Source organism: Zea mays, chromosome 10, assembly GCF_902167145.1.
Source record: "Zea mays cultivar B73 chromosome 10, Zm-B73-REFERENCE-NAM-5.0, whole genome shotgun sequence".
NCBI classification, from domain to species: Eukaryota; Viridiplantae; Streptophyta; class Magnoliopsida; order Poales; family Poaceae; genus Zea; species Zea mays.
Genome location: NC_050105.1, coordinates 136670864 through 136742952, shown reverse-complemented (window position 1 = coordinate 136742952; position 72089 = coordinate 136670864). Strand labels below are relative to the sequence as shown.

The 72089-nt window shown below is 47.2% G+C and overlaps 2 protein-coding genes across 2 annotated transcripts; both read left to right on the top strand.

Annotated features, from left to right (window-relative positions):
• Positions 1-44775: 44775 nt before the first annotated feature.
• LOC103641907 (GATA transcription factor 26) lies at positions 44776-49436 on the top strand. Its single transcript, XM_008665218.4, has 8 exons — positions 44776-45278; positions 46041-46388; positions 47205-47631; positions 47782-47854; positions 48003-48106; positions 48193-48373; positions 48509-48620; positions 48771-49436. The coding sequence occupies exons 1-8, from the start codon at positions 45239-45241 to the stop codon at positions 49115-49117; spliced, it is 1632 nt and encodes a 543-aa protein (XP_008663440.1). The 5' UTR covers positions 44776-45238; the 3' UTR covers positions 49118-49436.
• A 9780-nt stretch (positions 49437-59216) lies between these two features.
• LOC103642855 (uncharacterized) lies at positions 59217-61471 on the top strand. Its single transcript, XM_008666030.2, has 4 exons — positions 59217-59562; positions 59645-59717; positions 59791-60331; positions 61364-61471. Exons 1-4 carry the CDS (start codon positions 59242-59244, stop codon positions 61386-61388), a joined length of 960 nt encoding a protein of 319 aa, XP_008664252.2. The 5' UTR covers positions 59217-59241; the 3' UTR covers positions 61389-61471.
• Positions 61472-72089: the final 10618 nt, after the last annotated feature.

Below are 72089 nucleotides of genomic sequence, written 5' to 3'. Positions count from 1 at the left end.
GCACTTGGGCGAACCGTGCGAGGACGTGAAGGACGCCGGCGACTGCACGGCACTGCTCGACGCGTTCGTCTACATCGAGACGTCTTCCGCTGCTCTGCGCGTCTAGTGGTAATTCCATGACCTATAACCGCAGTAGTTCTTGGTATTATGGGGATGAAAATTTTTGTTTTGCGCTAGCGTAGCCTCCCCGTAATCCTACAGTGGTATCAGAGCCAGGTTCTGCGTAAGTTTTAGGTCTGGATCTAGGTTCATGTGATGGATCTACTTGATGCACGGTTTGATTAGATCAATTGGTAATAAAGGGTTGAAGTAGATTACATCGGATATGACTGGAGAGATCAGTTCGTCCTTCTCTGTTGTATGCGCGACTTGCCCCTACCGGCTGGAATCACCATCGGGGCTAACTGCGTACACAACCAGCAGATTGACGCAACAGATCGACGTCATGAGTGTAATCTTCTTCGGGTCGAAAGTCTCGGATTTGGGTTGATTTAATCAACCGCATGAGATTTCCAGTGGAATTTCCATACATACGACCGTCGTGGCTATCTGCTGTAGTGGCGAACGTATAGAAACGTGTTTGTCTAACCTGTTTTTGCAGGACATGTGATCGGTATGGCTATTATGTGTATGTGATGCATGTTAACAAATTATTCATGACCTGCGTGTCGTGACCAGGGCAATACGGCTGGAGCCACATGTATTGTCCAAATTTAATGTAATGACCTGCGTGTCAACATGTGATGATCCAAAGCGTATATGTAATTTGTTTACCAGCATACGTTAGATAGGTCTTGAAGGACTCATCACCTGGAGGATGGCATATCTATATCATGGAGATGGAGATCATCGTGATGGACAGATTATTGGAGATGGGGATCACCATGTGACAGCAAGCCATACCGAATCACAACTGTTGTGTGAATGCCATTCTTATTGTTCTACTTGTTTATATTGCATATATGTCTTTGCGTGCGATGTTATAAGTAGGACGATCCCTCATAAATGTTTAAGCTTTAATGCCTCTCCAAACCTTGCACTATCATAAGTCTTGTACAATTGGTGGTGGGTCTATGAAATTAGGGTGCCACCAGTTTTCCTTGACTAGATAGGTTTGTATCGGATACGAACTGCAGAAAGGGTTGGTTAACTTAAACAAAGTCAGCTTAATGGTTAAGGACTTTGAGGCATAAGGTTGGGAGCCGAGACATAGAGATGTCACCCAACAACAGGAGTTATATATATGATATGATTAGCAAGGAGTTGCTTACCGATCTACCTTGTCTTCTAGCGGTGATGCTAAAGCTCACTAGTAGACTTGTTAGTTGTGGGTTCTGAATCACTAAGTATCAATCGAGGGATATTGATTTTAGTGGGAGTAGACTATTAAATGTTTAATATGATTTACTCTGTCATGGATATTTTTGTCTTAGTATTTTGCATTATTTTGTTGTAGATAAATGGCACCTAGCACACCAACATTTACTTTGCGATCAATTCTTGAAAAGGATAAGTTAAATGGAACAAACTATACGGATTGGATCCGTAACCTGAGAATTGTTCTCAGGGCTGAAAAAAAGGAAGACGTTCTAGACACCCCACTGCCAGAGGATCCTGGTGAAAATGCAACTGCTGCAGCTAAAACCGCTTACAAGAAAGCAATGGATACTAATCTTGAAGTGAGTTGCCTAATGCTTGCTTGCATGGAGCCTGAGCTGCAGATGCAGTTTGAGACAAACCATGAGGTGCACGATATGATCGTGGCGCTCAAGGATATGTTCCAGACTCAGACTAGGACAGAAAGGTTCAATGTGTCCAAAGCCTTTCTGGAATGCAAGCTAGCAGAAGGTGCAGCAGTTGGACCACATGTAATCAAAATGGTTGGTTACAGTCAGAGGTTGGAGAAGCTAGGCTTCCCAATAAGCCAAGAGTTGGCCACTGACTTCATTTTAGCATCTCTTCCGCCCAGCTATGGAAACTTCATCACGAACTACCATATGCATGGGGCGGAGAGGGGCCTCAATGAACTATGTGGCATGCTGAAAACAGCAGAGGGGGACATAAAGAAAAGCGCTGGCAGCAGCGGCCATGTGATGGCGGTCCAAAACAAACCCAACTTTAAGAAGAAGGGTAAATCTCAAAAGAAGAAGAGCAAGGCAAAGGATACAGTATCCAAGCCAAATCAAAAGCCCAAGGCTGGACCAGCTGCAGATGCAGAGTGCTTTTATTGCAAAGAACTTGGTCACTGGAAAAGGAATTGCAAGCAGTACTTGACCTCTATTAAGGATCGCGGCGGTAAGGGTACAGCCGCAACAGGTACACTTGCTATTCACATTACAGAAATTTTTCTTGCTGATTCTTATATTAATTCTTGGGTATTTGATACCGGATCGGTTGCCCATATTTGCAATTCGATGCAGGGAATGATAAGAACTAGAAGCGTGAAAAGAGGAGAAGTTGATTTCCGGGTAGGCAATAATGCAAGAGTTGCTGCGTTGACTGTCGGGACGATGCAACTCCACCTCCCATCAGGATTTATTTTGGAGTTAAATAATTGTTATCTAGTTCCTAGTATGAGTCGAAACATTATGTCTCCTTCATGTTTGATGAAGGATGGTTATTCATTTGCGAGTGAAAACAATGGTTGTGTGATCTCTAAGAATGGCATGTTTGTGGCTTTTGCATCCATTATGAATGGGTTATTCATTTTAAATCTTGATGATGCACCTATCTGTAATATTAGTGCTAAAAGGCCTCAGCCTAATGATTTAAGTCCTACCTACATGTGGCACTGTCGTTTGGGTCATATAAGTGAGAATCGCATGAAGAAGCTTCATTCTGATGGGCTTTTAACTTCGTTTGATTTTGAATCATACGAGACATGTGAAGCTTGCTTACTTGGTAAGATGACCAAGGCGCCCTTCACGGGTTTACCGGAGAGGACGTTAGATTTATTGGAACTCATACATACTGATGTGTGCGGACCAATGAGTACGACAGCTAGGGGAGGATTCCAATACTTCATAACCTTCACTGATGATTTTAGTAGATATGGGTATGTCTACTTAATGAAACACAAGTCTGAATCCTTAGAAAAGTTCAAAGAGTTTCAGAATGAAGTAGAAAATCAGCGTGGCAAGAAAATTAAAGCACTGCGATCAGATCGTGGTGGTGAATATTTGAGTCATGAGTTTAGCAATCATCTAAAGAGTTGTGGAATTGTTCCACAGCTTACGCCGCCTGGAACGCCTCAGAGGAATGTCGTGTCTGAGCGACGTAATCGGACTTTATTGGATATGGTTCGATCAATGATGAGCCAGTCGGACCTACCTTTGTCGTTTTGGGGATACGCTCTAGAAACAGCAGCTTTCACACTAAATAGGGTACCGTCTAAGTCCGTAGTTAAGACACCATATGAGATGTGGACTGGGAAGACTCCCAGCTTGTCTTTTCTGAAGATTTGGGGTTGTGAGGTTTACGTCAAGCGACTACAGTCGGATAAACTCACTCCAAAATCGGACAAGTGCATGTTCGTGGGATATCCAAAGGAAACTTTGGGATATTACTTTTACCACCGGTCAGAGGGCAAAGTGTTTGTCGCCCGGAACGGTGTGTTCTTAGAGAAAGAGTTTCTCAAAAGAGAGAAAAGTAAACAAAAGGTGTATCTTGAAGAAGTTCAGGATGAGCCAGTGGGACAAGATTCAACAAGCGATGCTAATGTAGCAGAACAAGTTGAGACGTCTATGGCAAGAGAATCACCACCACAACCACGAAGGTCAGCAAGGCTTCGCGAGGCACGAGGAGAAGTGCTATTGTTGGGCAATGGGGAAGTGTTGTTGTTAGACAACGACGAACCTGCAACATATTCAGAAGCGATGATGGACCCAGATTCCGAGAAATGGCATGTCGCCATGAGATCCGAGATAGATTCCATGGGAGAAACTCAAGTTTGGAACTTGGTTGACCCGCCTGATGGTGTTAGACCTATAGAATGCAAATGGATCTATAAGAAGAAGAAAGACATGGATGGAAATGTTCACATCTATAAGGCTCGACTTGTTGCAAAGGGTTTTCGACAAGTTCAAGGAGTTGACTATGACGAGACATTCTCGCCAGTAGCGATGCTTAAATCTATTCGGATCATTCTAGCTATTGCCGCATATTTCGATTATGAGATTTGGCAGATGGATGTCAAAACAGCTTTCCTTAATGGAAACCTAGATGAGGACGTGTATATGATACAGCCCGAGGGTTTTGTCGATCCGATCAATGCTGGAAAGATATGCAAACTTCAGAAATCCATTTATGGGTTGAAGCAAGCATCTCGGAGTTGGAACATTCGTTTTGATGAAGTGATCAAAGGGCTTGGTTTTCATCAGAATGAAGAAGAAGCTTGTGTTTACAAGAAGGAAGTGGGAGCGCTGTTGTATTTCTGATCTTGTATGTGGATGACATATTATTGATTGGGAATGACATTCCTATGCTGGAGTCCGTCAAGGCTTCACTGAAAAAGAGTTTTTCTATGAAGGACTTAGGGGAAGCAGCATATATTTTGGGCATAAGGATCTATAGAGATAGGTCGAAGAGGCTTATAGGATTAAGTCAAGATACGTACATTGACAAGGTTTTGAAACGGTTCAACATGGAACAGTCCAAGAAAGGGTTCATACCTATGTCACATGGTAAACACCTTAGCCAGATGCAATGTCCTGCAACGGCTAATGAGCGGGAGCGCATGAGTAAGGTACCATACGCCTCAGCAATTGGTTCAATCATGTATGCCATGATAAGTACACGCCCAGATGTTTCATACGCTATAAGTGCTACGAGTAGATACCAGGCTGATCCAGGTGAGGATCACTGGACAGCGGTAAAAGGCATTCTTAAGTACTTAAGAAGGACTAAAGATATGTTCCTGGTATATGGGGGTAAGGAGGAGCTCGTTGTAACTGGTTACACCGATGCTAGCTTCCAAACTGACCCAGACGAGTTAAAATCGCAATCAGGTTTTGTGTTCACAATAAATGGTGGTGCTGTTAGTTGGAAGAGTTCCAAACAGGAGACTGTGACTGATTCTACAACAGAAGCCGAGTACATTGTAGCTTCTGAATCTGCGAAGGAAGGTGTTTGGATAAGGAAGTTCCTCATCGAGCTTGGTGTGTTTCCTAATGCATCTAGCCCATTGAACCTCTACTGTGACAACAATGGGGCTATTGCGCAAGCTAAGGAGCCAAGGAACCACCAGAAAAACAAACACGTACTGCGGAAGTTTCACCTCATACGGGAATTCATTAGGCGGGGTGAGATAAAGATATGCAAAATACATACGGATTTGAATGTTGCTGATCCTTTGACAAAACCTCTTCCACAACCTAAGCATGAGGCACACGTGAGATCTATGGGTATTAGATATCTTCTAGATTAACTCTAGTGCAAGTGGGAGACTGCTAGAAATATGCCCTAGAGATAATCATAGAGATGAGCATATTTCTTTGTATCCATGATATATATATTGCTTAATTGAATATCCATGGAAGGCACCTTGTATTGATTAGCAATTATGTGAATTGTTTGTGAGATTCTTTACTTATATGGTTATTCTAAATGATGTCCCTAGTCAGAGTCGATGACTAGCACATGTATTAGTTGATGACTACATTTCACAAGTCATGAACATGGAGATGTTAAACTAATAATGTGGGCGCATGTATGACATGAGGCTGGACCGACCCAACGTGAGATATTGTAATATAGTTCTCTTCTTGCAACATGAATAATGTATCCTTAGACCTGAGATTGTCGCATGTTCTCAAGATGTGAATTGACTTACTTAGGGACTATCAAACGCTATCCCGTAACTGGGTAGTTATAAAGGTAGTTTTGGGTTTGTCAGGAAGCATGCTATGAGGCATGGTCAGTCAAGATGGAATTTGTCCCTCTCTTTGTGAGAGAGATATCTCTGGGCCCCTCGAGTGATTGGATCAAGAAATGCATGGCCGTGCTAGGGTTAAGAGTTAACCATTGAAAGGATTCCAATTCACAGTATCGAGAAAGAGAGGTCAGCTTAGAGCCAGACCAAATATCGTGAGACAAAGGGAACAACATGTACGTAATGTCGCAATGGTTCGTCTGATATGATCTTTACGTACACATAGGAGTTGACATGTCTTGCTAGAGGCCGCTGTCAATTATTGGGCCAAGTAAGAGTACTCGGCCTATGTCTATTTGTACGTGAACCTATAGGGTCACACACTTAAGGGGAAGGAAGCCTAATTCGGATTAGATCCGAAATTAGACTGGGCTTTAGGGTTAATGATGGGCCTCGGCGTCAGAAGCCCACCATAACGCCTATATAATGAGGGGCGGGGGCGCGGTTAAGGATAACCTAATTCGCCACCAGCGAACTAACAGCCGCCGCCCACCTCTCGCCCTCGCCAAGCCGCCGTCGCGAACCTAGCAGTTCGGTACGCGGCGCTTCCTCCCTGTACGTGTGGATACCTCGGAGGTGCTACATCTGGAGCACTTGGGCGAACCGTGCGAGGACGTGAAGGACGCCGGCGACTGCACGGCACTGCTCGACGCGTTCGTCTACATCGAGACGTCTTCCGCTGCTCTGCGCGTCTAGTGGTAATTCCATGACCTATAACCGCAGTAGTTCTTGGTATTATGGGGATGAAAATTTTTGTTTTGCGCTAGCGTAGCCTCCCCGTAATCCTACACCCGGGCCTTCTCCGCGTCCTTCTTTTTCTTCTTCTCCTCCGTGGCAACCCGCCGCGCTACTCGGTCCACCGCGTCCTCCGGGACCCGTGGCCGGGAAGGCTTGTGCCACCCAACCTCCTAGAGACGGATGGAAATCCCGACTGTAAGGACCAAGGGTAACCCGACGCAAGGAGAAGGAAGGAGCGGACACTCACCAGGGTCACGCACCCTTGGTCGGGGCGCATCAAAGGCTGAGAGAAGGCATTGGCGTCCGGTTTCCCCAACGCGATGGCCACCCGCCCGTGGAGAACGTCGATGGGAAGAGGATCCGAGGACATCCGCGAGCCCTCCAAGTCAGCCTCCGGCGTCATCTCCCAGAGCGGCAACCGCCGCTCCGCCAAGGGAAGCACCCTACGGCGGTGAATGGCGGCTATCATTCCCGCGGCGGTGAGTCCTCCTTTCCGCAATGCCTCCAGGGCCTTGAGAAGGGGCTCGAGGTTCTTCTGTCTGTCGTGCGGGGTCCCGTAGCGCCAAGCATCGGCGGCGGCGGTGACCACTCGCTGGGAAAACGGCGGGAGCATCTCGCCGTCATTCCGGAGGTAGAACCACCGGCGCTGCCACCCTTTATTCGAGGACGCAAGGATGGCGAGAATGTACAGCGACGCCCGCGACTGCCTCGGCTGGAGGATGCAACCGCCGGCCTGCACTGCCGCGTGGACCCTTCTCTCCCCCGTCGGCGAAGCAAAAAGCTCCGCGGAAAAGAGATGAGTCCACAAGTCCCAGTGGGGGCGATCCCCAAGTATCCTTCGCACACCGCTACGAAGATGGCGGCTTGCGAGATGGAGTTGGGGCTGAGGTTGTGCAACTCCACCTCATAGTTGTGCAGGATCGCCCGCATGAAGCGGCTTGCCGGCACACCGAACCCCCGCTCGTGGAAGGAGACGAAGCTCACGACGTACCCCGGCGGCAGGGACGGAGTGGCTCCGCTCGCGGGAGGAATCCACTCCGGCTGCCTCTCATCAGAGAGAGGGCGAAGTAAACCCTCGACAACAAGATCCTCCAGGTCATCCGTCGTAACTGTGGAGAAAGGCCATGGATCGCGCGGCAAGATGATGGTCACCCGGTCGGCCATCACCGAGCAAAAGGGGTGGCGGCGAAAAGGACTGGGTAAGCGGTTTCCTTTTCTCTAGCTAAACCTCTCAGGTTGCGAAAACCTAAGGGGGAGGCGAGAAGCGGAGCAAAGAACCGTCGCCAGACCCTCCTCCGAGTATATAAAGACCAAGGCGAGACCCGTTCAACGTTTCGCCCGGACCCACCGCGGGATTCAAAAACCCAAAGTGAAACGGCCGTTCCTCGAACGGCTCGCTCACGCGTAACGGCCGCCCCGCGAACCGCACGCCCCGTCGCATTAACTCCGCGGCGGGAAAGGCGGCGCCTCTGGCATGGGAAGCGAGCGACGCTTCGCCTTCGCCATAATGACCGCGTCAAAAAAAAGGTACGCCACGTCATTCGATTTCGTATCCTTTTCCTTTTTCCTCTTTCTCTCTCTTACAACAGGGACCGGGAAAGGGGGATACCCCGAAAAGGATCCTTCTCCGTGAAGGAAACAGGCTCCGAGCCTCCCTACTGATCAGGGGTTCGAAGGCTGGCCCCTCGGAGGGTTTCGACAGCCGCCTCAGAGCGCGTGGGCTCCACACCCACTACTAGTCAGAGTTCGAAGGCCGGCCCCTCGGAAGGGTTCAACGGCTGCCTCAGGCCACTCGGGCTCTGCGCCCACTACTGATCAGGGGTTCGTAGGTTGGCCCTCGAAGGGTTCACAGCCGCCTCAGACACAGAGCGAGGGATGACCATGGGTACGTTCGATACATAACCAAGGCTCGGGCTACGCTCTCAAGGTACCCTAGGACATTTCCGAGACCAGCGGGAACGATCTTGTAACGGAATCCCATCAGAGGGAGGCATCGAGCCCTCGGACCCCGTCGACAGGGGACCGGGTCCGGCAGATCACCCGCAGGTACTTTTGGGCGCGCCTCTGGGCCTCTAGCCGACCCCTAGCAAATGGGGCACGGGCGTCCACTCGGATTACCCGCCAGCAGCTCACCGGAGACACCATGTTCGGCGCCCTCCGAGGGCAACATGGCGCTTTCCCCCCTCCTCCTTGCGGAAAGGCGACGCAGGGGCGTATGTAAAAAAGTCTTGTCTGTCCCTGACCGTCCTCTCGCCCTGTGCAGAGGCTCAGGGGCTGCTCTCGCAAACTCGGCTCCAGCCAAACCGTTGACAGCGTCAACATACCAGCCCGAGAACTTGGAACCCGACCGTGCACCCGGGCTACGGCTAGCTCGCATGAGGGAACGACCAGACCAGCCGAAGCATTGCGCGAGGCATTAAGACCTCGGAGGAGTCAAACCACTCCTCCGAGGCCTCGAGGGCTACACCCGGCGGGTGCGCTCGCGCGCACCCACCGGAACAAAACGCAACCGAGAAAGGCTGGTCCCCTTGCAAAAAAGTGCGACAAAAGCCTCCAAGCGAGTGTTAACACTCCCTTCGAGGCTCGGGGGCTACTGTCGGGGACCATAATTAGGGGTACCCTCAAGACTCCTAATTCTCAGTTGGTAACCCCCATCAGCACAAAGCTACAAAGGCCTGATGGGTGCGACTAAGTCAGGGACCGGTCCACTCGACGGACTCGATCACGCCTCGCTCGAGCCCAGCCTCGGGCAAGGGCAGCCGACCCCGGAGGATCTCCGTCTCGCCCGAGGCCCCCCTCCAGCGACGAACATACTTCCGGCTCGCCTAAGGCCCAGTCTTCGCCAAGAAGCAACCCTGGCCGAATCGCCACGCCAACCGACCAAATCACAGAGGCATTTAATGCAAAGGTGGCCTGACACCTTTATCCTGACGCGCGTCCTCCAGTCGACAGAGCCGAAGTGACCACAGTCACTTCGCCGCTCCACTGACCGGCCTGACAGAAGAACAGCGCCGCCTGCACCGCTTCGACTGCTGTGCCGCTCGACAGAGTGAGGCTGACAGGCAGTCAGGCCTGGCCTCAGGCACCATAGGAAACTCCGCTTCGCCCGACCCAGGGCTCGGACTCGGGCTCGGCCCCGGAAGACGACGAACTCCGCTCCGCCCGACCCAGGGCTCGGACTCGGGCTCAGCCCCGGAAGACGGCGAACTCCGCTCCGCCTGACCCAGGGCTCGGACTCGGGCTCAGTCCCGGAAGACGGCGAACTCCGCTCCGCCCGACCCAGGGCTCGGACTCGGGCTCAGCCCCGGAAGACGACGAACTCCGCTTCGCCCGACCCCAGGGCTCGGACTCAGCCCTGGCCTCAGCCGACGGTCTCCGCCTCGCCCGGCCCAGGGGCTCGGACTCGACCTCGGCCTCGGAAGACAGACTCGACCTCGACCTCGGAGGAGCCTCCACATCGCCCAACCTAGGGCACGGACCGACCACGTCAACAGGGGGCGCCATCATTACCCTACCCCAAGCTAACTCAGGCTACGGGAAATAAGACCGGTGTCCCATCTGGCTCGCTCCGCCAGACAAGCAATGATGGCGCCCCGCACGCTCTATGACGACGGCGGCTCTCAGCCCCCTTACAGAAGCAAGAGGACGTCAGCAAGGACTCGACAGCTCCGACAGCTATCCTTCCGCCAAGCTTCAGCGCTCCTCCGACGGCCACGACACCACACGAACCGGGTGCCAAAACCTCTCCGGCTGCCACAATGGCATGTACTTAGGGCGCTAGCTCTCCTCCGCTAGACACGTTAGCACTCTGCTACACCCCCCAATGTACACCTGGATCCTCTCCTTACGCCTATAAAAGGAAGGACCAGGGCCCTCTTACAGAAGGTTGGCCGCGCGGGGAAGAGGACGGGACAGGCGCTCGCGTGAGGCCGCTCGCTCCCTCTCCCGCGTGGACGCTTGTAACCCCCTACTGCAAGCGCACCCGACCTATGCGCGGGACAAAACACGAAGGCCGCGGGATTTCCACCTCCCTCTCTCGCTCTGGCTGCCCTTTCTTCCCCCCTTCGCGCTCCGTCTCGCGCCGACCCATCTGGGCTGGGGCACGCGGCGACATTTCACTCATCGGCCCAGGGACCCCCCGGTCTCGAAACGCCGACACCTCTTCCTCCATCAAGTCCCAATGGAAGGGTGACAAGAAGAAGAAGATGAAGAAGGTGGTCTACTACGAGACCGACTCTTCGTCACCCTCCACCTCCGGCTCGGAATCGACATCCATCACTTCTAAGCGCCATGAGCGCAAGAAGTATAGTAAGATGCCCCTTCGCTATCCTCGTATTTCAAAGCGTACTCCATTACTTTCCGTCCCATTAGGCAAACCACCTATGCTTGAAGGTGAGGATTATTCTATGTGGAATGATAAAATGAGGCATCACCTAACCTCACTCCACAAAAGCATATGGGATATTGTTGAGTATGGAGCGCAGGTACCAAAGAAGGGAGACAAGGATTACGACTCGGAGGAGGTCGAACAAATCCAACACTTCAACTCCCAAGCCACTACTATACTCCTCGCCTCTCTAAGTCGAGAGGAGTATAATAAGGTGCAAGGGTTGAAGAGCGCAAAGGAAATTTGGGACGTACTCAAGACCGTGCACGAAGGAGACGAGGTGACCAAGATCACCAAGCGAGAGACAATCGAGGGGGATCTCGGTCGCTTCATGCTTCACCAAGAGGAAGAGCCACAAGCGATGTACAACCGGCTCAAGACCTTGCTGAACCTAGTGCGCAACCTTGGGAGCACCAAATGGGATGACCATGAAATAGGCAAGGTTATTCTTAGATCACTCGTTTTCCTTAACCCTACGCAAGTTCAATTAATTCGTGGTGATTCTAGATACACACTAATGTCTCCCGAGGAAGTAATAGGAAAATTTGTGAGCTTTGAGTTGATGATCAAAGGCTCCAAGAAAATCATCGAGCAAGGCGCCTCCTCCACACCCGATGTGCAACCCGTGGCATTAAAGGCAACGGAGGAGAAGAAAGAAAACTCTACACCAAGTAGAGTCCCCATCGACGCCTCCAAGCTCGACAATGAGGAGATGGCGCTCATCATCAAGAGCTTCCGCCAAATCCTCAAGCAAAAGAGGGGGAAGGACTACAAGCCCCGCTCCAAGAAAGTTTGCTACAAGTGTGGTAAGCCCGGTCATTTTACTGCAAAATGTCCATTATCAAGTGATAGTGACAGGGGCGACAACAAGAAGGGAAAGAGAAAAGAAAAGAAGAGGTACTACAAGAAGAAGGGCGGCGATGCCCATGTTTGCCGGGAGTGGGACTCCGACGAGAGCTCCACCAACTCCTCCTCCGACGAGGACGCCGCAAACATCGCCATCACCAAGGGCCTTCTCTTCCCCAACGTCGGCCACAAGTGCCTCATGGCAAAGGACAGCAAGAAGAAGAAGGTAAAATCTAGATCCTCCACCAAGTATGCAACATCTAGTGATGAGGCTAATTCTAGTGATGATGAGGATGATTTATTAACACTTTTTGCCAACCTAAACATGCAACAAAAGGAGAAATTAAATGAATTAATTAGTGCTATTTATGATAAGGATGAACTCTTAGATAGTCAAGAGGACTTCCTAATCAAAGAAAACAAAAAGCATGTTAAGGTTAAAAATGCTTATGCTCTAGAGGTAGAAAAATGTGAAAGATTAACTAGTGAGCTAAGCACTTGCCATAATATTATTTCCAACCTTAGAAATGAGAATGCTAAATTAATTGCTAAGGTTGAGAATTTAAATGCTTGTGATGATTCTCTTGTTAGTCTTAGAAATGATAATGCTAGTTTAATTACAAAGATTGACAAGTTAATGCATCTCTCTCTAGCCTTAAAATTGAGAATGAAAAATTGATTGCTAAGGCTAAAGATTTAAATGTTTGCAATATCTCCATTTCCAATCTTAGAGATGAAAATGCCATATTACATGCTAAGATTGTTGAATTAAATTCTTGAAAACCCTCTACATCTACCGTTGAGCATGTAACCATTTGCACTAGATGTAGAGACATTAATGTTGATGCTATTCATGATCACCTAGCTTTAATTAAGAAACAAAATGATCACATAGCTCAACTTAGTGCTAAGATTGATGAGCATGACTTAAAAAATGAAAAATTTAAATTTGCTAGAAGCATGCTCTATAATGGGAGACGCTCTGGCATTAATGATGGCATTGGCTTCCAACAGGGAGGCAATGTCAAACTCAATAAAAGATTATCCAACTTTGTTAAGGGAAAGGCTCCCATGCCTCAGGATAACGAGGGTTACATTTTGTACCCTGCTGGTTATCCCGAGCACAAAATTAGGAGAATTCATTCTAGGAAGTCTCGCTCTAGCCCTAATCATGCTTTTATGTATAAGAGTGAGGCATCTAGTTCTAGGCAATCAACCCATGCTAAATTGTCGAAGAAGAAAACTCCTATTGCATCAAATAAACCTAACATTTCATTTAAGACTTTTGATGCATCTTATGTTTTAACTAACAAATCTGGCAAAGTAATTGCCAAATATGTTGGGGGCAAACACAAGGGGTCAAAGACCTGGGTTTGGGTACCCAAAGTTCTTGTATCTAATGTCAAAAGACCCAAAACTGTTTGGGTACCTAAAATCAAGAACTAAATTTGTTTTGTAGGTTTATGCATCCGGGGGCTCAAGTTGGATCATCGATAGCGGGTGCACAAACCACATGACAGAGGAGAAGAAGATGTTCTCTTCCTATGAGAAAAACCAAGATCCCGAAAGAGCGATCACATTCGGGGATGGAAATCAAGGTTTGGTCAAAGGATTGGGTAAATTTGCTATATCACCGGACCATTCTATTTCCAATGTTTTTCTTGTAGATTCATTAGATTACAATTTGCTTTCCGTTTCTCAATTATGTAAAATGGGCTACAACTGTCTTTTTACAGATTTAGGTGTTACTGTCTTTAGAAGAAGTGATGATTCAGTAGCGTTTAAGGGAGTGTTAGAGGGTCAGCTATACTTGGTAGATTTTGATAGAGCTGAACTCGACACTTGCTTAATTGCTAAGACTAACATGGATTGGCTCTGGCATCGTTGACTAGCCCATGTTGGGATGAAGAATCTTCATAATCTTCTAAAGGGAGAGCATATTTTGGGACTGAAAGTCGCCTAGAGGGGGGTGAATAGGGCGAATCTGAAATTCACAAACTTAAGCACAACTACAAGCGGGTTAGCGTTAGAAATACAAACGAGTCCGAGAGAGAGAGCGCAAAACAAATCGTGAGCAAATAAAGAGCGAGACACAATGATTTGTTTTACCGAGGTTCGGTTCTTGCAAACCTACTCCCTGTTGAGGTGGTCACGAAGACCGGGTCTCTTTCAACCCTTTCCCTCTATCAAACGGCCACTTAGACCGAGTGAGCTTCTCTTCTCAATCAAACGAAACACAAAGTCCCCGCAAGGACCACCACACAATTGGTGTCTCTTGCCTCGGTTACAATTGAGTTTGTCACAAGAAGAATGAGAAAGAAAAGAAGAAATCCAAGCGCAAGAGCTCAAATGAACACAACAAATCTCTCTCTCTCTAATCACTAAAGCTTTGTGTGGAGTTGGGAGAGGATTTGATCTCTTTGATGTGTCTTGTATTGAATGCTATAGCTCTTGTAAGGTGTAGAAGTGTAGAAACTTGGATGCCATTGAATGTGGGGTGGTTGGGGTATTTATAGCCCCAACCACCAAAAATGGCTGTTGGAAGTGTGCTGTCGCATGGTGCACCGGACAGTCCGGTGCGCCACCGGACACTGTCCGGTGCGCCAGCCACGTTAGCAGACCGTTGGGGTTTGACCGTTGGAGCTCTGACTTGTGGGGCCTTTGGGCTGTCCGGTGGTGCACCAGACAGGTCCTGTAGACTGTCCGGTGCGCCTCCCGCGCGTGCTCTGACCTCTGCGCGCACTGTAGCACATTGAATGCGGTTGCAGTCGACCGTTGCGCGCGAAGTATTCGTTGCTCCGCTGGCACACCGGATAGTCCGGTGTGCACCGGACACTGTCCAGTGACTCACCGGACAGTCCGGTGAATTATAGCGGAGCGCCCTCTGAATTTCCCGAAGGTGAAGAGTTCAGCCTCGAGTGCTCTGGTGCACCGGACAGTCCGGTGCGCCAGACCAGGGTGCCTTTTGGGATGTCTTTTGCTCTCTTTGTTTGAACCCTTTCTTGGTCTTTTTATTGGCTTATTGTGAACCTTTGGCACCTGTAAAACTTATTAGACTAGAGCAAACTAGTTAGTCCAATTATTTGTGTTGGGCAATTCAACCACCAAAATCAATTAGGAAAAAGGTGTAAGCCTAATTCCCTTTCAATCTCCCCCTTTTTGGTGATTGATGCCAACACAAACCAAAGCAAATATAGAAGTGCATAATTGAACTAGTTTGCATAATTGTAAGTGCAAAGGTTACTTAGAATTGAGCCAATATAAATTCTCATAAGATATGCATGGATTGTTTCTTTATTTTTAACATTTTGGAGCACGCTTGCACCACATGTTTTGTTTTTGCAAATTCTTTTGTAAATTCTTTTCAAAGTCCTTTTGCAAATAGTCAAAGGTAAATGAATAAGATTTGGAGAAGCATTTTCAAGATTTGAATTTTTCTCCCCCTGTTTCAAATGCTTTTCCTTTGACTTAAACAAAACTTCCCCTCAATAAATTCCTCCTCTTAGTATTCAAGAGGGTTTTAAGATACCAATGTTTGAAGGTGCTATTTTCTCCCCCTTTTTAAACATAATAAGATATCAATTTGAAAAACTATTTTTAAAATAAGGTGGTGGTGCAGTCCTTTTGCTTTGGGCTAATACTTTCTCCCCCTTTGGCATGAATCGCCAAAAACGGATACTTTGAGTGAAATATAAGCCCTTGTTACTACTTTCTCCCCTTTGGCAAATAAAATATGAGTGAAGATTATACCAAAGACGGAGAGGTGCTCGGAGCAACGGCGAAGGATGAGTTATGAAGTGGAGTGGAAGCCTTTGTCTTCGCCGAAGACTCCAATTCCCTTTCAATACACCTATGACTTGGTTTGAAATTCACTTGAGAACATATTAGTCATAGCATATAAAAGAGACATAATCAAAGGTATACTTATGAGCTATGTGTGCAAGACATCAAAAGAAATTCCTAGAATCAAGAATATTTAGCCCATGCCTAAGATTGTTAAAAGTTTGTTCATCTAGTGGCTTGGTAAAGATATCGGCTAATTGTTCCTTAGTGTTAATATATGCAATCTCGATATCTCCCTTTTGTTGGTGATCCCTTAAGAAATGATACCAAATGGCTATGTGTTTAGTGCGGCTATGCTCAACGGGATTATCTGCCATGCGGATTGCACTCTCATTATCACATAGAAGAGGAACTTTGGTTAATTTGTAACCGTAGTCCCTAAGGGTTTGCCTCATCCAAAGCAATTGCGCGCAACAATGACCTGCGGCAATATACTCGGCTTCGGCGGTAGAAAGAGCTACGGATTTTTGCTTCTTTGAAGCCCAAGACACCAGGGACCTTCCCAAGAACTGGCAAGTCCCCGATGTGCTCTTTCTATTAATCTTACACCCTGCCCAATCGGCATCCGAATAACCAATTAAATCAAATGTGGATCCCCGAGGGTACCAAAGCCCAAACTTAGGAGTATGAACCAAATATCTCAAGATTCGTTTTACGGCCGTAAGGTGAGCTTCCTTAGGGTCGGCTTGGAATCTTGCACACATGCATACGGAAAGCATTATATCCGGTCGAGATGCACATAAATAGAGTAAAGAACCTATCATCGACCAGTATACCTTTTGATCTACTGATTTACCTCCCGTGTCGAGGTCGAGATGCCCATTTGTTCCCATGGGTGTCTTGATGGGCTTGGCATCCTTCATCCCAAACTTGTTTAGAATGTCTTGAATATACTTTGTTTGGCTAATGAAGGTGCCCTCTTGGAGTTGCTTCACTTGAAATCCCAAGAAGTACTTCAACTCCCCCATCATCGACATCTCGAATTTCTGTGTCATGATCCTACTAAATTCCTCACATGTAGATTCGTTAGTAGACCCAAATATAATATCATCAACATAAATTTGGCATACAAACAAATCATTGTCAAGAGTTTTAGTAAATAAAGTAGGATCGACTTTTCCGACTTTGAAGCCATTAGTGATAAGGAAATCTCTTAGGCATTCATACTATGCTCTTGGGGCTTGCTTGAGCCCATAAAGCGCCTTAGAGAGTTTATAAACATGGTTAGGGTACTCACTATCTTCAAAGCCGGGAGGTTGCTCAACATAGACCTCTTCCTTGATTGGCCCGTTGAGGAAGGAACTTTTCACGTCCATTTGGTAAAGCTTAAAGCCATGGTAAGTAGCATAGGCAAGTAAAATGCGAATTGACTCAAGCCTAGCTACGGGTGCATAGGTTTCACCGAAATCCAAACCTTCGACTTGTGAATACCCCTTGGCCACAAGTCGGGCTTTGTTCCTTGTCACCACACCATGCTCGTCTTGCTTGTTGCGGAAGACCCACTTGGTTCCTACAACATTTTGATTAGGACGTGGAACTAATTGTCATACCTCATTCCTAGTGAAATTGTTGAGCTCCTCTTGCATCGCTACCACCCAATCCGAATCTTGTAGTGCTTTCTCTACCCTATGTGGCTCAATAGAGGAAACAAAAGAGTAATGCTCACAAAAATGTGCAACACGAGATCTAGTGGTTACCCCCTTATGAATGTCGCCGAGGATGGTGTCGACGGGGTGATCTCGTTGGATTGCTTGGTGGACTCTTGGGTGTGGCGGTCTTGGAACTTGTTCATCTTCCTCATCTTGATCATGGGCATCTCCCCCTTGATCATTGCTCTCCTCTTGAGGTGGCTCAACTCCTTGATCTTCTCCTTCATTATTTTGAGCCTCATCCTCATCTTGAGTTGGTGGAGATGCTTGCATTGAGGAAGATGGTTGATCTTGTGCATGTGGTGGCTCTTCGGATTCCTTAGGACACACATCCCCAATGGACATGTTCCTTAGTGCGATGCACGGAGCCTCTTCATCACCTATCTCATCAAGATCAACTTGCTCTACTTGAGAGCCGTTAGTCTCATCAAACACAACGTCACAAAAAACTTCAACTAGTCCTGAGGACTTGTTAAAGACTCTATATGCCCTTGTGTTTGAATCATATCCTAGTAAAAAGCCTTCTTCAGTCTTAGGAGCAAATTTTGATTTTCTACCTCTTTTAACAAGAATAAAGCATTTGCTACCAAAGACTCTAAAATATGAAATATTGGGCTTTTTACCGGTTAGGAGTTCGTATGAAGTCTTCTTGAGGATTCGGTGTAGATACAACCGGTTGATGGCATAGCAGGCGGTGTTGACCGCCTCCGCCCAAAATCGATCCGAAGTCTTGTACTCATCAAGCATGGTTCTTGCCATGTCCAATAGAGTTCGATTATTCCTCTCCACTACACCATTTTGTTGTGGCGTGTAGGGAGAAGAAAACTCATGCTTGATGCCCTCCTCCTCAAGAAAGCCTTTGATTTGTGAGTTCTTGAACTCCGTCCCATTATCGCTTCTAATTTTCTTGATCCTCAAGCTGAACTCATTTTGAGCCCGTCTCAAGAATCCCTTTAAGGTTTCTTGGGTATGAGATTTTTCCTGCAAAAAGAACATCCAAGTGAAGCGAGAATAGTCATCCACAATAACTAGACAGTACTTACTCCCGCCGATGCTTATGTAAGCTATCGGGCCGAATAGGTCCATGTGTAGGAGCTCGAGTGGCCTGTCAGTCGTCATGATGTTCTTGTGTGGATGATGAACACCAACTTGCTTCCCTGCCTGGCATGCGCTACAAATCCTGTCTTTCTCAAAATGAACATTTGTTAGTCCCAAAATGTGTTCTCCCTTTAGAAGCTTGTGAAGATTCTTCATTCCAACATGTGCTAGTCGGCGATGCCAGAGCCAGCCCATGTTAGTCTTAGCAATTAAGCAAGTGTCGAGTTCAGCTCTATCAAAATCTACCAAGTATAGCTGACCCTCTAACACTCCCTTAAATGCTACTAAATCATCACTTCTTCTAAAGACAGTAACACCTATATCCGTAAAAAGACAGTTGTAGCCCATTTTGCATAATTGCAAAACTGAAAGCAAGTTGTAATCTAAAGAGTCTACAAGAAAAACATTTGAAATGGAATGGTCAAGAGATATAACAATTTTACCCAATCCTTTGACCAAACCTTGGTTTCCATCCCCGAATGTGATCGCTCTTTGGGGATCTTGGTTTTTCTCGTAGGAGGAGAACATCTTCTTCTCCCCTGTCATATGGTTTGTGCACCCGCTATCGATGATCCAACTTGAGCCCTCGGATGCATAAACCTACAAAACAAGTTTAGTTCTTGATTTTAGGTACCCAAATGGTTTTGGGTCCTTTGACATTAGATACAAGAACTTTGGGTACCCAAACACAAGTCTTTGATCCCTTGTGTTTGCCCCCAACATACTTGGCAACTACCTTGCCGGATTTGTTAGTTAAGACATAAGATGCATCAAAGGTTCTAAATGAAATGTTAGAATCATTTGATGCCTTAGGAGTTTTCTTCTTAGGCAATTTTGCATGTGTTGATTGCCTAGAACTAGATGTCTCACCCTTATATATAAAAGCATGATTAGGGCCAGAGTGAGACTTCCTAAATGAATTCTCCTAATTTTGCTCTCGGGATAACCGGCAGGGTACAAAATGTAACCCTCGTTATCCTGAGGCATGGGAGCCTTGCCCTTAACAAAGTTAGACAATCTTTTAGGAGGGGCATTAAGTTTGACATTGTCTCCCTTTTGGAAGCCAATGCCATCCTTGATGCCAGGGCGTCTCCCACTATAGAGCATGCTTCTAGCAAATTTAAATTTTTCATTTTCTAAGTCATGCTCACTAATCTTAGCATTAAGTTGAGCTATGTGATCATTTTGTTTCTTAATTAAAGCTAGGTGATCATGAATAGCATCAACATTAATGTCTCTACATCTAGTGCAAATGTAAACATGCTCAACGGTAGATGTAGAGGGTTTGCAAGATTTTAGTTCAACAATCCTAGCATGTAAAATGTCATTTTCACTTCTAAGATTGGAAATTGTAACATTGCAAACATCTAAGTCTTTAGCCTTAGCAATTAATTTTTCATTATCATTTCTAAGGCTAGCAAGAGAAACATTCAATTCTTCAATCTTAGCAAGTAATTCGACATTATTATTTCTAAGATTGGGAATTGAAGCATCACAAACATTTGAATCAACCTTAGCAATCAAACTAGCATTCTCATTTCTAAGGTTGCTTAGCTCACTAGATAATTTTTCACACTTTTCTACTTCTAGAGCATAAGCATTCTTAACCTTAACATGCTTCTTATTTTCCTTAATTAGGAAGTCCTCTTGAGAGTCCAAGAGATCATCCTTCTCATGAATAGCATTAATTAATTCATTCAATTTTTCTTTTTGTTGCATGTTAAGGTTGGCAAAAGGGATGCACAAATTATCCTCCTCATCACTAACATTATCCTCATCACTAGAGGTTTCATATTTAGTGGAGGATTTTGATTTTACCTTCTTCCTTTTGCCGTCTTTTGCCATGAGGCACTTGTGGCCGATGTTGGGGAAGAGGAGGCCCTTGGTGACGGCGATGTTGGTGGCGTCCTCGTCGGAGGAGGAGTCGGAGGAGCTTTCCTCGGAGTCCCACTCGCGGCATACATGGGCATCGCTGCCCCTCTTCTTGTGGTACCTCTTCTTTTCTCTCCTCTTGCCCTTCTTGTCGTCGCCCCTGTCACTAGATAACGGACATTTAGCAATGAAATGACCGGGCTTACCACATTTATAGCACACCTTCTTGGAATGGGGCTTGTAATCTTTCCCCTTCCTTTGTTTGAGGATTTGGCGAAAGCTCTTGATGATGAGCGCCATTTCCTCATTGTCGAGTTTAGAGGCGTCGATGGGTTGTCTACTTGATGTAGACTCCTCCTTCTTCTCCTCAGTCGCCTTGAATGCGACCGGTTGTGCTTCGGACGTGGAGGGGCCATCTAGCTCGATAATTTTCTTTAAGCCTTTTATCATCAACTCAAAGCTCACAAAATTACCTATTACTTCCTCGGGAGACATTAGTGTATATCTAGGATTACCTCGAATTAATTGAACTTGCATAGGATTAAGAAAAACGAGGGATCTTCGAATAACCTTGACCATTTCATGGTCATCCCATTTGGTGCTCTCGAGGTTGCGCACTTGGTTCACCAAGGTCTTCAAGCGGTTGTACATGGCTTGAGGGTCCTCGCCTTGGTTGAGTCGGAACCGACCGAGCTCCCCCTCGATCGTCTCCCGCTTGGTGATTTTGGTCACCTCATCTCCTTCGTGCGCGGTCTTGAGTACGTCCCAGATTTCCTTGGCGCTCTTTAATCCTTGCACCTTGTTATACTCCTCTCGACTTAGAGAGGCGAGGAGTATAGTGGTGGCTTGGGAGTTAAAGTGCCGGATTTGGGCGACCTCATCCGAATCATAATCTTCATCCCCCGGTGAAGGTACCTGTACTCCAATCTCAACAACATCCCAGATGCTAGTGTGGAGTGAGGTTAGATGATGCCTCATTTTATCACTCCACATATTATAATCTTCACCATCAAACATAGGTGGTTTGCCTAATGGGACGGAAAGTAATGGAGTACGTTTGGAAATGCGAGGGTAGCGTAGGGGAATCTTACTAAACTTCTTGCGCTCATGGCGCTTAGAAGTTACGGACGGCGTGTCGGAGCCGGAGGTGGATGGCGATGAAGAGTCGGTCTCGTAGTAGACCACCTTCCTCATCTTCTTCTTCTTGTCACCGCTCTGACCCGACTTGTTGTGTGAAGGGGATCCCTTCACCTTGTTGGCGGACTCCCCGGATGGAGCCTTCCCATGGCTTGTAGCGGGTTTCTCGCCGGTCATCATCTCCTTTTTGGCGTGATCTCCCGACATCACTTCGAGCGGTTAAGCTCTAATGAAGCACCGGGTTTTGATACCAATTGAAAGTCGCCTAGAGGGGGGGTGAATAGGGCGAATCTGAAATTTACAAACTTAAGCACAACTACAATCCGGGTTAGCGTTAGAAATATAAACGAGTCCGAGAGAGAGGGCGCAAAACAAATCGTGAGCAAATAAAGAGCGAGACACGATGATTTTTTTACCGAGGTTCGGTTCTTGCAAACCTACTCCCTGTTGAGGTGGTCACGAAGACCGGGTCTCTTTCAACCCTTTTCCCTCTCTCAAACGGTCATTTAGACCGAGTGAGCTTCTCTTCTCAATCAAACGGGACACAAAGTCCGCACAAGGACCACCACACAATTGGTGTCTCTTGCCTCGGTTACAATTGAGTTTGTCACAAGAAGAATGAGAAAGAAAAGAAGCAATCCAAGCACAAGAGCTCAAATGAACACAACAAATCTCTCTCTCTAATCACTAAAGCTTTGTGTGGAGTTGGGAGAGGATTTGATCTCTTTGATGTGTCTTGTATTGAATGTTATAGCTCTTGTAAGGTGTAGAAGTGTAGAAACTTGGATGCCATTGAATGTGGGGTGGTTGGGATATTTATAGCCCCAACCACCAAAAATGGCTGTTGGAAGTGTGCTGTCGCATGGCGTACCGGACAGTCCGGTGCGCCACCGGACACTGTTCGGTGCACCAGCCACGTTAGCAGACCGTTGGGGTTTGACCGTTGGAGCTTTGACTTGTGGGGCCTCTGGGCTGTCCGGTGGTGCACCGGACAGGTCTTGTAGACTGTCCGGTGCGCCTCCCGCGCGTGCTCTGACCTCTGCGCGCACTGTAGCGCATTGAATGCGGTTGCAGTCGACCGTTGCGCGCGAAGTAGCTGTTGCTCCGCTGGCACACCGGACAATCCGGTGTGCACCGGACACTGTCCGGTGAATTATAGCGGAGCGCCCTCTGAATTTCCCGAAGGTGAAGAGTTCAGCCTCGAGTGCTCTGGTGCACCGGACACTGTCCGGTGGCACACCGGACAGTCCGATGCGCCAGACCAGGGTGTCTTTTGCTCTCTTTGTTTGAACCCTTTCTTGGTCTTTTTATTGGCTTATTGTGAACCTTTAGCACCTGTAAAACTTATTAGACTAGAGCAAACTAGTTAGTCCAATTATTTGTGTTGGGCAATTCAACCACCAAAATCAATTAGGAAAAAGGTGTAAGCCTAATTCCCTTTCAGGGACTAACCAATGTTCATTTTGAGAAAGACAGGGTCTGTAGCGCATGTCAAGCAGGGAAGCAAGTTGGTGTTCATCATCCACACAAGAACATCATGACTAACGACAGGCCGCTTGAACTACTCCACATGGACCTATTCGGTCCGATTGCTTACATAAGCATCGGCGAGAGTAAGTATTGTCTCGTAATTGTGGATGATTATTCTCGCTTCACTTGGGTGTTCTTTTTGCAGGAAAAATCTCTAACCCAAGAGACTTTAAAGGGATTCTTGAGACGGGCTCAAAATGAGTTCGGCTTGAGGATCAAGAAAATAAGAAGCGACAACGAGACGGAGTTCAAGAACTCTCAAATCGAAGGCTTCCTTGAGGAGGAGGGCATCAAGCATGAGTTCTCTTCTCCCTACACACCACAACAAAATGGTGTAGTGGAGAGGAAGAATAGAACTCTATTGGATATGGCGAGGACCATGCTTGATGAATACAAGACTTCGGATCGGTTTTGGGCCGAGGCAATCAACATCGCTTGCTACACCATCAACCGGTTATATCTACACCGAATCCTCAAGAAGACATCTTACGAACTCCTCACCGATAAAAAGCCCAATGTTTCATATTTTAGAGTCTTTGGTAGCAAATACTTTATTCTTGTTAAAAGAGGTAGAAAATCTAAATTTGCTCCTAAGGCTGTAGAAGGCTTTTTACTTGGTTATGATTCAAACACAAGGGCATATAGAGTCTTTAACAAGTCCACTGGACTAGTTGAAGTTTCTTGTGACATTATGTTTGATGAGACTAACGGCTCTCAAGTAGAGCAAGTTGATCTTGATGAGCTAGATGATGAAGAGGCTCCATGCGTCGCACTAAGGAACATGTCCATTGGAGATGTGTGTCCTAAGGAATCCGAAGAGCCTCCACAAGCACAAGATCAACCATCTTCCTCCATGCAAGCATCCCCACCAACTCAAGATGAGGATGAGGCTCAAAATGATGAAGGAGAAGATCAAGAAGATGAGCCACCTCAAGAGGAGGGCAATGATCAAGGGGGAGATGCCCCTGATCAAGATAAGGAAGATGAACAAGATCCAAGACCGCCACACCCAAGGGTCCATCAAGCAATCCAACGAGATCACCCCGTGAACTCATAAGGGGGTAACTACTCGATCTCGTGTTGCTCATTTTTGTGAACATTACTCCTTTGTATCTTCTATTGAGCCAAATAGGGTAGAAGATGCATTAAGGGATTCAGATTGGGTGGTGGCGATGCAAGAGGAGCTCAACAACTTCACAAGGAATGAGGTATGGCATTTAGTTCCACGTCCTAACCAAAATGTTATAGGAACCAAGTGGGTCTTCCGCAATAAGCAAGATGAGCATGATGTGGTGACAAGGAACAAAGCTCGACTTATGGCCAAGGGATACTCCCAAGTCGAAGGTTTGGATTTCGGTGAAACCTATGCACCCGTAGCTAGGCTTGAGTCAATTCGTATATTACTTGCCTATGCTACTTACCATGGCTTTACGCTTTACCAAATGGACGTGAAAAGTGCCTTCCTCAATGGACCAATCAAGGAAGAGGTCTATGTTGAGCAACCTCCCGGCTTTGAAGATAGTGAGTACCCTAACCATGTCTATAAACTCTCTAAGGCGCTTTATGGGCTCAAGCAAGCCCCAAGAGCATGGCATGAATGCCTAAGAGATTTTATTATCGCTAATGGCTTCAAAGTCAGAAAAGCCGATCCTACTCTCTTTACTAAAACACATGCAAATGATTTGTTTGTATGCCAAATCTATGTTGATGATATCATATTTGGGTCTACTAACGAATCTACATGTGAAGAGTTTAGTAGGATCATGACACAAAAATTCGAGATGTCTATGATGGGGGAGTTAAAGTATTTTCTAGGATTTCAAGTCAAGCAACTCCAAGAAGGCACCTTCATTAGCCAAACAAAGTACATTCAAGACATACTCACAAAGTTTGGGATGAAGGATGCCAAGCCCATCAAGACACCCATGGGAACTAATGGGCATCTCGACCTCGACACGGGAGGTAAATCCGTAGATCAAAAGGTATACCGGTCGATGATAGGTTCTTTGCTCTATTTATGTGCTTCACGACCGGATATTATGCTTTCCGTATGCATGTGTTCAAGATTCCAAGCCGATCCTAAGGAAGTTCACCTTAGGGCCATGAAACGAATCTTGAGATATTTAGTTTATACTCCTAAGTTTGGCCTTTGGTACCCCAGGGGATCCACGTTTGATTTAAATGGTTATTCCAATGCTGATTGGGCAGGGTGTAAGATTAATAGAAAGAGCACATCAGGGACTTGCCAGTTCTTGGGAAGATCTCTGGTGTCTTGGGCTTCAAAGAAGCAAAATTCTGTCGCTCTTTCTACCGCTAAAGCCGAGTATATTGTCGTAGGTCATTGTTGCGCGCAATTGCTTTGGATGAGGCAAACCCTTAGGGACTATGGTTACAAATTAACCAAAGTTCCTCTTCTATGTGATAATGAGAGTGCAATCCGCATGGCGGATAATCCCGTTGAGCATAGCCGCACTAAACACATAGCCATTCGGTATCACTTTTTAAGGGATCACCAACAAAAGGGGGATATCGTGATTGCATATGTTAACACCAAAGAACAACTAGCCGATATCTTTACCAAGCCATTAGATGAGCAAACATTTATCAAACTTAGGCATGAGCTAAATATTCTTGATTCTAGGAATTTTGATTGATACCTTGCACATATAGCTCACTTATATACCTTTATCACATCTCCTTCATGTGTTATGACTAATATGGTTTTCAAGTGTATTTCATGCTAAGTCATAGATTGAAAGGGAATTGGAGTCTTCGGCGAAGACAAGGCTTCCACTCCACTCCATCGAATTATTCATCCTTCGCCGTTGCTCCGCACCTCTCTCCAATTTGGTATAATCTTCACTCATATATTATTTACCATAGGGGGATAAAGTAGTTAGAAGGGCTCTAATGACTCCGTTTTTGGCGATTCATGCCAAAGGGGGAGAGAGTATTAGCCCAAAGCAAAAGGACCGACAGCACCACCACCAATTTCAAAAATTTTAAGTCTTTCAATTTGTTTTTTAATTTGTTTTTTAAAGTAGTATTTTCAAATTGGTATCTTGTTATTGATATAATTTCAAATTGGAATACCCTCTTCAAAATTAATATCTAAAACCCTCTTGAACACTAAGAGGAGGATTTCGTTAAGGGGGAGTTTTGTTTAGTCAAAGGAAAATCATTTGAAATAGGTGGAGAAAATTTCAAAATCTTATATCTTTGACTATTTGCAAAAGACTTTGAAAAAGAATTTCCAAAAGAGTTTGCAAAAACAAAACATGTGGTGCAAGCGTGGTCCAAAATTTTAAATTAGAAGAAAGCCATCCATGCATATCTAGTAGAAATGATTATTGGTTTCATTCCAAGCAACTTTTGCACTTATATTATGCAAACTAGTTCAATTCTGCACTTTCATATTTGCTTTGGTTTGTGTTGGCATTGTCGGGGACCATAATTAGGGGTACCCTCAAGACTCCTAATTCTCAGCTGGTAACCCCCATCAGCATAAAGCTGCAAAGGCCTGATGGGTGTGATTAGTCAGGGATCAGTTCATTCGAGCGACTCGATCACGCCTCGCCCGAGCCTAGCCTCGGACAAGGGCAGCCGACCCCGGAGGATTTCTGTCTCGCCCGAGGCCCCCCTCCAACGGCGGACACATCTCCGGCTCGCCCGAGGCCCTGCCTTCGCTAAGAAGCAACCCTGACTAAATCGTCGCACCGACCGACCGAATCGCAGGAGCATTTAACGCAAAGGTGGCCTGACACCCTTATCCTGACGCGCGCCCCCCGGCAGAGCCGAAGTGACCGCTGTCACTTCACCGCTCCACTGACCGGCCTGACAGAAGGACAGCGCCGCCTGCGCCACTCCGACTGCAGCGCCGCTTGACAGAGTGAGACTAACAGGTAGTCAGGCCCTGCCAAAGGCACCATAGTAAGCTCCGCCCGACCCAGGGCTCGGACTCGGGCTAAGTCCCGGAAGACGGCGAACTCCGCTCCGCCCGACCCAGGGCTCGGACTCGGGCTAAGTCCCGGAAGACGGCGAACTCCGCTCCGCCCGACCCAGGGCTCGGACTCGGGCTAAGTCCCGGAAGACGGCGAACTCCGCTCCACCCGACCCAGGGCTCGGACTCGGGCTAAGACCCAGAAGACGGCGAACTCCGCTCCGCCCGACCCAGGGCTCGGACTCGGGCTAAGACCCGGAAGACGGCGAACTCCACTCCGCCCGACCCAGGGCTCGGACTCGAGCTCAGCCCCAGAAGACGACGAACTTCGCTCCACCCGACCCTAGGGCTCGGACTCCGCCCTGGCCTCTGCCGACGACCTCCGCCTCGCCCGACCCAGGGGCTCGGACTCGGCCTCGGCCATGGAAGACAGACTCGACCTCGGCTTTGGAGGAGCCTCCACATCGCCCAACCTAGGGCACATGCTCGCCACGTCAACAGGAGGCGGCATCATCACCCTGCCCCGAGCCGACTCGGGCCGCAGGTAACAAGACCGGTGTCCCATCTGGCTAGCTCCGCCAGATAGGCAATGATGGCGTCCCGCATGCTCTGTGACGACGGCGGCTCTCCGCCCCCCTTACGAAAGCAGGAGGACGTCCGCAAGGACTCAACCGCTCCGACAGCTATCCCTCCGCCAGGCTCCGTCGCTCCTCCGACAGCCACGACACCACACCAGCTGGGTGCCAAAATCTCTTCGGCTGCCACATCGGCATGTACTTAGGGCGCTAGCTCACCCTCGCTAGACACGTAGCACTCTGCTACACCCCCATTGTACACATGGATCCTCTCCTTGCGCCTATAAAAGGAAGGACCAGGGCCCTCTTAGAGAAGGTTGGCCGCGCGGGGACGAGGGCGGGACAGGCGCTCTCTTGGGGCCGCTCGCTTCCCTCTCCCGTGTGGATGCTTGTAACCCCCTACTGCAAGCGCACCCGACCTGGGCGCGGGACGAACACGAAGGCCGCGGGATTCCCACCTCTCTCACGCCGGACCCCGGCCGCCTCGCTCCTTTCCCCCTTCGCGCTCGCCCACGCGCTTGACCCATCTAAGCTGGGGCACGCGGCACTCACTCGTCGGCCTGAGGGACCCCCCGGTCTCGAAACGCCGACAGTTGGCGCGCCAGGTAGGGGACTGCTGCGTGTTGACGAACAGCTTCCCGTCAAGCTCCAGATGGGCAGTCTCCAGCAACCTCTCCGACCCGGGACGGTGCTCCGTTTCGGGAGTCTCGAGTTCATGTCCTTCGATGGCAGCTACGACATGATACTCCTTCCACCGCCGCGCGACAACGACAATGGCGGCCGACAGCCCGCCCGCCGGCGGCGGAGTCGACGACGTCTTCCCCGCGTGGTGGAAGAACAACATTCGAGCTCGCCCCGTCCTCTCCCCCGCCAACGGAGGAGGAGGCGGGGCGACCAAGGCCAAGCGGGAGGCCGCGCCTTGCCGGCTGTCGAGCGAGTCAACGTCCCCAGCGCCCCAACGGCGGGCGCGTCGGGCGTCGACCTCGCGTTTGAGACGAAGGCGAACGCCGTCTCCCCGCGACATGCCAATCCCGAGCAAGCGGACGACGCTAGCGCGCTCGCGGAGAGCTTGCAGGACGTCGCCCTCGTACCTGAGGCGACGGTGCAGTCAGTCCTCGACGTGACTTCATCGCCGCTCGACGACCAAAAGGTACCAACCGATTCCCATCCTATGCCATTTGGACTTAGCCTCAACCCGCCTAGCGACCTCGCTTTGGCGGACGCTCTCGTAGGGGCGAGTTCAAACCCTCTGGGGTTTCGCATGCGGTCGCCTAGGGACCGGCTGACGGACGTCTCGACCTACGGGCCCTCTGGGTCCGAGGAAGATGACGACCCCAACATCTGTTGGGATTTCTCTGGATTTGGCAACCCCAGTGCCATGCAGGACTCCATGACCGCATGTGACTACTGCCTCTCCGACTGTTCCGACGGTAGCCGCAGCCTCGACGACGAGGACTGCGGCCCAAGCCGCGAATGTTTCCACGTCGATCTAGGGGGTCCCTCCGAAGGCAATCATCTCGGCATGCCAGAGGACGGTGATCTCCCTAGGCCGGTGCCTCGCACTGACATCCCGCGGGAGCTAGCTGTGGTCCCCGTTCCGGCGGGGGGTCACGACCCACAGCTCGAGCAAGTCCGCGGGGCGCTGGCCAGGCTCGACGAGGGAGCAGGAGCGCTTGAGCCGATCCGCTGGGACGTCGGGCAGGCATGGGCGGGCCAACCCCCGGCCGGGGAAATACGTCACCTGCCCCAGGGCCTCCAGCACCGCGTCGCCGATGACGTCAGGGTCAGGCCACCACCCGCATCCAGTGGGGTCGGTCAAAACCTGGCGGCAGCAGCGATGCTTCTCCGCGCGATGCCGGAGCCGTCAACCACCGAGGGTCGGCGAATCCAGGGAGAGCTCAAGAATCTCCTGGAAGGCGCCGCGGTCCGACGGGCCGAGAGCACTGCCTCCCGAAGGCAAGGATACCCCTCGGAACCTCATGCCGCGACTTCCCGATTCATGCGGGAAGCCTCGGTCTACACCGGGCGCACGCGCAACACCGCGCCTGCGGCCCCGGGCCGCCTCGGCAACGAGCACCATCATCGTGACCGTCGGGCCCACCTCGACGAGAGGGTGCGCCGAGGCTATCACACCAGGCGTGGGGGACGCTACGACAGCGGGGAGGATCGGAGTCCCTCGCCTGAACCACCCGGTCCGCAGGCCTTCAGTCGGGCCATCCGACAGGCACCGTTCCCGACCCGGTTCCGACCCCCGACTACTATCACAAAGTACTCAGGGGAAAACGAGATCGGAACTGTGGCTCGCGGACTACCGCCTGGCCTGCCAACTGGGTGGAACGGACAACGACAACCTCATCATCTGTAACCTCCCCATGTTCCTCTCCGACACCGCTCGCGCCTGGTTGGAGCACCTGCCTCCGGGGCAGATCTCCAACTGGGATGACCTGGTCCAAGCCTTCGCCGGCAATTTCCAGGGCACGTACGTGCGCCCCGGGAATTCCTGGGACCTCCGAAGCTGCAGACAGCAGCCGGGAGAGACTCTCCGGGACTACATCCGGCAATTCTCGAAGCAGCGCACCGAGCTGCCCAACATCACCGACTCGGATGTCATCGGCGCGTTCCTTGCCGGCACCACCTGTCGCGACCTGGTGAGTAAGTTGAGTCGCAAGACCCCCACCAGGGCGAGCGAGCTGATGGACATCGCCACCAAGTTCGCCTCTGGCCAGGAGGCGGTCGAGGCTATCTTCCGAAAGGACAAGCAGCCCCAGGGCCGCCCATCGGAAGATGCTCCCGAGGCGTCTACTCCGCGCGGCGCCAAGAAGAAAGGCAAGAAGAAGTCGCAAGCGAAACGCGACGCCGCTGACGTGGACCTTGTCGCCGCCGCCGAGTACAAGAACCCTCGGAAGCCCCCCGGAGGTGCCAACCTCTTCGACAAGATGCTCAAGGAGCCGTGCCCCTATCATCAGGGGCCCGTCAAGCACACCCTTGAGGAGTGCGTCATGCTTCGGCGCCACTTCCATAGGGCCGGACTACCCGTGGAGGGTGGCAGGGCCCGCGACGACGACAAGAAGGAAGATCACCAAGCAGGAGAGTTCCCCGAGGTCCGCGACTGCTTCATGATCTACGGTGGGCATGCGGCGAATGCCTCGGCTCGGCATCGCAAGCAAGAGCGCCGGGAGGTCTGCTCGGTGAAGGTGGCGGCGCCAGTCTACCTAGACTGGTCCGACAAGCCCATCACCTTCAACCAAGCTAATCACCCAGATCACGTGCCGAGCCCGGGGAAATACCCGCTCGTCGTCGACCCCGTCGTCGGCAACGTCAGGCTCACCAAGGTCCTTATGGACGGGGGCAGCAGCCTCAACATCATCTACGCCGAGACCCTCAGGCTCCTGCGCGTCGATCTGTCCTCCGTCCGAGCAGGCGCTGCGCCCTTCCACGGGATCATTCCCGGGAAGCGCGTCCAGCCCCTCGGACGACTCGACCTTCCCGTCTGCTTCGGAACGCCCTCCAACTTCCGAAGGGAGACTCTGACATTCGAGGTGGTCGGGTTCCGAGGAACCTACCACACGGTACTGGGGAGGCCATGCTACGCGAAGTTTATGGCCGTCCCCAACTACACCTACCTGAAGCTCAAGATGCCGGGCCCCAACGGGGTCATCACCGTCGGCCCCACGTACAAACACGCGTTCGAATGCGACGTGGAGTGCGTGGAGTACACCGAGGCCCTCGCCGAATCCGAGGCCCTCATCGCCGACCTGGAAAGCCTCTCCAAAGAGGTACCAGACGTGAAGCGTCATGCCGGCAACTCCGAGCCAGTGGAGACGGTTAAGGCCGTCCCCCTCGACCCCAGTGGCGACGTCTCCAAGCAGGTTCGAATCGGTTCCGGGCTCGACCCCAAATAGGAAGCAGCGCTCGTCGACTTTCTCCGCGCGAACGCCGACGTCTTCGCGTGGAGTCCCTCGGACATGCCCGACATACCGAGGGATGTCGCGGAGCACTCGCTGGATATTCGGGCCGGAGCCCGACCCGTCAAGCAGCCTCTGCGCCGATTCGACGAGGAGAAGCACAGAGCGATAGGCGAGGAGATCCACAAGCTAATGGCAGCCGGGTTCATCAAAGAGGTATTCCATCCCGAATGGCTTGCCAACCCTGTGCTTGTGAGAAAGAAAGGGGGGAAATGGCGGATGTGTGTAGACTACACTGGTCTCAACAAAGCATGTCCGAAGGTTCCCTACCCTCTGCCTCGCATCGATCAAATCGTGGATTCCACTGCTGGGTGCGAAACCCTGTCTTTCCTCGATGCCTACTCAGGGTATCATCAAATCAGGATAAAAGAGTCCGACCAGCTCGCGACTTCTTTCATCACACCCTTCGGCATGTACTGCTATGTCACCATGCCGTTCGGTTTGAGGAATGCGGGTGCGACGTACCAGCGGTGCATGAACCATGTGTTCGGCGAACACATCGGCCGCACGGTCGAGGCCTACGTCGATGACATCGTAGTCAAGACGAGGAAAGCCTCCGACCTCCTTTCCGACCTCGAAGTGACATTCCGATGTCTCAAGGCGAAAGGCGTCAAGCTCAACCCCGAGAAGTGTGTCTTCGGGGTGCCCCGGGGCATGCTCTTGTGGTTCATCGTCTCCGAGTGGGGCATCGAAGCCAACCCGGAGAAGATCGCAGCCATCACCAGCATGGGGCCCATCAAGGACTTAAAAGGCGTACAGAGGGTCATGGGATGTCTCGCGGCCCTGAGCCGTTTCATCTCACGCCTCGGCGAAAGAGGCCTGCCTCTGTACCGCCTCTTAAGGAAGGCCGAGTGCTTCGCTTGGACTCCTGAGGCCGAGGAAGCTCTCGGGAACCTGAAGGCGCTCCTCACAAAGGCGCCTATCTTGGTGCCTCCAGCTGACGGAGAAGCCCTCTTGGTCTACGTCGTCGCGACCACTCAAGTGGTTAGCGCCGCGATTGTGGTCGAGAGGCAAGAAGAGGGGCATGCATTGCCCATTCAGAGGCCAGTTTACTTCGTCAGCGAGGTACTGTCCGAGACCAAGATCCGCTACCCACAAGTTCAGAAGCTACTGTATGCAGTGATCCTGACGAGGCGAAAGTTGCGACACTACTTCGAGTCTCATCCGGTAACTGTGGTGTCATCCTTCCCCCTGGGGGAGATCATCCAGTGCCGAGAGGCCTCGGGCAGGATTGCAAAGTGGGCGGTGGAAATCATGGGCGAGACAATCTCGTTCGCCCCTCGGAAGGCCATCAAGTCCCAGGTATTGGCGGACTTCATAGCCGAATGGGTCGACACCCAGCTACCGACGGCTCCGATCCAACCAGAGCTCTAGACCATGTTCTTCGACGGGTCGCTGATGAAGACAGGAGCCGGCGCAGGCCTACTCTTCATCTCGCCCCTCGGGAAGCACCTACGCTACGTGCTACGCCTCCATTTCCCGGCATCCAACAATGTGGCCGAGTACGAGGCTCTGGTCAACGGATTGCGGATCGCCATCGAGCTAGGGGTCCGACGCCTCGACGCTCGCGGTGACTCGCAGCTCGTCATCGACCAAGTCATGAAGAACTCCCACTGCCGCGACCCGAAGATGGAGGCCTACTGCGATGAGGTTCGGCGCCTGGAAGACAAGTTCTACGGGCTCGAGCTTAACCACATCGCTCGGCGCTACAACGAGACTGCGGACGAGCTGGCAAAAATCGCCTCGGGGCGAACAATGGTTCCCCCGGACGTCTTCTCCCGGGATCTGCATCAACCCTCCGTCAAGATCGATGACTCGCCCGAGCCTGAGGCGCCCTCGGTCCAGCCCGAGATACCCTCGGCATAGCCCGAGGCACCCTCAGCTCGGCCCGAGGCACCCTCGGTTCAGCCCGAGGTACCCTCGGCCTCCGAGGGCGAGGCATTGCGCATCGAGGAGGAGCGGAGCGGGGCCACACCTGATCGAAATTGGCAGACCCCGTACCTGCAATATCTCCGCCAAGGAGAGCTACCCCTCGACCGAGCCGAGGCTCGGCGGGTAGCGCGACGCGCCAAGTCGTTCGTCTTGCTGGGCGATGAGAAGGAGCTCTACCACCGCAGCCCCTCGGGCATCCTCCAGCGATGCATCTCCGTCGCCGAAGGTCAGGAGCTCCTGCAAGAGATACACTCGGGGGCTTGCGGCCATCACGCAGTGCCTCGAGCCCTTGTCGGGAATGCTTTCCGGCAAGGCTTCTACTGGCCAACGGCGGTGGCTGACGCCACTAGGATTGTCCGCACCTGCGAAGGGTGTCAATTCTATGCGAAGCAGATCCACCTGCCCGCTCAGGCTCTGCAGACGATACCCATCACCTGGCCCTTTGCTGTGTGGGGTCTGGACCTCGTCGGCCCCTTGTAGAAGGCGCCCGGGGGCTACACGCACCTGCCGGTCGCCATCGACAAATTCTCCAAGTGGGTCGAGGTCCGACCACTGAACAGCATCAGGTCCGAGCAGGCGGTGACGTTCTTCACCAACATCATCCATCGCTTCGGGGTCCCGAACTCCATCATCACCGACAACGGTACCCAGTTCACCGGCAGAAAATTCCTGGACTTCTGCGAGGATCACCACATCCGGGTGGACTGGGCTGCCGTGGCTCATCCCATGTCGAGTGGGCAAGTAGAGCGTGCCAACGGCATGATTCTACAAGGGCTCAAGCCTCGGATTTACAACGACCTCAACAAGTTCGGCAAGCGATGGATGAAGGAACTCCCCTCGGTGGTCTGGAGCCTGAGGACAATGCCGAGCCGAGCCACGGGTTTCACGCCGTTCTTTCTGGTCTACGGGGCCGAGGCCGTCTTGCCCACTGACCTGGAATACGGCTCCCCGAGGACGAGGGCCTACAATGATCAAAGCAACCAAGCTAGCCGAGAAGACTCGCTGGACCAGCTGGAAGAGGCTCGGGACAAGGCCTTACTACACTCGGCGCGGTACCAGCAGTCCCTGCGATGCTACCACGCCCGAGGGGTCCGACCCCGAGACCACCAGGTGGGCGACCTGGTGCTTCGGCTGCGGCAAGACGCCCGAGGGGGGCACAAGCTCACACCCCCCTGGGAGGGGCCATTCGTCATCGCCAAAGTTCTGAAGCCCGGAACGTACAAGCTGGCCAACAGTCAAGGCGAGGTCTACGGGAACGCTTGGAACATCCAACAGCTACGTCGCTTCTACCCTTAAGATGTTTTCAAGTTGTTCATATACCTCGCACCCATGCAAAGTTTAGTCATCAAGGAAGGGTCGGCCTCGCCTCGGCACAGCCCGACCCTCCCTTGGGGGCTAAAAGGGGGGGAACCCCCTCTGCGTTGAAATTTTCCTCGAAAAAAGATCTCTTCTGCCAGAATATCTTTCGTGCTTTTTGACTACTTCGAAAAGTGGATCCTGAAAACGACGGAGTACACGTAAGCAGCCAAGGCTGACCGAGCCGAGGGACTCCTACGCCTCCGGGATACGGATACCTCACTCATCACCTTCTGCGATAAGTAACTCGCGTTCGGATAAAGTGATTCCGCGGACCGAACAAGTCTTCACGTTCGGAAGCTCTTCTGCCGAAGCGATCCTTCGAGCCTTCTCGACTGAGTCGGTGACAGGGCCTCATGGACGGGTGAAAGTGCGCGTAAGCGGCAAGGCCGACCGAGCCGAGGGACTCCCACGCCTCCGGGATATGGATACCTCACTCATCACCTTTCGCGAGAAGCAACTCTCGCTCGCACAAACATCCCTGTTACCGACAAAAAAGTCCAGATACTCGAAACAAGAGGAAAGGAGACGCAGCTTTACAACACAGCGAGGGTGTGTATTCTGGCCTCGGCGGCCGCAGAAGGCACACGCTACAAGACACTCTGATCCTGCAGGCTCGGGTCTTGACGCTGGAAGGGGGCAGTAGCACCCTCGGCATCGACGACACCTTCAGCGACGTCCGACCTAGCCTCGGACGGCGACGCAGTCCGAGGATCTCCACTCTGGAGGACGACGTCATCCCCACGCCCGGACAATCGCTGTCAGGGACTTCTCCGGGAAACCGGCCCGAGCAGGCGGCTCGGCCGGTTACCCCTGGGGCCTCGGCCAACCATCTTCCAAGGGCGCCAGCCCGACCCGAGGCCTCGGCTGATCGACTCCGGCGTCGGTCCCGCTAACGGACAAACCGGCTAGGCTCCGGCCAACCAGGTTTCATTTTCGAGCCAACTCCGCCTCTGTTCATGCTGATATCGCTACCCCTGGCCTCGGCTCGTCGAAGAGCAGCCAAGGGGTCTATTTAACTAAGCTAGAGGAGCCTCAGACAACAAGGCCGACCGAGCCGAGGGACTCCTACGCCTTCGGGATACGGATACCTCACTCGTCACCTTGACACGGGGCGACTCATGCTTGGTGAAGCGGTTCGGATAATCAACAGGCGAGTCTTAGTGCTCGAAAATGAAGAAAAAACACGGCTCCGTGCCAAAATTACATACATGTTCAGGCCCCGACAGCCAAAATGAACAAAAACACTGGCATTCGAAGTGCCATTACAAACGGAACTCCGGTTCCCCCTCCGCAGGTACGAACAACCCCACTCGATTGGGGTGGGCCTGTGGAGCAACAGAAGACCGACGAACGGCGCGCCGTCACCCGCTCCAGCGGCGGCGACGACGACGACTTCTTCTCCGGGGAGCCGAACAGCGGCAGCACTGACCTCAGGGCGGGTGCTGCTGCCAGGAGGCCCCCGCCCATGCCCAAACTCGTGAGGCAAGGACGGGCAGAAGGCCGTAGAGTTGGAGGTCGGTCTGTGGCCGGCCTTGGCTATCTCGCCGGCGGAAGAACCTCTTCCAGCTGCCGTGGCAGACGCCGGCGCCGCGAGCGGCTCCGAAGCCACTCGCGTCCGAGAGCCAGGCACGGTGCAGCTGCCAGCGCCACGGACGACAACCGCCCTTCCCTCCGATCACTGAGTGAAGGAGCGGGCCGCCGCCCACGCAGGGACCGACCCCAACTCGGCACACTCCCCTCCCCAGCCCTGGTGATGAAAATCCTTGAGGCTGAGGGAGGGGCAGAGGCTGCAGCCCGGCTCGCTTTCCCCCACCATCAAGCTGGAGGTCACCATCTTGGGTGACCACCGGTGGAGGGGTGCAGCCGGGCTGCATGATGAAAATCCTTGAAGCCGAACGATGGCTAAAAGGTACCAACTCCCACGGAGTTGCGTTCCTCCAACGATGAGGCGAGAAGACGGCGGGTACCCCCCATCCGGGGGCTTGGAAGGTGGAAAGACGCGATGCATAAGGGAGGGAGAAGACATGGTCGCCTTCCGAAAGGGGTCGCCCTCCTTTTAAAGGCCACTCTCCCTACTTGCGCCTCCAACCGTCACGGGCTGAGTCTTCTCCAACACGCTCCAAGGCCCTCCCCTGCGGCGCGGGGGCTGGGTCCCTTATGTCATGCAAACCGGCTCAGAGTAGAAGAAGCCAAACCGCCGCGCGTGGTGCACACAACCGCCCAGCGGTTACAAGTGACCCTCCACTTTTGCCCAGACCAACGGGCGAAAGAGGCGGGCAGCCATGCAGGCAGCATGCAACCGCGCCAAGTGGACGCGCTTCTCCGACTCCCGACGCGCCAGCTTGGAGGCCCAGGCCCACGCGTCACGCAACCGGCGCGCCGGATGCTGCGTGCAAGCAACTGCACCGCCACTTGCGCCACCGCCGCGCCTCCTCGATTGCGGAACCAATACCGCGACTTGAGGCGACCCAGCGCACGACCCAGCAGCGCCAGCTTGGCGCGGCGGTCAATGCGGCCAAAAGTGGGCCGGCAGTAATGACGGTGGCAGGCGGGCGGGAGCAGCGGTCACGTCGTCAGCCAAGCTCACGTCCCATCCGGGGGCAGCAAGAGAACCCCCTCTCACGGCGTGAAGACAACGCGCCCGTGATCCGTTCCTCGAACGGCTCACGCACGCGCAACGGCCGCCCCGCCAACCGTCGCCCCGTCGCATTAACTCCGCGGCAGGACAGGCGGCGCTTCTGGCAGGAGCAGTGGGCGACGCTTCGCCTTCGCCGTAATAACCGCGCCAAAAAAGGTACGCCGCGTCGTTCGATTTCGTATCCTTTTCCTTTTTTCCTCTTTCTCCATCTCTTGCAACAGGGACCGGGAAAGGGGATACCCCGAAAAGGATCCTTCCCCGTGAAGGAACCAGGCTCCGAGCCTCCTTACTGATCAGAGGTTCGAAGGCTGGCCCCCCGAAGGGTTCAACAGCCGCCTCAGATCGCGTGGGCCCTACACCCACTACTGGTCAGAGGTTCGAAGGCCGGCCCCCCGAAGGGTTCCACGGCCGCCTCAGGCTACTCGGGCTCCGCGCCCATTACTGATCAGGGGTTCGAAGGCTGGCCGCCGAAGGGTTCACAGCCGCCTCAGACGCCGAGCGAGGGATGACCAGGGGTACGTTTGATACATAACCAAGGCTCGGGCTGCGCTCCCGAGGTACCCTAGGACATTTCCGAGACCAGCGGGAGCGATCTTGTAACGGAATCCCATCGGAGGGAGGCATCGAGCCCTCGGACCCCGTCGCCAGGGGACCGGTTCCGGCAGATCACCCGCAGGTACTTTTGGGCGTGCCTCTGGGCCCCTAGCCGACCCCTAACAAACGGGGCACGGACGTCCACTCGGATTACCCGCGTGCAGCTCACCGGAGACACCATGTTCGGCGCCCATCGAGGGCAACATGGCGCTTTCCCCCCCTCCTCCTTGCAGAAAGGCGACGTAGGGGCGTATGTAAAAAAGCCGAGTCTGTCCCTGATCGCCCTCTCGCCCTGTGCAGAGGCTCGGGGGCTGCTCTCGCAAACCCGGCTCCGGCCGAACCGTTGACAGCGTCAACATACCAGCCCGAGAACTTGGGCCCCGACCGTACACCCGGGCTACGGCCAGTTCGCATGAGGGAACAACCAGACCAGCCGAAGCATTACGCAAGGCATTAAGACCTCGAAGGAGTGAAACCACTCCTCCGAGGCCTCGGGGGCTACACCTGGCGGGTGCGCTCGCGCGCACCCACCGGAACAAAATGCAACCGAGAAAGGCTGGTCCCCTTGCAAAAAAGTGCGACGAAAGCCTCCAAGCGAGTGCTAACACTCCCTTCGAGGCTCGGGGGCTACTGTCGGGGACCATAATTAGGGGTACCCTCAAGACTCCTAATTCTCAGCTGGTAACCCCCATCAGCATAAAGCTGCAAAGGCCTGATGGGTGCGATTAGTCAGGGATCAGTCCATTCGAGCGACTCGATCACGCCTCGCCCGAGCCTAGCCTCGGACAAGGGCAGCCGACCCCGGAGGATTTCCGTCTCGCCCGAGGCCCCCCTCCAACGGCGGACACATCTCCAGCTCGCCCGAGGCCCTGCCTTCGCTAAGAAGCAACCCTGACTAAATCGCCGCACCGACCGACCGAATCGCAGGAGCATTTAACGCAAAGGTGGCCTGACACCCTTATCCTGACGCGCGCCCCCCGGCAGAGCCGAAGTGACCGCCGTCACTTCACCGCTCCACTGACCGGCCTGACAGAAGGACAGCGCCGCCTGCGCCACTCCGACTGCAGCGCCGCTTGACAGAGTGAGACTGACAGGCAGTCAGGCCTTGCCAAAGGCACCATAGTAAGCTCTGCCCGACCCAGGGCTCGGACTCGGGCTAAGTCCCGGAAGACGGCGAACTCTGCTCCGCCCGACCCAGGGCTCGGACTCGGGCTAAGTCCCGGAAGACGGTGAACTCCGCTCCGCCCGACCCAGGGCTCGGACTCGGGCTAAGTCCCGGAAGACGGCGAACTCCGCTCCGCCCGACCCAGGGCTCGGACTCGGGCTAAGACCCGGAAGACGGCGAACTCCGCTCCGCCCGACCCAGGGCTCGGACTCGGGCTAAGACCCGGAAGACGGCGAACTCCGCTCCACCCGACCCAGGGCTCGGACTCGGGCTCAGCCCCAGAAGACGACGAACTTCGCTCCACCCGACCCCAGGGCTCGGACTCCGCCCTGGCCTCTGCCGACGACCTCCGCCTCGCCCGACCCAGGGGCTCGGACTCGGCCTCGGCCATGGAAGACAGACTCGACCTCGGCTTCGGAGGAGCCTCCACATCGCCCAACCTAGGGCACAGGCTCGCCACGTCAACAGGAGGCGGCATCATCACCCTGCCCCGAGCCAACTCGGGCCGCAGGGAACAAGACCGGTGTCCCATCTGGCTAGCTCCGCCAGATAGGCAATGATGGCGTCCCGCATGCTCTGTGACGACGGCGGCTCTCCGCCCCCCTTACGAAAGCAGGAGGACGTCAGTAAGGACTCAACCGCTCTGACAGCTGTCCCTCCGCCAGGCTCCGTCGCTCCTCCGACAGCCACGACACCACACCAGTTGGGTGCCAAAATCTCTCCGGCTGCCACATCGGCATGTACTTAGGGCGCTAGCTCACCCCCGCTAGACACGTAGCACTCTGCTACACCCCCATTGTACACCTGGATCCTCTCCTTGCGCCTATAAAAGGAAGGACCAGGGCCCTCTTAGAGAAGGTTGGCCGCGCGGGGACGAGGGCGGGACAGGCGCTCTCTTGGGGTCGCTCGCTTCCCTCTCCCGCGTGGACGCTTGTAACCCCCTACTGCAAGCGCACCCGACCTGGGCGCGGGACGAACACGAAGGCCGCGGGATTCCCACCTCTCTCACGCCGGACCCCGGCCGCCTCGCTCCTTTCCCCCCTTCGCGCTCGCCCACGCGCTCGACCCATCTGGGCTGGGGCACGCGGCACTCACTCGTCGGCCTAAGGGACCCCCCGGTCTCGAAACGCCGACAGGCATCAATCACCAAAAAGGGGGAGATTGAAAGAGAATTAGGCTTACACCTATTCCTAATTGATTTTGGTGGTTGAATTGACCAACACAAATAATTGGACTAACTAGTTTGCTCTAGACTATAAGTTTTACAGGTGCCAAAGGTTCACAATAAACCAATAAAAATACCAAGAAAGGGTTCAAACAAAGAGAGCAAAAGACAACCGAAGTGTGCCCTGATCTGGCACACTGGATGTCTGGTGTGCCACCACAGTGTCCGGTGCACCAGGGAACAAAACTCCGAACTGCTCACCTTCGGGAATTCTGGGAGTCGCTCCGCTATAATTCACTGGACTGTCCGGTGTAGCACCGGACTGTCTGGTGTGCCAGCGGAGCAACGACTACTTCGCGCCAACGGTCGATTGCAGAAGACATTAAATGCGCTACAGTGCGCGCAGAAGTCAGAGCATACGCAGAAGGCGCACCGGACAGTCTACAGGACATGTCCGGTGCACCACCGGACTGTCCAGTGGCCCAGAAGACAGAAGCTCCAACGGTCGAACCCTAACGATCGGGTGACGTGGCTGGCGCACCGGACTGTCTGGTGCGCCATGCGACAGCAGCCTCCACCAAACGACTAGTTTGGTGGTTGGGGCTATAAATACCCCCAACCACCCACCATTCAGTGTATCCAAGTTTTCAGCCTTCAAACACCTTACAAGAGCTATAGCATTCAATACAAGACACAACCAAAGAGATCAAATCCTCTCCCAAGTCCAAAGATCATTCCAATCAAATAGTGACTCGTGAGAGAGAGACTTGTGTTCATTTGAGCTCTTGCGCTTGGATTGCTTTTCTTCTTCCTTCTTTCTTGTGTTCAACTCAATTATAACCAAGGCAAGAGACACCAATTGTGTGGTGGTCCTTGTGGGGACTTAGTGTCCCGTTTGATTGAGAAGAGAAGCTCACTCGGTCTAAGTGACCGTTTGAGAGAGGGAAAGGGTTGAAAGAGACCCGGTCTTTGTGACCACCTCAACGGGGAGTAGGTTTGCAAGAACCGAACCTCGGTAAAACAAATCACCGTGTCATCCGCCTTATTTGCTTGTGATTTGTTTTCGCCCTCTCTTTCGGACTCGTTTATATTTCTAACGCTAACCCGACTTGTAGTTGTGCTTAAAGTTTGTAAATTTCAGATTCGCCCTATTCACCCCCCCTCTAGGCGACTTTTAGCATGTCACATCCCTAGTCTTACGAAAATATTCTAGCAAAATTACAAGTTACAAATACAACACCCAAAACACAAGAATGTTCTCGTTGTTGTCTTAACTTCGTCCACCCAAAATTAATGTCGAGATCAGTCAAATAACCACCTCCTAGCCTCACAAGGGTGGGGTGGGTGTTAGATCTGCCTCAACAGCAAGCACCTCAAAACTCCACCAGAACACATCGTTGGCGCTAATCGAGCATCAGTCACCGACATGTGAAGAATAGGAGAGGTGGTGGGATCTGCCACCACTAATTGTGAGACCGATGATCAAAATGTTATTTCATCGTTGCCAACAAAACTAGGGAAGAACACGAACAAGAAACCCACTAAAGGGGATGCCTAAAGTGCCTACCCTTCCAAAAAAGAGCCACACTTCAGCCAGTGAAGAACACCTTGCAACTGGCCATGCCAAAGTTCTCCATGTGATTGGTGACGGTGAGGCGGAGGCAACAAAAGCACTCTGCAACATCGTCATCGTGAGTAAACTCAACCATAGCCTACCTAATACAAACCTAGTAGCACAAGGTATGTACACCAGCTAAAATCGAGGTTCCCCACCCTTGATTCAAATCACATATTTCATGTTTCCCTTTTTGTTTTCTAGTTTCAAATTTTAGTTTTCAAACAAATTTCCAGATTCAAATCAAGGTTTGAATATCAAACTAAAAAATGCACAAGCAAAATCCCAATATGTATGCGAGGTATTAAGTTTATTCATTTGTTTATTACCCTATTTAAGCAAATGCCCTTAGATTTGCAATTGACACATAAATAGTTACTTTTAGAAAAAAAAAATCTAAGGTATAGTCCCTATCAAGATATGATTTCCTTAAATTCTTTTAAAGAGTACTTATTAAGGGATAACTTAATTCATTTAGTGGTCTTTTCATTTGATCTTTTATTAGAAAAGATATTCATAGTAATATCCAAGGTAAGAAGATATATTTTTAAATCAAAATCTTGGAAGAATTCTCCAAAATCACATGATAGGATTTTAGGGTGTTCCAACATAGTATCGTAAATTTCTCTGTTTTTTCTCTTACCGCGTAAGAATCCACACTCCTTTGGTGTCTTTGGATTTTCTTTTCTTATGCATTGAACACCTTCAGTTTTTTTTTTAAACGCCTTACTTTGGTCACCTCCATGTATGATCTCTTCTCCTAAAATCTTCATGCCTACACACATTTTCAATCCTTATCCATGATTGATGCTAGAAGCTCATGAAAAACTAACTTGAAAAACAACATTTCTAACTACACCCCGTAGTTTTTTTTCATGAGATATGAAATTCATGACAACTATACTTTTTTAAAATAATGTGTTCCCCATTTTTTTGTCGTACGATAAAGAATTACCACTTTTTTACTACGGCCTTGTTTAGTAGAGGTTTAGGCTTCTCTACAAGAATAGCAATATTTATGCGGCGTCGGATCATAGGAAAAATGGTTTAGACTTCATTAATTTTAACTTGGATTTAGCTTCTTAAGCCATTCCCATGAGTCCGCGTTTGATGGAGTTTTTAGTTAAGGCCCTGTTCCAATCCCGCGAGATAAACTTTAGCAGCTTTTTTTTAGCTACTTTTAGCCATTTGTAATCTAAACAGGAGAGCTAATGGTGATAATTAAAGCTAAACTTTAGCACTTCATTTCATATAGCTAAAGTTTAGCAGGAAGCTAAAGTTTATCCCGTGAGATTGAAACGGGGCCTAAGTCGATAGAAAATTAGCAAAAATCTACAAAGAGCACCTAATAATCTCGCAATAGCACGCCTAAAGTGCGTACACCAAATTCCATCGTGCCCGATAAAAATTATTCTAACCTATCAAAATGGACTTCTCAATGTCAACTTCACATGATACACAATCGATCTCCGGTTGAGCAGTTTAAGCTCGTGTAGCGTATCAGTGTGGTACACGAATTTGTTGGGTTGAGCATGTGCTCTTTCTGGAGGGGGTGAGATGCAAATGGCACAAGGCAAAAAGATTCTTTTAGTGTACCCAGAGTGGAGGGCTTTAAAGGTAAGCAAACTGACTCATTAGTGCAAAGTAGGGATGAAAACGGTCGGAAACGGTCGGTAAACACTAAAACCATTACCGTTTCCATATTTTTTATCGGAAACAAAATCGGAAACGATAACTCCGGAAACGGAAACGACATCGGTATTTCGGAAACATCGGAAACGAAAGTTCGGTGCGGAAAATACATCGGTAACGGTCAAAATCTAAAATACGATCGGTAAACGTATCAAACTTCACAATAAAACAAAATTGACAAAAGATCACAAATACCACAAGTTCACAATTCATGATATAACAAGTTCACAATATAACAAGTTCACAAGGATCACAAATTTATAATATAAAAAGTTTACAAAGATCACAAGTTCACAATATAACAAGTTCATAAAGATCACAAGTTCACAGACTCAAAGTTCACAATTCACAATATCCACTCGATTTAGTTGACATGACATGCTTACTCATGAAATATTTTTTCCTCACATAAAGGGTTTTTTCATAGCCTCACAGGAAAACCCTAAAATCTAGTGTGTGAAAAAGACAGACTGTCGGCTCTCTATCATTATATATTACTAATACATAACATGTGCATAGAAAATGATGGATTCGTTCGAGAGACCAAATCGTTAATCTCAATTGCCTTCCAACACCATCTAACCCCAAAAAAATCTTAAAGCGTCCAAAAAATACAAAAATAAGCAATCCTTATCCAGAAATGTACAGGCGATGCGAAAAAATCACATGCTGGAAAATTCCGAAAAAAATTCCGAAAAAATTCCGAGACACAATTCCGGAAAAATCCGAGACACAAATCCGGTAATTTCCGACAAAAACCGGTAACCGATGGAAACGGTCGGTAAAACACCACGCCGATTCCGATACCGATTCCGATAGAAAATTCCGAAAACCGATTCCGTTTCCGAAAAATACCGTTACCGGTGAATCCGATCGAAAATTTTCGAAATCGGTTTCCGGAATTCCGAAAAATTCCAAAACCGTTTTCATCCCTAGTGCAAAGGAACATCCTAATCTTTAACATAGTCACATCCACATGAATAATAACGAAATTGGATGAAATGAAATCACAACAAAAACCAACCCCAGGGCCTGAAAAATATTTCTCTCTGTCTCATCTCTTTTCCCTGCTTTGCCCAATTCCTAGTTGATTATCTCTCTTTATTATTATAGTTAATAAAAACATCCAGCTTTTAAACTATAATTCTTTTGGATTCCTCCTCGAGTGCCTTTCACCCGGACTTTGTGAATCCCCTCCACGCTGCTTCTGCATTCCTTCGTTCCTCTATTATTTCTCCACCCCTTTCCCCCCGTCTCTCTCTCCTCACCCCTCTCTCTCTAAAAGACTGAAAACAATAGAAAGGAACAAGGGGGGAAGAACACCAACCAAGCAGGACTTGGTTTTTGGGAACTCCATGGGCTGTGGAATTGTCCCCAGGAATCCCCTCTGGGTTTGACGAGATTCATACAGATACATATATTTAATTTTTTCCCCTTTCGTTTGCTCAAAAAATCAATTGTACAGGCGAAACTGCTTGTTTGTGCTTTGTTTCTTCCGTGTTTGTTTCCTTGGGATTTTCCTCTGGTCCGTTCTTCTTCACCTGTGGGGTGGGAGGAGCAGAGACAATCATGGGAAAGCAAGGACCCTGCCGTCATTGCGGAGTCACAAGTGAGCTCTTCTTCAATAAAGCTAGAGATATTTGTTCCAGTTGTTATTTATTTATTTTTATCTCTTTTTCGTTCCCTTTCCCCTTTGTTTCTCAGCAAGTAGTGCTTTTTTGGGGATGATTTCCCCCAATTATGCATCTGGGAAGTGGGACTCAGACGAAATCTTTGAAGTGCGTGGGACTCGGGTTCCTCATGTTTCCGTGTTCTTTGTGTCTTTGCTGATGGTTTGTTACTAGTCCGAATTCATTGAACTGCCTGTGAGTGTTCGAGAGAAGTCTGTGAACTGCCTGTGAGTGTTCGAGAGAAGTCCGTGGATATGGTTGTAAAATTCTCAACCTGAGAGAACAGATTATCACGGAACACATTTAGACCTTTTGACTACGGTGGATATACACTTCTTATATAACTTCTGCAGATAATGGGAGATTAGCTGCAGCTCAGACTCCTATTCTACAATAAGAAAATAACCATTTGCTTCTGCCAATCAGATAAAATCAGAATTCGAATGTACAGTTGAACTGAACATTGAGGCACTAAAGGCATTTATCTGAAACGTTTAGTCAGAATGTATGTAATTAGTTTCAGGATGCCTTCTGGATACATTCTTGCTAATGTGTATAGTTTATTACCTGTTTTCTATGTTCCCTACCATGGCATCATCTCCTACTACATGTAAATTGTGATATTGACTCTGAGCTTGTATGCCCGGCATATTTTTGTGCATCAGTTTTGATGGATGTCTCATGGCAAAATGCTGGAACAGGTACTCCGCTGTGGCGGAATGGGCCACCAGATAAGCCGGTGCTCTGCAATGCGTGTGGCTCGAGGTGGAGAACGAAGGGTTCATTGGCAAACTACACTCCAATGCATCGCAATGACAATATTGATGATGATGAACCCAGAGTTAGCAAGCTGAAGCCACCGACGTCAAAGTTGAAGTCACAGAAGAAAAAAACAAATCACATTATAATGGAGAATGGACCATTCTCTGGTCAGAATTTCCGAAAGATGGGGGATGTTGACCCAAGCTATCGGTCTAGTTCAGGATCTGCAGTATCATACTCTGAGAGTTGTGCCCCATATGGTGCTGCTGATGCAAGTGAAATGACTGGTCAGTGATCTCGATGCCTAATATGCGGTTTCTTAATAATATGGTCGGGTTTCCTCTCATTCTTTTTGATGCACATGTGATTGTATGCAATTCGATGAGTGATTGAATTATTAGTGTCAGAAGTGCATTCTTGGATGCTTCATGCTTGTCTTCAAAGTTATGCTCAATAAACTAAAATTTTATTTAGATGTCTATACTTTTATTCTACTGCTCTCCTTTTGGAGATCATATTAGTAGTAAGTCTGTAGTGTAGATCTGATTGTTCTCTGTTTTCCATGAACATAGTGATTCCACCCAAACTTTTTTCTTTTAGTATAAACTCCTGTTCTATCTTAGTCTATGTGAAAAATTCGTATTGGGTTTGATAAATCACTAGCTACTAGTGATGAAATCACTTACTATTATTATTATCATGAGCAAACAATAAAGGATTGCGATCTATTACATATTGGGTTCAGAATTCAGATGGCATGGATCCTAATATCTGGTCAAGATAATATTGCACTAAATAAATTGATACTTGATACATCATACACACTAATCGTATGCCTCCATTTACCACACCTCTGAAGTGATATTTAATCACATCAACCCCATGAAACACAATAAAGGTCTAATACCGATTCACAAGATTTGCCAGTAGTGTGTATACCTTAAATCACATCTCTGAAGTGATATCTAATCAAATTGAACCATGACACAAAATAAAGACCTAGTGGCTAATAACGATTCTCAACATTTACCATGCTTATCTAGAACTTAACTTATTTTCTTTGTTCTACTATGTAATTTGACTCTGATGTATTGCCAATTCAGGTTCAGCACAGTCACATGCTTGGGAGTCCCTAGTGCCATCAAGAAAGAGGAGCTGTGTCACCCGTCCGAAGCCTTCACCTGTTGAAAAGCTTGCAAAAGAGCTGAACTATATCATGCATGAAGAGAAGTTATATTACCTTTCAGAATCATCAGAGGAAGACCTACTATACCATAGTGAAACTCCTATCGGTTCCTTTGAAATAGGCTCTGGAAGTGTGCTTCTAAGACATCCAAACTCGAAATCACTGGAGGAAGAATCAAAAACAAGCTCAATTCCTGCAGATAATAAATCATATATTACAAGTGAATCCTATTCAGACTCTGCCTCATTTGTCGTTCACAGTGGAAACAAGGCAGCAATTAACTTAAATCTTCCAACTGCAAGGCCGAAGAAGTCGCCGCTGCATATGGAAGACAATGCTAGAAGGTACTATTACCTTTTATGTTCTTATTAGCATAGAAGTGGGTATTTGAGTATTGGTTTTATCCTCTATTCTCATTGAAAATTGGCTAAACAAGTTACTTAGGTAAGAAACGATTTAAGTTTTCTTTTTTGTTCTATATCTCTGTTTTGCAGGGATAAACTTCATTATGAGAATCAGCATGTCCTGGAGAGTGTTGATTCGCCTTTAGTTTCAGTAGATTTAGAGGTATCCTTCCTATACACACTATTTTTGTTCAGGTTGATGATCTGTAGATGTTCATTTGCACTGAACACCACTGGATATGTTTAATGTTTACATATTTTGGCTAATCATTGAAACTCAGCCTGTATGCTTCCCTCTCCTTCTTGAGCAGGATGTTATAAACTATACTAACTTCATGAAATATCTAACTAAAGAGGATCGACGTCAGTTGCTCAAATTTCTTCCTCCTGTGGACTCCTTAACACCTCCTGAAAGGTTTACTTATTCTTGCCTAAAGTTTCACTATTACAAACTGTGATCACTTTCTGCTAGTTCTCATTTGTGTCTTGTTCTTGCTGCAGCCTTAGAAGCATGTTCAGTTGTATCCAATTCTCTGATGCTATTGACAGCTACCAGATGCTGCTTCGAGAGGGAATTCTCGACCCATCCTTATGTGGTGATGAGGAATGGAAGAAAGTGAAGACGCTTGCCTTAACTAATTTAACAAAATGCAGTTGGCTGGAGTGCTATAAACAGAAAAAGGTATTACAATGGCTTTCTAGTACATTTACCTCACATTTGTTTTTCCCCTTCGACTTTATTGTCTTTTAAATTGATGTCTATGTGAACTTCCAAGCTTGCCTGTACACGGCTAATTAATTCTCTGTTCATGAAAAGGGAGCTAAAGAAACCGGGGGAGTGGGGGGCATCAGTGGACCGGAAGGCTTTACCAAGTCTACTATGAAACCACTCAAAAGACCCCGTGACACCCACTTTCAGAGTGACGCAGGTTAAATATTAGTTCCTCTGATCTTGATTTGCATCAAGTTTCTAGTTATGACATCCAAAAATGTCTTACATAGTATATTCATATTTCACTATCTCCTTATGTCAGTGACACAAAGAAGGGTTCTTATTTGCTTTGCTTGTAAACATGCAGAACTAGATGGTACCATGAGGAGTCCTCTAAGAGTTCTAAAATCCGGGGCTTTGGCTCTTCAGTTTGAAAGTTCATCTTTGCCAAAATCTGGCTATGCCACCGAAGATTCAACCTGCACTGGAGGAGCACCTAATCTATTCATGTTACCCCTAGAAAAGCTACCATTACTGGTCCCTTCTCAGTATGCCGTCTCTGATCAAGACTTGCTGCTGGAAATACCTCTCAACGCACGACACCCAGAGGCAGAACTTCTCTGTCAACCATCTCAGCTGATGAGCTCTATAACCAGCAGCTCCACCTCTATGGGTGGGGTTGCTGAAGGAGAAGGGTACCTGAAGCAACCATAGTCTTAGGTCACATCAGCAAGCAGCTTAGGAACAGCCAGTAGTTGCAGTTTACTTTAACCTCCTGGATCGTGTCGCCTCTCTGTGCCGATCACCAATGGGCCTTAAGTGTCCTTATTTACATAACAATGTGCTTCGTATGCCAACTTGGCGAATTGTCGGTTCAGCTAATATTTGTAGCATGCTTTTGGATCGGCTTTCTGCTGGTTTTCTGTAACATATGGCGCATGGAGAAAGCATTAACTTATCTCTGTATGGAAAAAAAATATCACCATATTGTAGGAAAATGAAAAAAGAGGATAATGGAGAGTTGTTTATGTGATATTGTTGTTTGCTATGGATGTTGAAGTGTTAGTTAGCTCACCTGTTTGTCCAGTTGATTCTTGAGCCAAGACAATGTGGATGATGACAGCATTGGTTGGAGATATGTGCAAGTGCAACTGGATGGCCTTAGGTCACTGGAGAATAGGTCACTGGAGAAGAGAGGGAGAAGAAACCTAAATCTAAGCTCTGAGTATAATGTTGGAAACCTAACTCTGGATGATGCATTAAATAATAGAAGTAATTAGGCATAGGCCCATTACATAGACAACACCCACATACAATACGCGGTACATCTAACACAGCCCATAACACAGTAGCTCTAACAATAGCTTATCCATGAAACAGTTGGCATAACCTAAGCTTATAACACAGTAGCTTAGTGTTATGGGCTAACTGTTTACATCTAACACAGCCCATAACACTAAGCCAACTGTTTACCGAATATTCGACGAGTTGTTATGTTAAGAGTCTTGGCAGGCATAATCTAAGCTAAAATCATAGGTACACAAGTGCAGCAGCAGGGAGGGAGGCCGATGACGACCATGGACATGTAGGTGAAACTACTGCCGCTGCCAGGGCAAGCAGAGTCATCTCCTAAGTGTGACGAACTAATTACATCCACATGTGAACGTATTGACAATTTTTTTGATCGGAAATACTGTAGCAATGTCCTACCATAATTTTATTTCATTGACAGATCAGATGATCACTTACTCACACAACTAGGGATAAAAACAGACGAAAAACCCATCTCCCGTTTTCGTATCCGCATTTTATCATTGGAAATGGGATCGGATCCGAAATAGTCAGGAATGGAAATGGGAGCGGGATAAACGGAATTGCGAAAACAAACGAAAACGGAAATACTAACGGAAACTCATAATTTAATATAAATAGAAATGGTATTGATGTTTGACTAGTGATTGTTTGGCAGGACAATAACTAAAACAAATAGATATAGAGAGGCAACATTCTATTGTTGTTCGGTTGCTAATAGTGTACATTTAGCTGCATTAAATGTTGTTTAAGACTTTAGACCACTTGTCTTTGAAAAGAATCGATGGTTACAATGGTCACTTGTGCTATAATTTGTCACCTAAAGACACGAGACTTTAGTTTATATACTAATGCATATTAGACTCGTCCATATTTATCAAACGGAATAAATACGGGTTCAATCCGGATAAAAACGGGATCCTGCAAAAATGGATGGAATAAACCCTCTCCTGTTTCCGTCTCGTTTCCATATTTTTCCGTAAATATGGAAACGGTCGGGTCAAATGTAGAAAACGGTACGGGTCGGGACAAGATTTTACCCATATGTTTTCGACCCTACACAACCATTTCTTGCTTGTTTCTTCTTTAACATTTTTTCATTCTGAAAGGATGAACATGCAGTGAATTTGGCCAGTGTAGGGTCGCGGCGGCCGTGTCCATCGGAGGAGAGGAGGAGGGAGGGGGAGCATTGGATCTAAGCTGACAGAGAGGAGCCGGGGCAGGGAGGCGGCGCCATGCTGCTAGCGAGGGAAGGGAGGACGCCCTCGTGAGTGAAGGATGAGCCTCCCGGGGGTGGGGGCGCGAAAGGTGGTGGGCGGAGAGCAGGGCAGTCGCTGACGGCGACTGTGGGTTGTGGCGACTGGTGGGGTGTTTGGAAGGAAACCCTAGCCCTTTGATACCAAATTGGACTTTGAACATTAATGTATTGCATAGAGAAGAGATTACAATATATATACTCAAGTAGGACCCTGTTGGAACTTGCCAATCCAGGGACAGCAAAATCCAATAAAAAGAAAAGGGAATGGTTTGATGCCTTTAAACATAAGGCGTTAGGGCAACAGTGTTTTTTCCTTCCGTCCCTTGTATTGGCACAGTGTGTGGGTATTTATAGGTAACTGAGGGACCGCCTGACCTTGTGAAGGACAATTAGACCCTCAGTTACCTAGTTTATCCCTGGAATATTCCTTCATAGGGGGTTACAGCGTGTCATTACAGCATACTTTATTACAGACGTGGCCCAACCCGCTCTGCTCACGTGGCAACCTGCGGGCGAGGCCTTACAACATGGGCCGGCTTGCACACGGGCCCCTTCTTGCATTGAGGGAGACAAAGCCTTCTAACCCCCGCGGCCTCGGTCATCCGGTCCCTGAAGTCTGTGATGGTCTTCGCCTCGGCTCGTCGGAGCGAAGGGGGGCGCTCGGGCCTTCGCATGGGCGACGCCAGCGGCCTGGCTGGCAGAGCCTGCTGACGGAGCCTTCGGTCTGTGGAACGTTGATGTGGAAATCCTCGAGCGAGGGGAACGTGTTCGTCTTCGCTCCAACAGACCCTAACCCTAATTAGTCAGTAGCTCAATAGTGGTATCGGTCCACACACATAGTCTAACAAAAGCAAAAGTATGTTTGGTATATGGACATGCTTACTGATATTGAACCCTGAAGCACGCCAAAGTAAGAAGAGATTAGCATATACCCTTCTCTAAATGTACTGTTGGAAGATAGTAGGTGCTAAAACATAAGTATTCTACAAATACGCCAGTTGTTGTTTACGGTAGTTTAGATAAGTGACTGCAAGCAAGCTGACAAATACTTATAAAGTGCATGCATTGGAAACACAGTTTTCAAGCAGCAAAGTTTGTTTTTCAAACAGAAGAGCTTCTTTAATTGAGCAAAAAAGGATCTGAGAGTATTGTGGCTTATAAAAACTTGCCTTATTACCAATGTAGCCCATAGCACCAACCCATATTGTTTTTTTTTTGAAACGAACCGTACAGAAGAGCTGCCGATTATATTAATAAACTAGAGGTTGTAGTTGATACTTGTAGACTTTGAATGTGCTGTTAGAGGCTTCTTCGTACCCATATTGTTGATAGGTACACTCCAACCCATATGTTTGCTTATTATCCTTACAAAGTATGGTCTTTTTCTTTTTGCTGCTGCATAGTTGATCTTAAAATTAGGAACTGAATTATCCTCAGCAAATGGACCAGAATCTCCGTTTGCTGACTGGAAAGACAGATATGATCTTAAAACTTTTCCTGAAGCAAACAACTTTGTGTTGTCTGGAAGACACTGGGCCAACATATCCAATGGTGGTTGAGGCCAAATCATTCCAAGACTCTGAATGACTGAGTGTTTTAGTTAGTAGCTTCTAGCATATCTTCTCTTCCAAATTAGATTCTTAAAACTTAGGTTATATGATCTGTCAAAAGTCTTCATTGAAGCGTCATCTTGTAAAATTGTTTCAGGTGCATCAATGGGATGTTCACATTTGTTACAATGAACGCCATCAAAATAATCGACCAAATCTTGTTCGTTCAATGGGTGCACCTCCCATCACTTTCACTATCAGACTCACTAATAACTTAATAAGTTCATCTTCCATAACAAAAGCATCATCACATGGCTTGAACCTTGATGGAGAAGGAGGATCACTATGACATTTATATTTGGGTTTATCTGCGCTGATCTTATTCAATGTTTCACGAGTAATATGCTCCCACATTGCAACAGGACGGTTATCTTCAGCCTGTGACCGCTGCGCCTGAGGCCGGTGAGCCTACAACTGAAGTATCTGAGTCCGTTGCGCTTGAGGTCGCCATGCCCGAGGCAAGCGAGGCCATGGCGGATGTGTCTAAGCCGCCGAGCCTGAGACTTCCTCACACACTTGCAATCGCTATCTTTCTGAATTAGGTGAGTTGACTTTACCCTTCATTGGAAATGCTGCTTGCTGGTCTACAGGGGCAACGTTGGTTTTGGAAGTAGATTGAGGCGTTACTGGACTGATGCCCATTGTACCGGGAAAAGATCATTCAGATATATTTACTAATCTACCTAAATCGCTCTTCTATTGGTTCATACTCAATTTCGTTGTCCGCACGCTGCAATTCTTAATTTCTTATATTACGTCTTTGAGACTATGATTGACACGGAGTTTACGAAAATAAACCAAGGAACTTCCAAAGAATAGATTTAGCTCTTGTAAAATTCAAAATATCCCAAAAATATAGAAATATACCGAATCATTCTAATCCATATCTAAGCATTTTTAGAAAAACTTTCCACTAACAAAAAACATGAGATGCAACAAACATGGTTGAAACATGCATTAATGTTGAATACATTTGTGCGAGTTGCAACTTATGTTTATTGTGGAGCTTCCAAAATGTGTTCAAACATCAAAGAGAATATTTTAGTATTTTTCTAGACATTTCCCATTTTATATGGATAAATCTAATTTTTGGAATCTTCTAGATTTGTTTTCACTAGTTTTACATATTTTATTGGGTTTGTCATTTTAAATATATCTCTATGATTTTTCTTATAGTTTTTTAGAAACCTAGAGACATTTTCCATGATTTAAAAAAATTATCAAAAGTACTTACTTGATATTTTCACTAAAATGACAAAACTACCTTCGAAACCACTTCAAAATAGGAAATAGAGGTGGAAGGTTTTGAGAGTTCGGATGGTAAAATTTCTAATTTTGAGTTTGACGAGGATGAAAGTCTGACTACGATTAAGGGAGATAAAATGTATTGTTTCCCCTAAAGATTTAACAGGCCGAAGCACGGCCCAAAGGAAACAGATCACGGTCCATCAATACAAATCCGCGCGGGAAGACGAAAAGGCAGACGGTCGTTGGTCCTAATCATGTGGATTCCCGCGCACGAATCCTAAAGCACTAGACCAACCCCTCGAACCCGTGCAGCTTTCGGTTCCCCTCCCTCGAGCAACGTAATCTATATGCATTACTATGTATATTCGTCATTTACAATCTTATCTAAAAGATTTTATCCTCTATTCTTTTTCCTCTTCAACAACGTTCTCTAAATCATGTCCTCTATACTCAAATATTTATATTAGAGATATTTTTATTTTTATTTTTCGTATATACGTATTTGTCATACTCTCAATTGTGTTGTACATATTTTAGTTTTGCTAAACTAGTTATTTAAAGTATTTAAATGGATAGAGCACCGTTTAGAGAAACTCTATATATAAATAATCCAGCAGCGTCCTCTAAATTTAGAGGACCATTTAGAGGACGCTGATCGAGAGTCTATCCTCTATATTTAGGGTAGAGGACCCTTTAGGGGCGCTTGCTGGAGTCAGCTTAAGTTATCCCCTTCAACCTTCATGAGATGCGGAAGCCGCCCTTCGTTCCCGCACGCTCGCTCACCATGCTACCCGACCTCGTCACATTCTCCTCCCCAGCACGTCCCTCTCCGCAACGGAGTACGTGTGGTGTGTAGTTTCAGCGGTGGTTGCGGACTTGCAGTGACTGTGAGATGCGCAGCCTCCTCCTCCTCCTCCTCGAGCACCCCGTCGTCGTCTGCATCGTAGGCTGCTGTTGCTGCCGGGCAGTTGGTGGCGAAGGTGCACTCCTACGGGACAGTAGGTTACGAGCGTCGGCCTCCACTGCGTTGGGACACTCTGTACCGGTGGATCATGTGGGTCACGGGCCTCACGGCGGGCGGCCCGTGGGCCGACACTGGGCCTAGGACGAGGGGAGCGTCGCCTCGACAAGTGGGAACTCTGTCGCATCGCTAAGGAGCTCCGAAAGTTCAGGAGGTTCAACCTCGTGCTCCAGGTAGTTATAAACTATTGCGATCCGCATGCGTGATTCCTCCCACCGACCTATCCCCCTTCGGTTACTGTTTGTTCGTGATTTATTTTTCCTTCAAACAATTTGACGGATCCCCCACCTACTCATTACTATATATTAGAGTGCGACGCAAAGGCGTTATTTCAGGGTGTCCACGTTAGCAAAAAAGATCTGGACCCTCCGATGTATAATCGACGATCATTATTACTATCAGGCGCGCAACGACGCTCTACCGGCCCCCTTCCCCAGCGACGCCCCATGCGCCTAATGCCAAGAGCCCCAAGACTTTGTGCCACCGCCGTCAACGCTAGATCCGCACCACAGAACAAGCGGAGGTCGTCGGCCTCCTCACCGGCGTCGACGTCCCGGAGGCTTCTGCCTCTCCCTTCATCGCCGCCGCTCACGACAACCGGTGGCACCTACTCGCCCATAGGCGGCTGAGGCAGGGACAGGCACGGGGCGATGTCCAACAACATCGTGAGCGAAGCGAAGAGGAGCATCGACAGCACCATTAGGGAGGACGCGAACATGGAGTCCAGTGAGGGGCGATAAGTGTCTGTTCTCGATCGGGACGGCTGAGACCAATGACGTCAGGCGTACGCTAGAAGATTGCATCGTGGGGAGGTTGCAGCCACGATCAATAGAAGGAGCGGAGGAGAGATGCAGAGCGACAGAGGCGCGCACGACGACAACTAACTATGAAGGCGACGAGGGGAGGGGAGGCATTGCCCTAAGGGCTCTGACCCCGAGTAGAAAGCTGACAGCCGTGTCGGGCCATTCCCCTTACTTTCTCGTCTCGTTACCGATTGAAGAATAGCCCGATAAATAACATATTTGTGAAATGAAACCAGTAAACATTATAGATATAGATGACCAAATTTAGAGGACATTGTTGTAGACTTGTAGATGATAAAAATATAGATGACGTAATATTTTAGAGCGAATTGTAAAGGACATAGAATATTACTTTAAAGGGTTAAATTTAGAGTACGTTGCTGAAGAGAGTCTTAAACCTACCACATTCTTGATTCTTGCTGCACCTTCTGATGGCCAAGCATAAGCGTTATAACCTTGACATTGGTTCTCATCAAATTTTCCATTACATGAACATGTTTTCGATTGGATGACAGAGCACAGAGATAGATTCCCTCTCTCGTCGAGTGACATGGCAATCCAGTTGGATCTGATTGCCAAAGTACGTGGTGTTTCACATGCTGAGAAATACTTTGATGAGCTCCCTGATGCCATGAAGGACAAGCAGACGTACGGTTCCCTTCTCAATTGTTACGGTGTTCAACGGTTCCCGCGAATGTCTCTCTCTTCCCTCCCCTTCCTTTAGGCCTTGTTTGGAAGTCCAATTCCGAGGGGGAAACTACGCATTTCACCGTGGCCACAACCCGCCGTGGAAATAGGCCCGGTGAAAATTTCCGGCCCATTTGGAACACGCTCACCCGGGGTAGTGCTTCCCCAACCCGACATGTCACCCGGGGAAACCCTTCCCGGACACCTAACTCTGGGCGCCTTTCCCCGCGAGCGAAGCGACGTCCACATCGCCATCCACAGCGCCGCCGCCGTTCGCTCTGCTCCGTCCACAGCGCCGCCGCTGTCTTCCACTGATGAGTATGGTTTTTGCCCTCCTCTCAGATTTGTTGAACGTCGCTCAGATTTGTTAAGCGCCGCCGCTCAGATTTCTTGAACGCCGCTCATATTTCTTGAACGCCGGTGCCGCGCTCGTGCTATAGAACCAGAAGAACTCCTGCTCTGTATGATCTGCTGCTCCTTCATAGCTGCATATTTATTTATTTCTTGAATGATCTGCATATTTCTTGAACGCTGCTCTGTACGATCTGCATATTTCTTGAACGCTGCTCTGTACGATCTGCTGCTCCTTCATAGCTTCATATGCTCTGTACGATCTGCATATTTCTTGAACGCTGCTCGTCGCTCGCGCTAATCATGGTACTGTTGTATCAGTAGTAAGGAAACAAATCTTGTACACACACAGCCCGATTGCTATCCACATCAACCCAGCCGGTTGCTAATCTTGGAGCTAAATGGGAGATGATGGGAGCGTGTGTGTCCAGGGCAGGACATGTACTAGTCTACTGTACCATGCTTCCTGTCCACTGTCCGATTGCAGAAGAGGGATGAGGGTGATTAATTAGTGATCAATTGTTTATGCTGATGCTAGTAATTTTGATTTTGATAATCAAAATTTGTTAATCATTGTTTCTTTCATTGTTAAATTATTGTTTGTGTTGATCATTGTTTGTGTTAATCATTGTTTGTGCTGATGCTAGTAATTTTGATTTTGATAATTTTATATTTCTTTCAAGTAATAATTGTAACTTTAGTTTGTTCTAATTTATGTAAGTATAAACCATTTTTCTGTGGCATATTGATTCTGCTCGTTAAATTATACAAGTGTATGATGTTTACCTGCATAGCCTTGTTCAAAATCTTTGCGAGAGCATTCGTTATTGTCTCGAACAGATATGCTTATCATGCTTTTTCCTATTATTATGTGTTGCTTATGTAGTTTCTCGATTTCTCTAGATATGGGTTCTTGGGAAGAGCTAGCTAGGCAGTTTTTGTTGGAGGAAGAAGAAGACGATGAGGAGTTTTTCTTTATTCTTCTCCCTGCTATACTTCCATTCCTCTCTGAAGAGAAAAGATCTATCCATACCTCCTCTCTCTCTCTGGTGCCCAGAAGGTTAAGGAGATTCTTGAAGGGCATGAGAGTTGGTGCAAGTCCGAGTTTCGAATGGAGCCAGAAATATTTAGAGCCACATCAGATTTCCTTAGAAGAGAGGGTTTGTTACGTGACACACGAGGAGTTAAAGTCGAAGAGCAGCTTGGGATGTTCATGTATATGATCTCCCACAATGCCAGTAACCAAATGCTTCAAAAGGCTTTCCAACACAGTGGAGAGACTATCCATCGAAAAATATCAGAAGTTTTCGATATAGTTCCCACTCTAACTCAGCGGTTCGTGAAGCTTCCCAATTCTATCCAGACACATCCAAAAATTATAACAGATTCTAGGTTCATGCCCTTTTTCAGGTGACCTATCAATAGTAAACATGATTTCCTTAGTTTTTCCCTTTAACATGCCCTAAACTTCCTCTCCTTTTATACAGAATTGCATTGGAGCAATTGACAGAACCCATGTACCTATCACCATTGCAGAAGATAAGGCTCCTCCTTACCGAAATAGGAAAGGGTCACTTTCACAAAATGTGATGTTGGCATGTGACTTCGATCTGAATTTTGTATTTATTTCATGTGGGTGGGAAGGCTCAGCCTTAGATGAAGGGGTCCTTCGATCCGCTATCAGTAAAGGGTTCAGTGTGCCAGAAGGAAAATTTTATCTTGTGGATGGTGGGTATGCAAATACATCATCCTTTATTGCCCCATACCGAGGAGTTAGGTATCACCTCAGCGAGTTTAGAAGGCGCCGTTCATCACAAGCTAGTTATGTGAACTACAAAGAGCTATTCAACCATCGTCATGCCATTCTTCGCAACCACATTGAAAGAGCCATTGGTGTTCTGAAGAAAAGGTTTCCAATTCTCAAAGTAGGCACATTTCATCCTATCCAAAATCAAATCAAGATAGCGGCGGCAGCTGTTGATTTTCACAACATAATTAGAGGGCAAAACGGTGATGAAGGTTGGCTTAACCACCAACCAGATCATATATCTCCAAGCCAGTATGTTGAAGTCCCAGAGGGAGACAACAACTACCCCAATGATATGGACTCAAGTGATGGAAGCAACCTGAGAGATCAGATTGCTCTCCAAATGTGGGTTGCCTACAATAGTTAGTTTAGGATCTCTTATATTTATTATATAGGAGGACATATCCTGTGCAATCACTCATTTTGGTGCAAGCGTGCAATCAAACTATCCAGAGCATCCAATCTAGATCCAACGGTTTCATATGGAAGGGGTTAAAAGTAAAATAGGTACTATGTTTTAGGTGGAAGGGGTTAAATATAAAATAACAGTCATCATTAGATCTAGATTAGATGCACCAAACCGCTTGATTGCACGCTTGCACCAATATAAGTGATTGCACAGGATATTTTCCCATTATATAGTAATAAAGACTTATGTTTTATTATGTAGTAGTAAAGCCTTATGTTTTATTATGTAGTAGTAAAGCCTTATATTTACTATGTTTTGTTGGGAAATATAGCCATGGCAAAGAATGTTTCTAGGGCAGCTTGGAACACTGTGTATGAGAAAGGTCTGGTTGATGTGTTCCTTGAACATAAGGACAACCCAAAGTTCAAAAGTCAAAATGGTTGGACTGCTGAGGGATGGAACAGTATCACAAACAAGTTCAATGAGAGGTATCCTCTTGCCCATTACTCCAAACAACAAATGCAAGACAAAGATAAGGAGCTTAAATCTCATTACAAGGCAGTAAGAGATTCAAGGAAAGAAAGTGGGGTGGGTTGGAATGATTCCCTATGTATGATAGTGGCTGAGCCAGAACTTTGGGAAAAGCTCATCCTTGTAAGTCATTTCCTCAATATTTAATATGTTTTCTTAATATTGCACATGTAAGCTCATTTGTGATTTCATCTTGCACATATAGGCTCACCCAAAGGTAGCGAAGTACCAAAAGAAGCCATTTCCATTGTACTACACTTTGGAAGGCCTGCACGAAGGTATTTTTACTCATAACTTCTATCTTTTTAGTACTTATCAGAAGGCATTTTTAGTAATCTTCTCTCTTTTTAGGTAGTGTGGCTACAGGAGATTTGAATTTCACATCCACTCAGCAAATGCCACCACCTTCTTTCATTCTTGTTCGTCCTCTTACTACCCCTCCTGGTGGCCCTCTTGCTGCCCCTCCTGGTGGTCCTCTTACTACAGCTTCCGCTTCTGCTACTGCTCATTCGAACAGGAGTACCTCTGAACAAAGCCACTCTCCCTTGCACCCCCACACAAACCCATTCTCCATGGAATGGCAAGAAATATCAAATGAAGCTCAATCAAGACATGTAGAAGGTGGAAATGGGAGAAAGCGCAAGCAAAGCCAAATTGGAGCAGCCATTGAAAGTTTTGTGGATTTTAAGAGGAGTGCCACATCCAAAATGCTCGAAGGTATTGAAGAAGTGTCTATGGAAAAGTGTCTAGACAAGTTGGATAGAATTGATGGGTTCACTGATGAGGATAGATCATATGCTATGGAGGTCTTTGAATCTGCGATAAACAGAGAGGTGTTTATGAAGTCAAAAAACCATAATGCTAGATTACTTTGGTTGAAGAGGAAAATTAAGTAAGTTCTAATTCTTAGTTTCTATGCAATTGGAGTTTGTTTATATGATTATTGCTGGTTATTTTTCTCCACAGTGCTTGTAGAGCGCTCGCTACTATCATGTGATGTGAGGTGAATGTGGTGATGAAGAGATGGGCTTACAGGTATTCACTGTATTACAAACTGGTTATTTTGTCTTGTTTTTTTTAATAAAATAAAATAAAATATGGTCTGAAGTCTGAACTTGCTGATTGGAGTATGCAATTGGAGTCTGAACTTGCTGGTTATAAGAGATGGGCTTACAGTGCTTCTAGGCGTCTAGCTAAGGAAGCTTAATGCTTGGTTGTTACATAATTGAAGTATGAAGTACTCCAATCTGTTTAATAACTGAAATTTCAATCCAGTTTACATGCGTTGGAATTGCTATTGATTCTAGTATGTTTTACTAGTAAGGATACAGTATTTCTGATTCAGCTTTCATCAGTGGAACTCCTAGTTTGCATTAAGCTATTGATTGTAGTGCATTAGGGGGCCTTTGCCATTTTTCTGCTTTTTTAGGGTTACTCTGAGCACTTACTAAAGCAGAACATATGATATTTTAGTTCATTGGAAATGTGAGAGAAATGTAGTCATATGCTCTGCTTCCATACTTCCAGAACTTTGTTATCATGTTGAATCTTCCACTGTGACTTGTGATTGAGGCTTAAGCTTAACTCCATATAAGTATAACTCACTAGATGCTTAAGTTAGTAGAGAGCCAGTGCATTATTAACAGCTTATCTGACCTTTGGTTTAACATATACCAAGAATTTGCAATTGTGTATATATATATATATATATATATATAATATGCTTTTGTATTTCACATTTACTTCACATCTAGTCTTTGTAAGATAATGTTCATTGTGTATATACTAAATTGATTCATTTCAGCTACTAACTCCTACTGCTATATATTGTTTAATCACACTTCTATGCTATGCTACTAGCATTGAACTATATAATTGTGTAACCATATAAACTAAAATGTGTGTCAATTGGTGTTACTTGCAGTGTGTTAAGTGGAAGCAACACATGAAGCGGACATGGAGAAGGAAGCTGGCATGACACTAAAACGCATAAAGTTGACATGTGACGTTCATGTTTTAGATGTCTTATTCTACTGCTTAACTTCCTAATACTCCATTTTTATACTATATTGTCTATATGTACGTGTGAATGGAGATGATGATATTATGTGATGTGATGATGGATGGATTTGCTTCGTTGAATATTAGATAATATTATGTGATGATGATATTAAACGGGCATTGCAGTATTGATACATGCTTCATATTTCTGGATTTTTAGTGATGTTTTATTGTTTATGAGTTTTCTAAATATTCCTTTTTTTGTTTGATTTTTTCTAAATTTTTGATGTATTTTTTGCTCAAGAGGGGTATTTAGCCCCTTTCTTCCCAAACAATGCCAGGAAAATATACCCGAGAGGGGAGATTCTCTCCGGGAAATAAGGTGCATCTAAAATCCCCTCCTGGATTAGTTTCCAAGGGATTTTTTCTCTTCACTGCCAAACTAGCCCTTAAAGGCTACAACCTACAGTCGACTCCTACACGCTCCAACGGTTCGCAACAACAAGTAGGGATGGCAACGAGTTTAAAACCCACGGGTACAGAGATTACAAACCCGTACCCGCGAGATTAATGTTAAACCCGTACCTGCACCCGTTACCCGCGATGGGTAGCGTATGTTACCCAAACCCGCTACCCGCGGGTTTATGACACCCGCGGGTACACCCGCGGGCACAGTAACCACAAGTTGTCATATTATATATACATATATATACATATATACACATACATACACATACATATATATACATACATATACATACATATATACATATATATATACACACGTGTGCGGGTATACGGGTTTGCGGGCACGGGTACAATATTTTCATACCCACGAGAAAAAAACCCGTCGGGTTGATAATCAAACTCGTACCCGTACCCACGGGTACAAACTCACACCTAAACCCGCACCCTATAGGATTTTTACACGCGGGCACGCGGCTAAAATGTGCCCGTTGCCGTCCCTAACAACAAGCCCTCTATCCAAAGGGGATCTTCTCTCCCTCCACATCCAGCGTTACGCTCTTCCGTTTCCCGGGCTCCTCCGCTACCGGTTCTTGCCTCCTCGGAGTGCACCCACCGTGGCTCTTCTTCCTTCGATTTCCCGGCCACACCGTCGTCGACCTTCCCCACCGGAACCTACATCGAAGGCCGAGCGGATCAAGGTGAAGCGCCAACGCCGACCTAGAGATCTGGATGCCGCCGCCACTGCCCGCGAGCCGCAGCCACCAAATCCGGTATGGAGTAGAACCCGTGCTTCCGTGCAAAAGCTGGTCCTTATTTCGGTTCTTCGCGATTCGAGGGTGGACAATCCCATAGCAGTTCTTAGTTTGTGATTTTCCTAGATCTCCGATTAGTTGTTGAGTTGTTTGTGTTTCAGGACCACAACTACATATGAACTGTTCAGGTCTCCGGCAACCAAATCCAATAGCCCAGATCTCCGATTTGATGCAGGACAAGATTTGTAATCAGTTTCTTCTGAACACTTTGTAATCAGGGAAAAAAGGATTTGCATCTGATACATTACCTTACCTCGTACTCCCGCTGTTTCTTTTTAGTTGTCGCTGGATAGTGCAAAATTAAACTATCCAGCGACAACTAAAATAAAACAGAGAAAGTAATATGCTGATGAATTTCCATGTGGATACTGGAGAACCTAATGATGCGTTGGCAATTATTGATGAGACGAAGGAAAGACATGTTTCTTTTGACGTTTGCACTTACAACATTTGGATACAAGATGCTGAAGAAATGGAGCGAGTATTTGCTAGATGATTGGTGAAGAGTCTGATGTTGCCAATTGGACTACTTAGATTGTCTTCGGTAGATAGAGTAAAATAGAGGACACGGAACTATAGATGACACTATTTACAGAGTGAAATTTGAAATAGAGGATGAGATAGGGGAACTGCTGAAGATAACCTTAGACCAAGTATAATAGAAGGATGTAAGGAGTTCAAGTTGGAGGAGAGAGAAGAGAAGAAAGAGAATAAGTGGGCTGCTAATTATCAACCGCCTAATAGTTTGATGTAGCACAGATTTCAAAACATATTGTGGAGAATGAGAGTATAGAGATGGAGCTAGTAATAATTATTCAACGTTCTTATAACAAACAAAATAGCTAACCTATTATATACAACAACTATATATTTAGCTCTAAATGACATATCAATTGCTTATAACCGGTAGGTGGCTAAACTACTAGCCTTGCCCTTATACCTCTTGCTAGCATGTACATTAATGGCGTGTTTGGTATGGCTCTAGAGAAAAAACTCTAAAGAGGAACTATCCAAAGCCTGCTAAACACTCTTACTTTAGAGTTGCGAACTCGGTGTTGTTTCTAGAGGTGTAGTACAAATTTTGGAGTACATCTGTTGTTGCTCCAAAATCTCATAAAAAGAAAGCTAGACATGGAGTTTGGAGTTATTTACAAGTTGCTGCCACTTGGTTATGAGAAAGCAATCTAAACTCTGTAATAGAGTTGCTCCACCTTAAGTTTTGGAGTAGAGTTGTTCTGAAATAAAGCAGAGTCATGTCAAATGCGCCCTCTGAAAAGGCAAAAGAATGCTTGAAAGGCATAAAAAGAAAATAGCAGGTTGGAAGAAAATATTTTTTATTATCTCGACCATGACACTCTATAGCCATCTTAGCAAGAAGGAAGAAGTTTACTGAACTTGGACTAATATATGGCAACTTGCATACAACTAATTGGTCATGTAAGGGTATTCTCTGTTTACTTGCATATATTCCTTCATTTGTACAAGGGCAATCTAGTCTTTTTTTAACCTAAATACATATTCTAGGTTTCACATTCGCGTTATTATGTATATAAATTCTAAAACATCATTAGATTATTACATACAATTGTTTAGTTATATAAGGGTAACTAAATCTTTTTAACCTAAACACATATTCTAGGTTTACCTATATAAAGTCTAAAACAACATTAGATTGTTACATAGAATTGTTTAGTTATATAAAGGTAGAACAATGTCCTCGAGCTTTAGAGTTGGTCATTGAAAAAGTGAACAATTTCGATTTCAAACTTGTAATGGTCAAGTTTGATCGAAGTCGAGTATATAAAGAATTCAAATAATCACTTTTCACCGAAGTCGCCTATATATACAACACTTATGGGTCATCGTTTGCTAGTGCTTTGGTGAGAACAATAGCTCTCATTGCTTGATTTTTGAAATGAAGCTTCTTATGCGAAGACTCTAAATTTTGCTTTTGTGAGATTTGTGAAGTTTTATGCTTTTTACTTGTGAACCTCACAAAGGTAGCTTTCTAAGATGTGAATTTGTTTTTAGTTTTGTTTATGGTTTGATTGACTCTGTTGTGTGAGGTCTAGTGTTGAGGAGTTTGTTCATGTGACTTCACCTGGTTCCAAAGATAACTTGACAGATGTTTAAGTGTCTGAATCAGAGTTGGTTGATTATGAAACCGAGTGACTAATATTTTGCATGGGCAGCCTCCAAACCCGACCATGTCGTCTTTAGACAATTCAGTCAGATCGACTTCATTCCATCCTAGCTAACTGTAGACTAGTCTGGTTGGCCTAAGTGGTGGTGACTTTAACAAAAAAATAGATTCAGTATTGAATAGAAGTGAATGGAAACAACTATCTACGTATCTGAATTCTAAACCCTGATTTATGGCTTCGGTTGGGTTTCAACTCTATCCAATTTGCTTTGGAGTAAAAGGATTTATTATTCTTGTTAGTAAATTTAACAAATGCTTATCTTACATCTGGTGATAAATTTTTTATAAGAGGAGATCCTCATTTCTATTATTTTCATAACAGAAATACAACATAGTGCACATTGAAAGGACTAGACCAATAGACTAACTCCCTATGATAGAAATTGGTTACAAGAATCTAAGGATATTACCAAAAGCGGGAGCCAAAGGGACATACCTTGATTCAGGACGGCCAACACACGACAAGGGTCAAACTAAGTTTTTAAAGTGGCAAACCCGCATAAGACAGCACGCATTTGCTACTGAAAGGCTCACGCAGGAGCTAAAAACAAGAAACGATGAAACATTCATGAGCAGGCATACAATGCCACCAGACAAAAGAGAACTCCACGACCACCACCCAACTAGCAAGGGGAACTAATCTTCACTTGCTTCATCATCATTAGTGTCCCCATGGTCCGTAGGAGCATCCAGTAACTTAGTGCCTTCTTGAATCAAGTCTTGAAGCTCCTTCTTGCTTAACCCTGCCTAGTAAATCATCAACGCACTAGTATAGTAGATAATCTCAAAAGGTGACTTGATCAACACATTCTCAAAGCACATTATATTATGAGCTTTGCAAATAGCCCAGCAAACAGTTGAAACAGCTATAGTATGCATATTTTGGATTTGAGGGCCACAAATAGATAACTATCTCCAGCATTGCTTAATATCTCCACGAATGCTACTAGAATCCAAACACTTTGCCACCACACCCCAAATCACTCTAGAAATCAAACATTTGAAAAACAAATGTTCCACAGATTCCATGTGATCACAAAAACAACGGGAGGTATCTCCATTCTAGTTTCTTTTACTCAAGTTATCTTTGGTTAGAAGCACATTATTTTCCAAAAACCACATAAAAACTTTGATTTTCGAGGGGATCTTACTCTTCCATATATGCTTCATATATGGACCTTGACCATCTCTAATAATATGGGAATAAATGGATTTGACAGTAAACATTTTTACTTTTCCCATTTCCAAATGATCTTATCTGAAGTGGCTTGCATGTTGAGGCTAGCAACCTTCTTGCAAATATTTTCCCAATCTTTTAACAAATCCTCATGAAGCCATCTTCTGAAAGATAGCCAAACATTTTCCTCCACCACATGTTTCACCAGAATATCCTTACATTCACAGATCTCAAACAACTCAGGGAACATGTGACACAAAGGTTGTTTGTCCAATCAACAATCCCTCCAAAACTTGTTTTATCACCAGAGTTCATAGTCACATGTCTATCAATTAAACACTTTGTTGCATTGTATCCTCATGTTTGTATGATAAAGCAAAATTTGGCAAGCAACTAATGGCAAATAAAATCCAATTAGTTGCATCATCCTCAATACCAGTTCATAAGGAGAAAATTTGGCACCATTGATCCATATTCCTTTCAAAGAAAACTGACTTGCACGTATTACTACAACGCTACAAGATGAGTAAAATTTATATGTAGTATTTTACAAGCTTCACCTGTACATAACTACATATTGATTCATCCATCTATGTATGATCTATATGTCATGTTCCGATAAAAAAAGGACTACAGAAAAATATGTTACATGACAACAATAAGCATTATATTAATGTAAGAAAGTGAGAGACATTTTCTCAAGTATCAATACGACCAAATAACCATAAAAAGTGAGCAAAGGGCAATATCCCCCCCCCCCCCCCCAAAGAATGGGTTTTCCATGTCGAGATTTTTATCATTATGAAAGTGGTAAGGAGGACTACGTCAGAATAGTGTAGCACCCCAAAAATTCAAATCTTGAAATTTCCTCAAACTTGCTCTAAATTCAAAATGAATTTTAAATTTTGTTTCAAAAATGTTTGTTTGCGAGTTGATCTCAACAAATAAAATATAGTGGTCTATATTCTCTCCAAAATCCTCCTCAAAATATCCTACAGATATTTCCCTAGTGGTCCCCTTTAAATTCTTTCCAGAAATACTGCCCAAATATTCCACCGATAATTCTCCAAATATTTTTCTCCTCAGAAATACCTTCAGAATCATTTTTAAAGTCCCTACAAATATTCTCTCCATAATTTTCCTCATGCTCATACGTATACGTACGTCTCCGGTGTCATACAGTGAGCTCTACAAGCTAATTACACTTATACAAGACAAATACATGCTTATCTCCCATTAATCCTCGCATCCTCCCACTAATCCTCGCCTCCTCCCCCTAATCCCCCACCTAGCCTATAAATAGAGGGGCAAGGGCCTCCCCTCAAGCCACCCCAAGCCATTTCATGGCAACTCTTCCCCCCCCCCACATGCCCACTCCACCTCCCATACAAGCACACACTAGCACAAGGATCGTTTGGTCGTTCTTCGATCGCTCGTCCACCTGTTCCTAGTTTGTTTGTTCGTTCGTTCGTCCGATCGTTCGATCGTTCATGGTTTGTTCGTCCGATCGTTCGATCGTTCGTCCGTTCGTTCATCCAAATAATCTTTGTTCAGTCGTTATGCTGCCGAAATTCCGATCGTTCGTTCGTCCGATCATTCGATCGTTCGTCCGTTCATTCATAGTTCACATTCATCGTTCATCGTTCGTTCATAGTCCCTATTCATCATTCGTCCATTCGTTCGTCCAAATAATCTTTGTTCAACCGTTATGCTACCGAAATTCCGATCGTTTGTTCGTCCGATCATTCGATCGTTCGTCCGTTCGTTCATAGTTCCTATTCATCGTTCATCGTTCGTTCATAGTTACTATTCATCGTTCGTTCATAGTCACTATTTGTTGTTCGTTCATATGAACTATTCACCATTACTATTCATCATCGTTACTATTCGTCGATGATATCTATCGTTACTATTCCATCGTCACTATTCATCGATCATCCACTCACCCCAAATTTCAACTACTCATCCATCATGTCTCGTCCAGCTCACCTAAGACCTACCAGACCAATATTCCAGTCATACGAACTCCGGTGACTGTGATTTTCCTTCCAGTAAGAACTTCCCATCTGCTCACCCATCCCAGATTTCTCCAAGTTGAGCACACTTAACTTTGAGATTCTTTCGAACCAGGCTTCCAAACTCAGATCCCAATAATTCTTGTTTCTAAATTCTTATCAAACTATTCTCTATCCAACCATGTCACCCTTAAGCATGGTTCATATTCCAGAAAACTCCCAAAATACTCATGTCTCATATTCTGCCTATAATTTCCTTGTTCAGACTAAGTCAGATGATTCATTCGCCACCATTCTTACCAACAGTGAACTCTACTGTACTACACCACATACACCCAGCTATAAATACACCCAGCTACCCTCTCCATCTCCACACACTCAACGCCCTCAACCAAGGCAAACACCCCACCCACTCAGTTACCCCGCTCTACCGGCTACACGCATAGTGTTGTTTCGCCTCCAATCCACCCTCCTGGTAAGCACCTCCACTCCACCACCAGTAATATCACAACACCACATGACATAGATTCTGCTCAAGACTCTACCCATCCATATATCGCCATTCTGACCACTATACTAAATATCTGTTTGTATACTTGCTGGTTTGTATGTTTGCTTGTTCATGTTGCATAGTTATCAGAGCGTTCGTGTCGTCTCGTGAAGGCCAGATCTGCAAGTCTATGCCAGACGGTGGAGCCAGAAGCCAGTTCCGCGAGCTCTCACCCTTTCGCCGGATAAGCACGGCAAGCTCATTAGATCCCTTTGATGCATAAATTACCTATGTTTTTCAACCACAACCCTCAGCCTATTATTTTATGCATGATATGATTTTGAGACAAGTTATTATGGCCACCCAGCCTCAGAACTTTGCCGCAATTAATCTTTATACTCCTTGACAAATTTGTTACAAATGATTTGAGAAAAGATGTGAGTTTTCAAAAGAAAATGTTTTTTTTCAAAATGGGTATGATCAAGGGTTGTCACCCTTATCACCCTTGAGTGGGATGATCAGGGACTCCCTGGTTTAGGGGAGGGCCTAAGGTGATGGCTCAGCTGGTTTAGGTGTGAGCATGAAGGATTGTCCCTCTCGCCTAAGGACCGGTTTGTCATCACTCCTTACCTATACTCTTATCAAGTACAACCACTCGAGACTGTATGGGCAGTCGCTTGATCTGAACTTGCACGGTCCGAACCCCAGGATTATGACAGTTGGGGAGCACCGGGAGGATAAGGAAGGGGAATGTTTTGTTCGGTTTGGACATGGTGGTGGTCTTGTTCCTTCTGGTATAATCGCTAAGGTAAGGACGTGCAAGGAAAGAGAGAGATTCGGCATTCGGATCTCACGACGGTGAGATTGCAAAAACCGGACTAGTGGGTAAAGTGTACACTTCTGCGCAGAGTTTAAAAACCTATTCGAATAGTCCGCGTCCACGGATATGGATGAGTCATGGCATGGATTTAACAATTAGTGTTTTGTTTTCCAAAAATGCTTTTGAAAAGTGGTTTTAAAAGGTCCGGTGGTTGAGCCGTGAGCTATGGTGGACGGGAAGTCCAGTAGCTGTTTTTGAAAATGAAAACCAATGGGAAACTGCTGAGATACCTAGATAGTTTAGTCCAGGCGATTTTGCTCTATATTGAAAAACTTCCTGCTCCTTTAGGAGAGGATGCGCTTTGAAAAATATAAAATGTTTTACAAAATAACCCTGCATCAAATATTGCTCTTTCTGCAAAATATCCTTAGTTCCACATATTCCATGCATTATATCTGATTTCCCCATTCCGCGGGTGAAGGTGGGCTGCTGAGTACGTAAGTACTCACCCTTGTTTATTTGTTGTTTTTCAGAGAAGGAGATCGCTGATCGGGTAAGAGTTACGCCTGTTCCCAACCTTGTCTGTGGCTGTTGGACCGCTGATTTGCTTCGCTGCGTATATCGGACTGCTTCAGCCCCACTCTGATGATATGTCCCGAGTTGTGTACCAACTCTTAAAGTTGATCGCCACCTTTATAGGTTTGTCTTGTTTAAGCAGATTTGGAATCATCTGATGTATAAATGTGTTAACTAGCCTCCTAGGACTAGTAATTGTATCACATTTGAGTCTCAGAGGATTGGGGCGCTTCAGGTGGTATCAGAGCTGTTAGGTTGGCCGCAGGACGTAACCAAGGTTTAAAATAGAGGGCTATGCAAAATAGCGACACCATTTTTTTCGAGGCTACAAGGCTATTGCGTGGCTATAGCGCAGCTATAGCAAATAGCGGATTTATAAAAAACATAAGAATATGCATAATTTATGCAGAATCTGTATGGAAGTCAAGATATTTGACTAGGACCAATATGTTTCCAAGGCTCTAGGAGACTAGAGACACTACACAATACATGATTCATGGAATTCAAGTGTTTAGCACTTTAATACGTAGTTAGCCACTACCTAGGGAGCAACACAACATGATGATTAATAGGTTTACTTAGTTCTAAAAACTAGAGTAGTAAAGATTTTACCATCTCACTAACATGGTAGCTACACAATACAATGATTTAGTACATACCACAAAAAACTTACTAATGCAATCTATTGATCAAGCATAGAGTCATATGAATAAGAAGAATGAGAACCGAGGACTATTGATCCATGTCAATATCATGTGCATCATCTTATTATGTATAAAGCAAGTTTAGGTTGTTATGTATGAAGCAAGTTCAGGTTGATCTTCATTACAATAATTAATATCATTGAGCTTCCTCATTCTTCCTCATTACATTCATTATTTTTTTGTCTGCCATGAAAAATAGAAATAGCGTGGCTATTTAGCGATAAAGCTACGACATTTAACGATGCTAAATCGGGCTATAGCGGTTGTAGCTGAAATAGCGTCTAAAAGTGAAATATCGTAGCTTTAGGTCCTCCAAAAAGCTATAGCTGGGCTATAGCGCCGCTATAGCGCGCTATTTTAAACCCTGGACGTAACCCTTAGGCTTGAACCAAAAGTTTTTGAGTCAAAACTATTTTCTAAAAAAATCTTGCTCTCATCCCTCCATTTCAAAAATGTTTTTCCCTTTCCTTCTCTCAGAAGTCAAATGGAGGTTCGCTGCCAAACCAGCTTTTGCCAGAATCAAGATGGTTTCCCCAAGTTGTTGAGAGCGTGCACAGTTTGCCTCGGAATCAGGAGCCAGCCAGAGTATGATGGTCGTGAATGAAAGTTGCCTAGAGGGGGGTGAATAGGCAAGTTAAAACTTTTTCAACAAAAACTAGAAGCAAACTGGGTAAAACTAAATTGATCTCGAAATTCACCCAGTTAACTTTGGAAATGAGATGTTCTAAATGATCCACAGGGTTCAAAGTAGTAGATCTAAGAAGGGCACTTCTCAAAATCCACACACCAAAAAGATATAAACAAATCTTTCACAGAATGGTGAGAGAACGAAGAACACAAACAAACATAATGAGCAAGAGCACAAGAGACACAAGATTTATCCCGAGGTTCGGTCACACCACCAAGGTGCCCTACTTCCTTGTTGAGGCGCCCACCAAGAGCCGGGTCTCTTTCAACCCTAATCCTCCCTTTGCCGACCACAAAGGTCAAGCCCACACAATAATCTTTGCTCAAAACGAGCGGGTAATACAAACTTTCTTGTGGTCTTCCACAAGATTTGGAGACTCACAAGAGACACCTAGTCGTCTAGGAGCTAGAAGCTCCAAGAGTAATGAATCCACAAAGAACTCGATGTAGTACCAAAGCTCGAATCAAGAAGAGCAAGAGAGATTTGGAGATGAAGCACAAAAACCGCAGCTCTCAAACTCACTCAAAGATTTCTCTCCAAAGATTTGAAATGGGAGAGGCAAGAGGTGTGTGTGAGAGAGTGGGAGGTGTTTCTCAGGTTAGAAATGGAGTTTTGTGCGTGCTCTCCTGTGGGGAAGAGTGTGGGAGGTGTATATAAAGGTGCCCACAAAAGCAGGTGGCCGTTGGGGAAAGTTGG

Excerpts from the sequence above, each read along its gene's own strand:
- LOC103641907 (XM_008665218.4), top strand. The coding sequence starts at position 45,239 with ATGGGAAAGCAAGGACCCTGCCGTCATTGCGGAGTCACAA. Across the intron at positions 48,107-48,192 it reads TCCTTAACACCTCCTGAAAG|CCTTAGAAGCATGTTCAGTT; the intron begins GTTTACTTATTC and ends TTCTTGCTGCAG. Across the intron at positions 48,621-48,770 it reads CCACTTTCAGAGTGACGCAG|AACTAGATGGTACCATGAGG; the intron begins GTTAAATATTAG and ends GTAAACATGCAG.
- LOC103642855 (XM_008666030.2), top strand. The coding sequence starts at position 59,242 with ATGGCAAAGAATGTTTCTAGGGCAGCTTGGAACACTGTGTATGAGAAA. Across the intron at positions 59,563-59,644 it reads TTTGGGAAAAGCTCATCCTT|GCTCACCCAAAGGTAGCGAA; the intron begins GTAAGTCATTTC and ends TTGCACATATAG. Across the intron at positions 59,718-59,790 it reads TTTGGAAGGCCTGCACGAAG|GTAGTGTGGCTACAGGAGAT; the intron begins GTATTTTTACTC and ends CTCTCTTTTTAG.